The sequence below is a fragment of the Carcharodon carcharias genome, chromosome 4 (genome assembly GCF_017639515.1).
Source record: "Carcharodon carcharias isolate sCarCar2 chromosome 4, sCarCar2.pri, whole genome shotgun sequence".
Classification (NCBI taxonomy): domain Eukaryota; kingdom Metazoa; phylum Chordata; class Chondrichthyes; order Lamniformes; family Lamnidae; genus Carcharodon; species Carcharodon carcharias.
In genome coordinates, this window is record NC_054470.1 from 57405230 (window position 1) to 57477318 (window position 72089).

The following is a 72089-nucleotide window of genomic DNA, read 5'->3' on the forward strand; positions in this document are numbered from 1 at the left end:
TTGGTAACCATCCACCGGCAGAAGAAAAGAGGCACGCTCAGTCAGGGTGGCATGCCTGAATTTAATGGTTTAACAAAAGGAACTTAAGGGAACAAAATGACAAAGGTGTTCAACATTATACCAACCCATAAAGACCTCATTGTGGGCCAACACAAAAGCACCAGTGATAAACCCATGGTGTGCCTAAGGTGCCTTCTGTTTACGTTTTCGGATGCTATGTCTTGGTGCTGCCCCCTTGCTGGGAGTGGCACCTGAGACAGCCTGCTCACTCTGCTGTCCTGTTGGCCTCGATGACCTTGGTGGCCATCCTCTGGCCTATGGAGCCTGTGCTGACCCCGCCTGGGAGGGAGCTGCCAGTTCCACAGCTGGCATCTCTCCAGTCGACTCAGCCTAATCGGATGCAATAGTCACAGGCAGAGGGGCAAAGGACCTGCTGCCCTCATCTGGAGCGCCCTGAGAGGAGCCCACAGAGACGACAGGCAGGTGCCGCGCCAACGTGAAGTCAGTTCGGACCTCCCTGCTCAACATGGATGGATGGGCACTGAGCTGGGAAGTTTGGTGTCCAGACCACCTCCCACACTGGCACTGACCAGCGGAGGTCAGTGCCGATGTGAGAGCTTGCTGGACCAAGCGCATCTCCAGGAAGCCCTGATTGGTCTCCTGGAGGAGTCTCTCCAAGAGAGTCGCCACTCTCTCCATGGAGGATGCATGCGCTCGGATATGAGGCGCATTGCATCAGTAATGGTTTGCATAGACACCTCCACCACGGACACCAAGCTATGCATTCTTTCATGCATCTCCACCAGATGCTCCCGCATGGTCTAACCTTCCATAGCAAGGAGGCGCAAGCACGTGGAGCGCAGAGTGCAGCAGATCGATCGGTGCCACGCCACCTTGAAGTTCCCCTCCCAGCATGTCAACATTCTGCCACATTTCTAGCATTTGCTGTGTCACGCACAACTCCAGAGGTACACCATCGTTCACCGACTGAGCATATGCCTGGTCCCCCACAGTCCTCTGAGTGCTGGCACCATGGGCACTCTCTGTCTCCGCCAGCTGCTCCAGCGACTGTGAAGTGCTCTCACTGCAGTGCCCCGGGACACTAGCCAATGATCTAATTCCCCTCGAGGTGCTAGTATCTGCGCTGGTGCCTGCCTGGCAGAGATGGTGTGACGCTGGTGAGCCCATGACTTCAAGGCCCTCAGGTGTGAGGGGGGGCCCCTCTGCGTCCTCCTCCCGGCTCTGCTCCGCTGATGCTGAAAGGAAGAACAAGGACAGTGGATCAGTTAATGTGGAGACAATGTCAATGTGCATCCCTGTCCCCCAGATCATTATGCGCTCATCTTTCCATAAGCAATGGTCAAGCCACGTTGCAAACTTCAATCACTGAACATTCAGCACTGCCTTGGCTGCTGGGAGAACAATGATGACCTCAGTGCTGGGCCAACATACCTGCCTGTGGCACCACAGCCTCACCAACATCGTTGGACCTGGGCACATGGCACCTCTCCAGATCCAGGGCTTCCTGCTCGAAGTGGCTAAACATCACCACCAGGGCCGGCCCTCCGCCAGTCCTCACCAACTCGGCTGCATTATGTGCATTCTTGTCCTGAAAAGGAAAGAAGAGGATTGATTAGTGTTACTTGTACCTGGATTCTCTTCATGGCCGGTCCACACCAACCAGAGTGGGACATTGTAGGTCTCCAGTGCCTCCTCACCCCGTAGTTGCTGAACACTCACATAAAGATGCCCGACCTGTTCCCACCCTCTCCCCCCCCCCAACACCCCCAGTCAAATGCTGTCTACATCACATTTGGCACCACACGGCCTAACCTTCCATACCAAGGAGGCTCAAGCACGTGGAGCACAGAGGACAGCAGATCGATTGGTGCCAAGCCACCACGAAGCTCCCCTCCCAGCATGTCGTCATCCTGACTTTGACACGTCCTGGAGTTCCAGCACTGCGCCTAGGTGCAGCTCCTCCAGGTTGGCCCCAAAACAGTCATGTGGGTTTCAGTGTACCACATGCTGCGGTGCAGAATGCATCTCATCACCACCCTCTCAGGGTGACCTAGGCATGGGCAATATCTGCTGGCCCACCCAGCGAAGGACACATGCCGTCAATGATTCAATGCAGTCAATACACTCAGACTTGGTGGGGTCAGGGGGTGGGGGATTGTTACCAGGGGGGGGAAGTCTACCTGCTGGGTTAAGTGACCAAAGCTAACACACCCTTCCCGAGCGCAAGAGGTCATTGAAGCACTTGTGGCACTGGATCCACGTGTGTCACACCAGGTCGTGGGAGCTCACTATCTCCGCCACCTCCTCCCAGGCACATTTGGTCATGTGGGGGGGTTTCCTCCTCCTCTCCCACCGTGCTGACACCTCCTCGAGGAGAACAACAAGGCAATCATCCAAAAAACGAGGGGCACGGTGACCCACGCCCTACACTCTTGCCTGGCCTGCTCACCACAGCCCTTTGAGTAGCCATGTTTGACAGCCTTTGAAGGGCTGCAGCAGCTTTTTAAAACAGGCTTCTGGGTTGCCATTGGACCCAGCGGCCATTGCAGTCCTGCTGCTGCCCGCCCACTCCTGCTGTCCTTAGTTGGCCCGCCCGCATAAAATGGCGGCATGGACCCAATCTCGGGCGGCGATCGAGTCTGCGCCCACCTGTGCCCGCTCACGCTCTGCCCGCCCCACTGGCCAGAAAATTCTTCTCATGAAAATCATCCATGAACTCAATCAGATAGCGCTTTAAAATATAATTTTTTAAAAATCGTAATAAAAATATTCTTTGATATAATTAAGAGTACATTTGTATTAATACAAATGAAAATGGGCTTATCACAAATAATAAACATTTTTAATCAGAGACCCATGTTTTGTGGTCAATGGCAGAATAACAAAGTTTGCTGTGACCTCAAAGAAAAGATACTCACAAAAATCTCTGCTCTGGATTTCCCCTTCCCCAATGTAAGTTTCAATCTGATTTCAAGCCAAAGGGGTCTCCAGGCTTACAGCAACACTGATGTCAAAAACCAGGATAATTAGCCAATCATACTGAAACATGCTCACAGACAGCAAACCAGGAAGTTAAAAATACTGATTATCCTTCACATTATAAAATAATTTCCTTCTTCTTGAATTATTTCCCTGAAGGCAGGTCTTTGAAGGCTGTATTGACTGAACCATGACAAAGTGCTGAGTTTTTTTATACTGTTGGAAGGCCTCAAGTCTACCTTGTTCGAATGGGAATTGAATCTATGTGCTGTTGGCATTAATCTGATTTATATGCCAACTGCCTAATCAACTGAGCTAACAAGCTCCCCAAATGTTATGTTACAGAGGGATAAATAAGTGATTGGGACATACATATGCGATTAAGGTAGAAACTGAAATATCATAAACAATTTTTTTTGAACTTTTTAAAATATATGAATTTTATTATAATGGAGAAGTTAGACATTTCACAAATATAACATGAGATTTTGGGAACGAGAGAAGCTGTTCAACAGTAATTACAAACTTGGAATGGTGTTGAAAACTAAGTTGCACCTTGTTCACCAAGAGATAGCTTTGTCAAGGATTTTTTTTACAGTGAGATTAACAAATTAAAGTTATCAGTTTAGTGATTTCTAATTGATTGCAGGGGATTCAACAGTCGACCCTATGGAGGAGCTCAGAATCATTGACAGCAGATTTTTGCATTTTACTATGCATGAGCAGACTCCAGAAGTAGCTGTCAGTTTCAGTGAAGGCTAATGATGGTGAATATTGATAGTTTCACTGTCATTACTGGTGTCTAGTCTATCACCTTTGATTAACCCAGTTTTAAATAACCGAAAATGACTTTAACAAACTACGCTGAACCATTTACTAGTTGCTTTAGTGCACAGTACTTGGTTCCTTAGCAAATTTTAGAAAGATGCATTTTTTTAAGGTGCCTGTTAATGTCCTTGCAGCTAAAAAATGCTTAGGGCAGAATTTTACTTTCCATGGACGGGCATGTGCCTGACCTGAGTGGGTGTAAAATCGCACGAGATGACGTCGGCTGAGCGGATGGGCCAATCATCCAGGCAGCCTTTACATTTTCAATGAAACCTCATCCAAGGGCAGAATGAAATCTCCGTAAGCAAATAAAATGAAACAAAATATCTGGGGACAGCATTTTTATGAGGTATGCTTTCAGGTGCTTGATTGTACTGCATGGACATCCTTTTGCAGCATTTTTGTGCTTTCATTTATTCTGTGGAGGTTTGCAGCTCCCTGAGGCAGCTGTCTACCTTCAGGGAATTCACTGGAACTGCTCACCCGCGCCTGCAGTGATGTCGCCACCCACCCTCTTCTTGCCCCCCCCATCCCAGCAGTGCTGAGCTTTTCAGCGTGTGTTTCGTACTAGCGCCAGTGTGAAATCACGGTTGGGGACCGATCGCAGTTGGGGACCCGTTTCCCGTCTGCTCCAGAGCTGGCTGACCGTGTGCGCCCAAAAAGGTAAAAATTCAGGCCTTAATTTCAGAATCTTCTTGAGGACCCGTAAATGGGCGCATTTGGTAGAAACTCACCCTGGAGATTGATTCAACCTGAGGCCAGGGTAAGTTTTTTTTTGGATGCAGCCAGATGTGACGTTCTTTAAAACCACTGCAAAAGGTTGTGGAAACTTGATTTGCTCTGGAATTAATTTGTGCTTGAAATTCCTAGATCTATGTGTTGGTTTGTCTGGTTTTGGGTGAATTGTGACCAAAATCCAGTCCAACCTATTGGAACTCCAGGCCATTGTTTATAATGTTGATTGGAGGAAATTTTTACAAATACTTTCATGGTTCTGTACTCGTAGAAACCAGGGTAATTCACATCCCATGGTCACCTTTTACGTGCTAAAGACACTAGGCATGAACTTTTGCAGGATACCTTCCACTCACACGTCTAGATTTCAGTAGAATAGCCACAAAAAAAACCCAGGAGAGCTACATAAACACTGTTCATGTCTTTTTATTCTGGGAGTTCCACTGATCTTTCACTGAAGTTATGGTGGATGTGAAGATCAGCCCATTGAAATTTAAGGTCGCTAGGTTTTGATGGTAAAATGACAGATTTAATGAAGAGAGTTTCACACCAACACTTTCACTCCCCCACCCATCTTTTTGTGTACAATACCCGATCAGTTGACCAGGGAGATACTGAAGGGAAGAAATCATAAGGAGATTTGATATTTGTGTCAAGCCTTCAGCAATTGGTAATTTTGCCTTTTTTTTTAAACTAAATTCTGGCACCAAAAAGCCCTGCTTTTATTACAGTAGCAGCCATATGATATTACGTTCCTTCAAGTCTACCATAACTCTGACCGGTATTACCCTGTCGCCCATGTCACTTGGAAAAATGAAGCATTTCTCCTCCCATAGCTCAGCATACTTATTCAAGTCACACTGTAAATGTAGATCTCAATACAGACCAGTAAACAACTGCTAAGGCTGCATGTAAATAGGAACAAGCAGACATTATAAATAATACAAAAAAAATGTCTAGCAGTAATTGGATCTAGCGTTTCCAAGAATGCTCATAAACCAATTTTCTCCCACATTTTTGGACGTCGTCAGAATATAGCAGAGTATAAGATTGCCCTCTATCACACTGCAAGCCACCAAATTAATCTGCTTCTTGCTAGGTTATTATTATAATGTGAAATCCTTTAACATAACAACTTTATTTAAAGATACACAAACAATTTTACCTATGAATGCATTAACAAACAATAAATACTTGTAAAAAGCCAAGAAATCTTAAAAGTGCTGTCTGGAATTAAAGCAGTATGTTTTACCTTGCTGCACTGATTTCACTGCACTATTCCTACTTAGCACTGAATGTTACACTGAGTAATTTCATCTTTATTTTTAGCCTGAAAGCTGTAACTTCCACACAATGCTCAAACTGCAAAATTATAAATGCAATCATTTCAAAGTTTTTTGGGAAGAGCCAAATTCTGAATAATTTTGGAAAAGGACAGGGATAAGGCAGGAGTAAAAGTCTTGAACTGGGGGAAGGCAAATTATGCAGAAATGAGAAGGGACTTGGCTGAGGTGGACTGGACAACACTGCTGGAGGATAAAACAGTGGAAAACTAGTGGGAAGCACTAAAAATCGAGACCCTAATTGTACAAAGTAGACATGTCCCCTACAAAAATAAGAGTGGTACTGCCAGATCTAGACCCCGCTGGTTGTCTAGAGGAATACAGGGGAAGATGAAACAGAAAAATCAAGCGCACGATAGGCACAAAGGACTAAGCACTGCAGATAGCCTAGACGAATATAGGAAGTGCAGGGACGAAGTAAAAAAGGAAATAAGGAAATCAAAGAGAGGGCATGAAAAAAGATTAGCAAGTAAAGTTAAAGATAATCCAAAGATGTTTTACCAATACATTAATGCTAAAAGATTAGTTAAGGAAAAAGTGGGACCTATCAGAGATGAAGATGGAAACTTGTGTGTAGTTGCAGAGGCTGTGGGAAGAGTTTTGAATGAATATTTTGTCTCCGTGTTTACAATGGAAAGGGAGGATGTAGATATAGTAGTCCAGGAGGAACATTGTGAGATATTGGATGGGATAATCATAAGGAGAGAGGAAGTACTCGAAGAGTTGAAATCCTTGAAAATTGATTGTTTCCGAGGCTGCTGAAGGAAGTCAGGGAGGAGACAGCAGATGCTCTGAGGATGATTTTCCAATCTGGACGAGATTGGGGAGGTACAGGGGAGGTACCGGAGGACTGGAGAAATGCAAATGTAGTTCCATTGTTTAAAAAGGGATCAAAGGCAATGCCAAACAATTATCGGCCACTTAGTCTTACATCAGTGGTGAGCAAATTAGTAGAATCAATCCTGAGAGATAGGATTAACTGTCTAGTGGAAAGATATGCACTAGTCAAGGATGGTCAGCATGGATTCGTTAAAGGAAGATCTTACCTCACAAATTTGATTGAATTCTTTGAGGAAGTGACAAAAAGGGTTGATGAAGATAGTGCAGTGGATGTTGTGTACATGGATTTTAGCAAGGCATTTGACAAGGTCCCACAAGGCAGATTGGTCAGGAAAGTAAAAAACCCATGGGATACAGGGTAATGTGGCAAACTGGATAAAAGGTTGGCTTTGTAACAGGAAACCAAGGGTAATGGTCGATGGATGCACTTGTGAATGGAAAGTTGTCTCAAGTGATGTTCTGTAGGGCTCAGCATTGGGGCCCTTGCTGTTTGTGTTATATATTACCGATTTGGATGTGAACGTGGGGGGCATGATTGGGAAATTTGCAGATGACAGAAAGATTGGCCAAGTAGTGGATAGTGTAGAGGATAGCCATAATCTCCAAAATGATATAGATGTGTTGGTGGAGTGGGTGGTAAAGTGGCAGATGGATTTTAACATAGGGAAGTGTGAGTTCATACATTTAGGGAGGTCAAACAGTTATAAGGATTACACAATAAATGGGAATATACTAAGAGGGGTAGGTGAAGTGAGAGATCTTGGCGTACAAGTACACAGGTCCCTAAAGGCAGCAGTTCAAGTAGACAAGGTTGTAAAGAAGGCATATGGAATGCTCTCCTTCATTGGCAGAGGAATAGAATATAAAAGTAAGGATATAATGTTGGAATTGTATAAAACACTGGAGTATTGTGTACTGTTCTGGTCACCACATTATAGGAAGGACGTAATAGAGAGAGTGCAGAGGAGGTTTACAAGAATGTTGCCAGGGTTAGAAAAATGTAGCTATGAAGAGAGATTGGATAGGCTGGGGTTATTTTCCTTAGAACAAAGAAGGCTGAGAGGTGACTTGATTGAGGTGTACAAAATTATGAGAGGAATAGATAGAGTGGACAGGATAAAATTGTTTCCCTTGGTGGAGAATTCTAGAACAAAGGGACATAAATTCCAGATAAGTGGCAGAAGGTGTAGGGGGGACATGAGGAAGAACTTTTTTACACAGAGGGTAGCAGGTGTCTGGAATTCGCTGCCCAGGTTGGTGGTAGAGGCAGAAACTCTAAACTATTTTAAAAAGTACCTGGATCTGCACCTTAAGTGCTGTAAGCTGCAGGGCTATGGGCCGAGTGCAGGAAGGTGGGATTAGAAAGGGCACCTGGGTGTCCACGGGCTGACATGGACAAGATGGGCCGAATGGCCTCCTTCTGCGTTATAACTTTTCTATGGTTCTATGGTTCTATAACTTTAATTAGAAGGCACCATGCTGGCAGAGTATATTCAAACATTACTGGACATGGATCCATATTAGCAGTCCTGCATATTGCTTCCTCCTAAGGTTTGACGCACTATAGGGAAACAAAAAGTGCGAGGAGAAATCGGATGATACATTATCAGGACACTCTGGTGCATCTCCTGATGGTCGATTCAAACAATGACTGTCACAGACTTGGCAGCTGGTCACCATATCCCTGCCCTCTTGTCTGTAATTCATGTCCAGCCCAGTAACAATTTTAACCCTGCCCACACAACAGAAACCACTTAAAATTATTGGTTGGGCTTACATGCCGAGGAGGTTCCCAAAGGTTTGTATTTTAACTTGCTCTTCTGATTTGGCAAGGTGAGCACTTGCCTAAAGCCCGCAGTTTCCTTCTTTAAATATGTATATTGGGCTCAGCAGGGCCAGACTGCAAAGCTACTCAAAGGCCTCCACCAGGAGGCCATTGTTGCTTCCTCGCCAGATCAACTTAAGGGGAAAAGGAACTAGGGCCAAGAAAGATTCAGAATTCTACTTTTCCCAAAGAATATCCCAACTGTGGGCTTAAGCCCACTTTTATTTCTTTAACCCTGCATCCTACAGGCAGCATTTGGTGACCATTGTTGCATTAGTCAAGTAACTGCTCACCAGTGTTTCAAGGAGCTGAATTTTGAGGTCGTCGGGGCGGCGCAGTGGGCGGGCCTGGGAGCGGCCATGAAATGGACCACCGCCTGCAATCGGGCTCTGACCATGACTTCATGCTGGCAGGCCAACTAAGGCCTGCCCTGTGTAAAATGCAGCTCCGCACTGGCCAGAAAGGTCCGAGTGGTTGGTGGGGGCCTGTCGGCCGCCGGGTCCAATGGTGACCCGGTGGCCGGTTTAAAAGAGGCCCAGGCAACCCCTGGAAGGCTGCCCTGGAGGCAGTTGGCACTCAGCTGAACCTTTATGATGGAGTCGAGCACTTGGCCTCCACTTTTCTGTTGAGTGCCTCGCTGTCCACTTAGAGGAGGTGGCTGCCGGGAGGGACACCCTTGTCCCCAGGGATGGGAGGAGGAGGGCACCATACCTCACCAGGAAAGCATGGGAGGAGGTTGCAGCAATGTGAGCAGCAATGCACCTGGGTCCAGTGCCAGAAACACTTCTATGACCTGCTGCACTCAGGAAGGGTGAGTACCATGTTGGCATGGGTCAGTGTGCAAAAGTGTTAAGGTGTGGCCAGCTGAGTGCCAACTGCCAACTGTCAACTTGAAACATATAAAATTCTAACAGGGCTAGACAGACTGGATGCAGGGAGGAAGTTTTCCCTGGTTGGGGAGTCTAGAACCAGGGGTCATAGTCTCAGGATATGGGGCAGGCCATTTAGAACTTAGATGAGGAAAAATTTATTTACTCAGAGGGTGGTCAACCTATGGAATTCTCCGTGTTTACAATGGAAAGGGAGGATGTAGATATAGTAGTCCAGGAGGAACATTGTGAGATATTGGATGGGATAATCATAAGGAGAGAGCCTTATATTCAAGAAAGAAATCGATAAATCTTTGGATATTGGGGGAATCAAGGGTTCTGAAGAGAAAGCAGGAATATGGCGTTGAGATAGAGGATCAGCCATGATCATATTGAATGGTGGAGCAGGCGCGAATGACCTAATGGCCCACTCCTGCTCCTAGTTTCTATGTTTCTAGGGGCAGAATATTGAATTCAGCAGGTGCGCGCCCAACCCGGCCAAGCGTAAAATGACACGCGATGATGTCAGGCGAGCGTCCCGACGTCATCATGCAGTCCCGTGATATTTCGTTCTGTGGGTGCGAGCCGGAGTTGGCAGTGTGCCCTCCAACAATTAAAAGGCCCATTAAGGCCATTAAAAAGGTAATTAAATTCAAATTTACACTGCCCATCCAACCTTACGGTTGGCGGGAAGGTGAAAACGCCAAGCGGCCTTTGCACTTTTTAGGAAACCTCATCCACAGGCGGGATGAGGTTTCCTAAAGCAAATAAAAATAAAATAAAAATTTTACACTTGAATTAAAAATATGTCCCTGCTCATGGGGCACAGTCACATGAGGGGACGTGTTTTATGACATTTTTATTTCTTAGTTAGTTTTTTTTAAACAGTGCTTCATCTCCCTGAGGCAGCTTTGTGCCTCGGAGATTGAAGCGCTCTCTCATGCACATGCGCAAAGTTCACGCTAGGTCTGCTCGCCCTCCTCCCCCTGCCCACACTGGCAACACTGAGCACTGCCGCTCGCGCTCCATGCTTGGCAGGCTTTGATTGATCTGCCTGTGTAAAACCACGGTGGTCGGCTTCCTGACTGCCCCAGCCGAACGCCCCCACTACAAAATTCTGCCCTAAGTTTCTAATGACGCTGGAGCTGCCAAGGGGTGAGCTCTGGCTGCTTGGGCTGAGTGCTTTGTAGCTCGAGGCTCATGAATCGGATGTGCCCTGCCAGGTGCTCCTCAGCTGGGGTTGGCCAGTCTGCAATGGCGCTGCAGGTACAGAGTGGGCTAATCAATGCTCCTCTGTTGTTTCAAGAGAAGATGGCCCAAAACAAAATTGAAAGGTCGTGGACTGGTAGAGGCCCCGCTAGCCCCCTAATCATTTCCAGAAAAGAGCAAGGTGCCCCAGAGCTTGAGAGCTGGCATGTGCCATGTGCAACTGAGCATGGAGAGGCTGGGGTGCCAGATGAAGGTAAGATTGCAGTGCACAGAGGTGAGACTTTTGGTTTGTGCAACCATCCTAATGTGGTCTCTTCATTGATGTGAGCTTCAAACCTGAAGTTCCCATTTATCATTGAAAGACGATGGCACCATGATGCAGAACTCCATGGTCTCACCAGGGTGCCTGGCATGCACAGTGAGTGTCGTGACTTTAACTAATGTCATGTCCTTGTTCTCCCGTTCAGGCTTCCCAGTAGGTGTGTGCTCGCTGGACCCGGAAGAGCAACCCTTGATGCCGGAGGACCACCAGGCTTCAGCTGCACCTGCATCACACCCGCTCTCTGAAACAGGCACCAGCGCAGGTAACAGCACCTCGGTAGGCATAAGTTCAGCGGCTAGTATCTTGATGCACAGCAGTGAGGACACTTCACACTCGCATGAGGTGCAGGCAGAGGCAGAGAGTTCCCAGGGTGCCGGCAGTCGGAGCACTGCTGTGGACCAAGACGAGGCTCAATCAAAGGCTGATCATGAGCCTCTGGAGTCGTCCATTAGGTGGCAGATGCTGGATGTCCAGCAGGATGTGCGGGAGGATCTGGTGGAAATCCATAAGGGTATGCATGCCATGGCGTCTGTTATGGAGAAGCCCATGCCAAACATCAGCACTGCATTGACCATCATGGCCAAGTCCACTGCCTCCCCCATTGAGAGAGTGGCGACCCTCATGGAGAGTCAGCTCTAGGGACAGAATCAGTGGTTCCTGGGGTTCTGCTCAGATCTGCAAGCCCTCACACAGGCATTGACCTCAAAGTTGGCAGTGTGGGAGATGGATGAAGCACTCAGTATCCCAGCAAGGTGCCCGTCCATCAATGGTGAGCAGGGAGGTCCAGAGCGACCTCATGCTGGCGCATGAGCTGCCTGTTGTCACTGCAGGCACCTCTCAGGGCGCTTCAAATGACAGCAGCACCTCCTCTGCCCCTCCACCAATGACCTTGGCATCTGATAAGGCTGCGATGACTGGGGAGATGCCAGCCATTGCACTGGCCACTCCCTCCCAGGTGGGACCAGCACAAGCTCCACTGGCCAGAGGACGACCACGAAGATCATCAAGGCCAACAAGACAGCAGAATCAGCTCCAATGCCAGTGCCCACAAGGGGTGAGCACTCACAAACATAAGTTAAAGGCACCATGAGCATAAAAGGGACAGGTCATGGGTGATTGTATGTTCATTTATTATTACTTGATGTATACTGGCGTGGAGTTGAAGACCAGAAACATTTATGTAAATATTATTGAAATGTCAGAATGAGATAAATTGTGTTTTTGTCATCATAGCCTGAGTTGCTTCACCTTTTTATTTCATTGGTACAGGGAATGCCAGTATGTAATGCTGGACGTAAGTGGCTCTGAACTTTATTGCACAGTGACTGAGTGTTCTTTGTGTTCGAATGAAAGTGTCATTTCAGACATCTGAGATGGAGGCGGCAGCCCTGCCATGCTTTTGAAGTTGATCTTTGGTAGCCTAGCTGAAGGAGCATAGGATCAAGGCCTCCCTGGTGTCCCTGCAGGTTACCGAGGTCTGGCTCCACGCTCTCAGCGTTCCCCTCACCGTGCTCATCTCCTGACTCACTACTGGACTCATCCTCTGTGGCCTGTGCAGCCACATCAAGACCCTCTTCCTCCAGTGGGTCGCCCCTTGCCTGTGCCAGATTGTGGAGAGCACAGCATGCAACCATGATCAGTGACACCTAGTCTAGGGGGTACTGTGGTGCTCCCCCTGAACTGTCCAGGCATCGGAAGCACATCTTGAGATGAGCTATGGTCCTCTCTACCACCAGCCCTTTGAAGGCATGACTAGTATTGTAACACTTTTCTGCCTCTGCTCTTGGATGGCGGAAAGGCAACATGGCCCACTTCTTCAACGTATAGCCCTTGTCACCCAGCAGCCATCCATCCAGTCGGGCTGGAGCACTGAAGAGCTTCGGCACTTGGAATCGTCTCAGAATATGAGTGTCATGGGAGCTGCCAGGGTACCTTGCACAGACTTGCAAAAACTGCAGCCGGTGGTAACACACTATCTGCACGTTCATAGAGTGGAATCTCTTCCTGTTGATGAAGGCACCCAGCTGACCCGCTGGTGCCTTGATAGCCACATGTGTGCAGTCAATGGCATCCTGGATACGGGGGAACCCAGTAATTACTGCAAAGTCCCTGGCTCGCTCAGCCAGTCTGGCCTCATCCGTATGGTAAGGAATAAAGGTCAGTACCCATCTGAACAGAGCTTCTGATACCAGTTTGATGCAACTGTGGACAGCTGATTGGGAGACTCCACAGAGATCACCCACTGCCCCCTGGAAAGAGCCAGAAGCATAGAAGTTGAGGGCCACAGTGACCTTCAGAGCTACTGGCATGGGGTGTCCACTCACATAGTCGGAGCTGATCTCAGGGCCAATCATCTGACCAATGGAGGTCACTGTCTTCCTGGAGAGGTGGAACCTCCTTCGGCACTGCACCTCAGACATATTGAAATAGGTGCATCGCCACCTGTAAACCCTGGCAGCAGGATACTGGCATCTTCTGTGGACCCTTCCGCCTTGTACTTCCTGCTGACCCTGCGTCCCTTGTGCCTGCGCCTCTCCTCCCACAGGCCACTCCCCTGCAATGGGACACCTGGCCTCCTCTCCCTTCTGCTCCTCTCTTCCTCTTCAGAGGAGGTGCCTCCAGTGGAGACCACAATTCCGATTACCAGAGTAACAGAAGGCTGTCTGATACCTGGAAGGGTCCACACAGTCTGAATCCTCAGCTACCAATGAGTCCTGAAATGAGGCCTGGAAATGCTAAGGATGAAACCCTGAACAGTGATGAGGCTGCCAAGCACCAATAAGCAACCAGCAACAAACTATCCCCAAAACCCCTCACTACTCACACTGGCAATGCTGCTGACCCTTTTTATCCCACCCTTGGATGAGGTTTTTGAAATTGTTGGCTGCCCGTCTGCCCGTTTTGCCCATGTGATGTGTGCGAAATCGCACAGGTAACAAAAAATCGCCATAATTGGCTTTTTAATGGCCTTAAGTGGCCTGTTAATTGATGGCGGGTGTGGCTCTGGCATCCGCTTGCGTCTGCTGAGCAAAATATCATGCCAATGCACGATGACATCGGGATGCCTGCCCGAGGGCATCACGCGCTATTTTACACTCGATCGGGTCAGGGTCTCACCCGCCCACGGGACGTAATATTCAGCCCAAGAGGTTTGATGATGAACAAAAACAAAAATAGCTGGAAAAACTCAGCAGGTCTGGCAGCATCTGTGGAGAGGAGCACAGTTAACGTTCCGAGTCCGAATGACCCTTCAACAGAGCTAGGTAAAAATAGAAAAGAGGTGAAATATAAGCTGGTTTAAGGGGGTGGGGGGGGAGGGGATAAGTAGAGCTGGATCGAGGGCCAGTGATAGGTGGAGATAACCAAAAGATGTAACAGACAAAAGGACAAAGAGGTGTTGAAGGTGGTGATATTATCTAAGGAATGTGCTAATTAAGGGTAGAAAGCAGGACAAGCAAAGTACAGATAGTCCTAGTGGGGGTGGGGTGGGGTGAAGGAATCAAAATAGGCGAAAAGGTAGAGATAAAACAATGGATGGAAATACATTTAAAAATAATGGAAAAAGGTGGGAAAAGAAAAATCTATATAAATTATTAGAAAGTTTAATGATGATCTGTTGATGTTATTGGAACAGAAAATTGGGAGAGTCATATGTCCGATAAACTCAAAAGCTAAAATTACCTCTGAAGAGTGCCAGTGTGAATTGGTTAAGAGCAGACTGAAATTTCCTCACAGGAAATGAGGAATGATGCCTATAATTGTGTCTTAATCTTCTACAACACAAGTGCTGGTACAATGCGGGTTTGGGGGTGGGGGGTTTGCTGAGAGGAGGGGAATGAAAGTGGTGGGAGTGGTGGTGTAGTGGTGATGTCACCAGGCTAGTTATCCAGAGGCCCAGGCTAATGTTCTGGGGACATGGATTTGAATCCCACCACGGTAACTGGCGAAATTTAAATTTCTTTAATAAAACTGGAATTAAAGAAATGTTAGTCTTGTTAGTAGTGACCATTAAATCATTGTTGATTGTCATTAAAAGCCCAACTGGTTTACAAATGCCCTTTAAAAAGATATGTTCTTTACAACATTCCAACGGAAATAAAGATATATGTTCCTTACACATGGAAGAATAAAAAAAATTGGGCACACCTGTGCTCCTCTGTTCTTTATGTGATCACATGCTATTGGCCTATTTTTGAGGATTGCTTTTGAGTTGCAGATTATTCGAAGCTGTCTCTGGCTTTTACTGATTTTCTAGTTTGGCATGCATGAATCTCGTGATAGCATTCCATCAAGTTTATTACTAGAAAATTCCATGAACAGGATATATTTAACTGTGGTTTTTCATATGGAATCCTGTAAACCAACTAGAAAATTAAAAACAATAACTGCCCTTCCTCTATTCCCACTTTCCCATCAGCAAATTCAATGAGCAGGATAAATTGGGGGGGTTGTGCGGGAGCAGGCGTGAGCGGGTGGTTTCCCGATCGGCGCCCCCGGTCAGAGCACGCCGCCATTTTACGTGGGTGGGCTAATTAAGGCCCGCCCAGTGTGACGTCTGCTCGGAAGCGCTGTGCGCTCCCTGTGTGGGAATGCGCTCTTTCGCACATGCACACAAAAGAGCGCACAAATCCCCTTGAGGCAAGGTGCTGCCTCAGGGAGTTCGACTTAGGTTTGAAAGATTCAGTAAAAAGGGGAAAATAATTACTGACCTGCCCACTCATGTGCCACTGTCACATGAGCTGGGACATGTCAATTTCTTTTATTTAAGCATTTTATAAAAATTTTAATACCCTCATGGAACCTCATCCCACCCGTGGATGAAGTTTCATGTTTTTTCTGAAGCTCACCTGGTCTCCTGGCCTGCCTGCCAACATTAAAGTTGGACAGGCAGGTCCATTAATCATGTTAATTACTTTTTTAATGGCCTGAATAGGCCTTTGACAGTTCGGCGGCCGCGTGGCCGATTCGGCCGCGCGCTTGCCGAACTGAAAATCTAAATGGCGTGGGGTGACGTCGGGACGCACGCCTGATGTCACCTGCATCATTTTACGCGTCAGCAAGCGGGCCCCGCCCCCCTGCTCGCCGAACAGAAGATTCTGCTTTATGCTAATAGAAAGGTTGGTAAGCTGATTTGAAGAACCCTGCTGTGCTGAGATTTTAATTAGATGGAAACACCGCAATAAATTGAAAGCTTATTGGTATAAAATTTAGTCGGAAGCACCCCTGTCTTCTCTCAAGTTGCAATTTATAGATGACTGAGCAGCCAACAAATGTCCTATCTTTTGTTTTTCAATGGCACAATGATTCATGTCATATTATAAAATGTTTCTGGAAGCAGTGAACTCACCAATGCAAAACGAGCCACTGAAATGGTACTCAAAAGTTCAACAAAACCCAGCTGCAAGTCAAGTAAATTGCTGAAAGTACGAGACAAGAAATGGAATGTATTTTCCCTGCATATTAAAACAGCAACTAATTATGCTTCTTTTTTGCTAAGCTATGAGAATATATCCACTTTGAAAAGTGGACTTTGCGTTAGAATCATTGAATGCAACAACTTACTTTAAGTAAAATATCAGTGAGAAACGAAGAGCACACATTTTACTGTCCACCGACAAAAGCAACCAGAATTTAATGATTTAGTGCCACATACTGGTTTGTTGAAGATCTGATGAAGCAGTGTTTAATTTATGGCAATAATTCAGTATTTGAAGTGGAACAAGCCATTTCTAAGATCAACATTTTCAACACAAACCAAAATCTGACAAATGAAAAACAATGCAAAAAACATCTAAATATAGTAAATTTGGGCATCAAATATTCAGGCCTATTTCATATTTAATGGCTGCATGCTTGGTGTTGCAATGATCTTACTGTGTCAATGATCTTCCTCATTCATTGAATGTTGCCCAGTCTCTGCATTGCAAATTTGGTCAGTTCAGTTTTGGAGAAAAATAGTGAGATATTTTATTCCTTTTAAAATTGGTCACGTTACCCTGGGAGGCATCTTCTTGTACAAAATAACAAATACTTCCCAGATTTGTAAACAGAATTCTTTAACTGTGGTTAAAGTTGGTCATTTGGGTAGTCACAATGATATGCATGATGAGTTGGCATGAGTTACTGCAAGGCAAAAGTAAAGAACTCCCTGTAAGAACTCTGTAAGTGGAAATATTCAGAAGGCAATCCTTCTGAGAAAATGTTACTTTTTGAGGTTAGGTTAAGGTAATTTCATTCTGCATTAGCTCATGTTACATCTGATCTGCGAGAACACGATGTTGACATTGTGGAACAAAAATGGAAGGAGATATTCTGCATTCCACACTGGCATGCCTTACCTTGACGAGTTTCTAATCAGTCAAGTGGTCTACAATCTGTTACAGAGGATGGTAAATTCCTTTGATTCTCATCAACCAAAATAATCTGACATCCTGTGAGATCCTATCCCGCTCTCCTATATCTTGTGGAATCAAAGTAGGCAGCTCCAATCAAGACATTAAACACATGTCATTTGATTGGTTTACTGCCATGCAAGCCAACTGCTGGTCACTGGCTATCTTCAATATGCTTTTCCTTCTTTATTTCTACCTAGATAATGTGCAGACACCCTTATAGCATCTTCTTAATTAGAAAAAAAAGAGGACTTAAGAATTTTATTCAAACCAAAATGTACCTAATTTGAAGACAAATAATCATTACAGAAGGAACAGTAAACATGAGTTATTGCTTACACAGTATACATTGCTAGAAATATATTTTGAGTTTTGACTACAATCTGATAAATCCAGTCTTGAAATTTTGCTGTGGGAAATGAACAGGCAGATATGTAATGCATTGATTGGCAATTCTTCCCTCTGCTGTTTCAGCAGATATGTTAATCAGTTTAAAATAACTAGATTAATAACTGTGCAAAATGCCTGAGAAGAATTTCAGACTATGTTAGCCTCCATATGCTTATAACCCAGAGCGGAATTTCAGAGCCATTTTTTAAAAAAGTAACAGGTTTTTATAAACATTAGTCAGATGTCGAGCAATGTATATGATTAGTTTCTCTTGCTGTTATTAACCCAGAGGGCAATGAGCAGTAAGGAGAAAAGATAAAACTCAGGGCTACAATTCCATAGGGCTTATTCAGCCATAAAATATGATGAGTTTTTTTTTGTTTGAACCTAACCCATCATGTGGGAAACAAACAGTATGAGATCAGGCACTCATTTCCACCGATTGAATTTTAACTTCCATTGAAATCAATGGAAACTAAAAGCAATGTATAATGTATCAGCTAATCCAATCCTATCAGCATTCCATTGGTGGAGTTAAGTTAATATTACCCACCCATCATTGGATGCATTTGTCCAAATGCTGCCTCTGTTTCTATTCCATGTGATATAAATTTTAATGGAATGGTTTCAAAGCCTATATTTTTGAGACAGTACCTAGCTGAAAGAGGAACTAAAAATTCAGGTTTCTGGGAAAGGGAAGATGTAACCCTGGATTCCTGGCAGTGACATCAGACTTCTAGGAAATCAGCCTGTGACCTTAGGTTGCTAGGAAAACAGAAGCTGACTGGGGAAAAAAAAAACAAATGCAAGGTTCACCTAGATTAGTTTTCAGGAGAGGTAGAAATATTACAGACAAGCTGAGGAGCTGTGTAGATAAGACAGCTAAGAAATAATGAGAAGGGAAGAGTGGGCTTTAACAGCAGGGATAATGAATTTAAGTTACAGTCACTGCTTCAGTTTTACCAGAGACGACTGAGAGAAAATAGGGATGGTAATAAATATGACCTTTCCAGTGACACCAATCATCTCAAGAACCATTTTTTTAAAAACAAGAAAGGGAGGAGAGAGAATTCCTCTTGCAGGATGTTGTCTTTTATTGTTCCTTCTTACATAGGATATAGGGCACAGAAACAGACCATTTGGCATAACCAGTTCATGCTGATGTTCATGCTCTACTCAAGCCTCCTCCCATCTTTTCTCATCTATATCTCCTAACATCTACTCCCTCCTCCTTCAAATGCTTGTCTAGCTTCTCCTGATATACATCGATATTATTCACGTCCACCACCCTCTGTGATAGCAAGTTCCACATTCTCTTCTGAATTCCCTATTGGATTTCTTGGTGACTATCTTATATTAATGGTCTGTAGTTATGCTCTTCCCCAAAAGAGAAAATATTCTCTCTCTCTATCCACTCAATCAAAACATTTATTAATTTTAAATACCTCTATTAGGTCACACTTCTACCTTCTTTTATCAGGAGAAAAGTTACCCAGCTTGTCAATCCTTTCCTGATACTGATATCATCCTTGTAAATCTTTGTTGCACCCTCTCCAGTGCCTCTATATCCTTGCTATAATATGGCAACCAAAATTGTATGCAATACTAAGTGTGCTCTAACCAAAGTTCTGCACAGTTTAGACTGACTTTCCTACTTTTCAATTCTATCCCCCTATTTATAAAGCCTGGTACTTGGTTTGTTTTTTTCTCCTGGCCTTGCTAATCTGTGGCACAACTTCTAGTGATTGGTGTATTTGTACTCTGAAATCCTTTTGTTTCTCTACCTAGACTTCCTATACTTGCACATCACAAGTAATAAACTATCTCCCTATTCTTCCTACCAAAATGTACTGTCTCACATTTATCTGTTGAACTTCATTGGACAATTTTTGCCCATTCAGCAAATGTATTAATGACCTGTAATTTGTTGCAGTACTCCTCAGCATTGACTAACCACCCCCATTTGAAGTCATCTGCAAACTTAGAAATGGTGCTTTTGATTCCAAAGTTTAAATTGTTAATATAAATTGTGAACAGCAGTGACCATTGTGGAACACCATTTTCTACCTCCTGTCACTCTGAGTAACAACCTTTAGTCCCACTCTTTGTTATCTGGCTTGAAGCCAATTAGCAATCCATTCTGCTACTCATCCCTGACCCATACTCCCTAGCCTTATTCGCTGGTCTTTTATGAGGCACCTTATCAAAGGTCTTTTGAAAATCCAATTAAAGGCATTTACTGGATGACTATTCTCCACTCTCTCTGTTATCTGCTCAAAAAATTCAACAAAGTTGGTCCAGCAAAATATCCCCTTTTGAAATCCATACTGATTTCAGCCAAAAAAAAAACTGTGAAGCAGGTTGGGATCACTGTTAAGCAGGTTGGAGTCACTGTGAAAGAGGTTGAAGTCACTGTGAAGCAGGTTGGGGTCACTGTGAAGGAGGTTGAAGTCACTGTGAAGCAGATTGGGGTCACTGTGAAACAGGTTGAGGTCACTGTGAAGCAGGTTGGAGTCACTGTGAAGGAGGTTGAAGTCACTGTGAAGTAGATTGGGGTCACTGTGAAACAGATTGATGTCACTGTGAAGCAGGTTGGAGTCACTGTGAAGGAGGTTGAAGTCACTGTGAAGCAGATTGGGGTCACTGTGAAACAGGTTGATGTCACTGTGAAGCAGGTTGGGGTCACTGTGAAGGAGGTTGGGATCACTGTGAAGGAGGTTGGGGTCACTGTGAAGCAGGTTGGGGTCACTGTGAAGCAGGTTGGGGTCACTGTGAAGGAGGTTGGTGTCACTGTGAAGCAGGTTGGGGTCAACGTGAAGCAGGTTGGGATCACTGTTAAGCAGGTTGGGGGTCACTGTGAAAGAGGTTGAAGTCACTGTGAAGCAGGTTGGGGTCACTGTGAAGGAGGTTGAAGTCACTGTGAAGCATGTTGGGTCACTGTGAAGCAGTTTGAGGTCACTGTGAAGCAGGTTGGGGTCACTGTGAAGCAGGTTGGGGACACTGTGAAGGAGGTTGGGGTCACTGTGAAGCAGGTTGGGGACACTGTGAAGGAGGTTGCGGTCACTGTGAAGCAGGTTGGGGTCACTGTTAAGCAGGTTGCGGTCACTGTGAAGAAGTTTGAAGTCACTGTGAAGCAGGTTGGGGTCACTGTGAAGCAGGTTGGGGACACTGTGAAGGAGGTTGGGGTCACTGTGAAGCAGGTTGGGGACACTGTGAAGGAGGTTGCAGTCACTGTGAAACAGGTTGGGGTCACTGTGAAGCAGGTTGGGGTCACTGTGAAGAAGTTTGAAGTCACTGTGAAGCAGGTTGGGGTCACTGTGAAGCAGGTTGAGGTCACTGTGAACGAGGTTGCGGTCACTGTGAAGCAGGTTGGAGTCACTGTGAAGGAGTTTTAAGTCACTGTGAAGCAGGTTGGGGTCACTGTGAAGCAGGTTGGGGTCACTGTGAAGGAGGTTGCGGTCACTGTGAAGCAGGTTGGGGTCACTGTGAAAGAGGTTGAGGTCACTGTGAAACAGATTGAGGTCACTGTGAAGCAGGTTGGGGTCACTGTGAAACAGGTTGAGGTCACCGCAAAACAGGTTGAGGTCACTGTGAAGCAGGTTGGGGTCACTGTGAAGGAGGTTGAAGTCACTGTGAAGCAGGTTGGGTCACTGTGAAGCAGGTTGAGGTCACTGTGAAGCAGGTTGGGGTCACTGTGAAGCAGGTTGGGGACACTGTGAAGGAGGTTGGGGTCACTGTGAAGCAGGTTGGGGACACTGTGAAGGAGGTTGAAGTCACTGTGAAGCAGGTTGGGGTCACTATTAAGCAGGTTGGGGTCACTGTGAAGAAGTTTGAAGTCACTGTGAAGCAGGTTGGGGTCACTGTGAAGCAGGTTGAGGTCACTGTGAAGGAGGTTGCGGTCACTGTGAAGCAGGTTGGGGTCACTATGAAGGAGGTTGGGGCCATTGTGAAGGAGTTTTAAGTCACTGTGAAGCAGGTTGAAGTCACTGTGAAGCAGGTTGGGGTCACTGTGAAGCAGGTTGAAGTCACTGTGAAGGAGGTTGCGGTCACTGTGAAGCAGGTTGGTGTCACTGTGAAGGAGGTTGGTGTCACTGTGAAGCAGGTTGGGGTCAATGTGAAGGAGGTTGGGGTCACTGTGAAGCAGGTTGAGGTCACTGTGAAGCAGGTTGGGGTCAATGTGAAGGAGGTTGGGGTCACTGTGAAGCAGGTTGAGGTCACTGTGAAAGAGGTTGCGGTCACTGTGAAGGAGGTTGAGATCACTGAGAAGGAGGTTGGGGTCACTGTGAAGCAGGTTGCAGTCACTGTGAAGGAGGTTGCGGTCACTGTGAAGGAGGTTGGGGTCACTGTGAAGCAGTTGGGGTCACTGTGAAGCAGGTTGAGGTCACTGTGAAGGAGTTTGAGGTCACTGTGAAGGAGGTTGGGGTCACTGTGAAGCAGGTTAGGATCAGGCTTAGGAGGCAGTGACAGCGGTAGACAGCCTCAATGCCCTTCAAAAGAGTACTGCCACCCAGTGCCGTAAGAAGATGAATGATCTCCACTCTGCCAGGGTAAGTCACTCTACTGTTTACTCAACACACACACTCACAAACCCATCACACATCCACAGGGCCCTCACTCACTGCCAGTTCAAGGGACATCACCATTCCCTCTCTCACACTCATAGTCATTGTCCTCATCCCATCCATGGGACCACTCACCACCCACACATGCCAGGAAACCTGGTCTGACAGGCGTCCTGCTTACACTTCCTCCATCTCTATTCATGCAGGACAAGCTGGCACACAATAACAGGGACAGGTCACAGCCATGTGGGGCAACGCCTGAAATCAAAGTCCTCATGGACTTTGAAAACAGCCATTCAGCTGGCTAGCAATGATCTGGACCGCTCCTGTGCTGCCGGTGAGGTTGGCGGCGCTCTATCAAGTAAGGATCCAGCAGTACAATATTCATCGGACAACCATGCTGTGAGTGATGTGTCCTCTTTCACAGGCCACTGCCATACACTAATTATCTCCCCTTGCTTTCGCAGGAATATCTGCCAAACAGTCGACAGAGTCCACAACCCAAGGCCTCCAAACAAGCCCCAAAGAAACCTCCGAAGAGGAATCTGAAGGCACCCTCCTTGAAGTCCCATCACAGCATTCACCCTCACCCTCCACCAGCACAGAGACACACACCTTTGTGGGACCTAGCTTTATAGTAGCCTCAGGATCACAACCTGGTGAGCACATTGCACTGTCTGATCCACAGCTGGTGGCGGCAGGGGCTTCCCTGGTGTCCACCACTTGGAGCACTACTGGAGGCCAGAAATCTGCTGAGTCTGAGTCAGATGACAAGCCTCAGGACTTGGTCATGTCACAGTTGCTGGAGCTGCAAAGGCAAGGTCTGGAACATCAGGAAGGGATGTCCACTGCACTCCTCAGAATGCAAGGCTCAAAGGAGGAGTCTGTCCATCTTCCCTCTGAGGTGACAACGCCGGCATGCCAACACACCAAGGTCAACACTGGTAGGATGGAGGTCACCACGAATTCCTTGATCCAGGACTTCGCTCCTGCACTGCTGCGTGGGCTCAACTCCATCACTGATGCCATAATTGGCCTCCAATAGTGTGCATGCAAGAGGGGTGCTGGGGAGCTCGATCTCACTACAGCTATCCTTGCTCCTCAAGGAGTGAGCATGGGGCCCTCGGGCACTTATAGGGAGGAGGATCAGCAGGTGCACACCCAGGGGCATCCATCCAGATGACTCCGGGAGTGTCAGGCCCATCCAAACCCCCTCTCCCTGTGACCTCAGCAATTCCAGCTCCACAGGCCAAGAAAGGTGCCACTGCCACACAGCAGGACCCAAAATCAGGCCAGGGCCCTCCAAATCTCAGCCCTCCAAAGGACTACTGCCAAAGTCATCAGAGTCAGCAGGCTGCCTCCATCTCCACTGTGGATGTCTGGGGAGCACCAAGTTGTAGTGGCAGAGTTAGGAAAGTTAAGAAGAATTAGTTGCACAGCCTGGGCATGGGTGTTAATCATTTGTACACAATGTTCACTATTGTCAACAAACTCATAAGAATGCATCCCTGCCTATGAACCTTTATTCTGATGAGCAGTGTTTTTGTCAGTCAGATGTGAAACCTTTCTGCTCAAGATAAAGGCAGGTGTCTCCGTCCAGGGCCTCTTCCCTGTGCTCTGTGGTCCGGCCTCAAGCTCGCTGGACACATTACTGATGCCTGCACCTTGGTGGTGCTGGTCATTGCTGCCAGAATGTAGTGGGCAGGTGCCACAGAATTCTCTCATTCCCTCTGTGTGCTCTCAGCACCTTTAAGGTGTTGACCACTGTGACCAGTGATGCTGTGCTCCTGAAGGGCTCAGGTGCTGAAGGAGGACAAAGGATCAGATGCTTCTAAAGTTTCGTGGCTGATTCTCTATGATATGACCCTGATCACAGAGTACAAGCGAGCTACCCTTGGCCAGACAGGAGTCAGACATTCTCAGAGGCCATGTGAAAATCTATGGAGTGTCCTCACTGCATGTTGTCAACATCCTCCTCCTGCAATCGAGTGAATTTTAGGGCCTTGTTGTCATGTGGCCTTGTCACCTGTTTGTAATAGAGTTGATCTGCAGACAACTTTATAACTGGAAACATTAGGCTTGTTTACAATACAGCCAGCAGCAACTACACAAGTGCTTTCAACTCCATTTCTATCTCAACACTTAATGCAGAGGTAGCCCGCACTGCTAACACATTTGTCTACACAGACCATGTGATCTTAAAGGACTATTCTTAAAGGTACAGTCCAACATTTAACAAAACTGTAATTACTACATTCCTCCCTTTTTAGCTTTGCTGTACATATTGTATTTATAAGTATACTCATCTCATGACATTATAATATTTACACAGGTCATAAAATTTACAAGTTTAGTCTTTCAGGTGGTTTCCTGATTTGTGTGGAACATTGCAGCTCCATGACTTCAAATTTTTTCTCATGAATCACATTCTCTGGAACTGCATGAACATCAAGTACCTCGGTGGGCACTTGCAGTTCAGTATCTCCCACTTTGATAGAGACATCAGACATGTCAGTCCTTGACTGAGCATCTTCAACAGGAAACACTGATTCAGTAATGGGTACAGGTGGAACCATATCTTGTGGTATCTCTTTTTTTCTTAAGTGGTCCACATACTTATGGGTGATCCGGTCTTCCACTTCCATGTGGTCTGATAATGGCCCTGTCACTGAACTTACTTTACCTGGTAACCGCTTCGGTCCTCCACCAGTCCTTTTGATGATGGATGATACAGTGCAGTCTTCACATGGGTGATACCGTTGTGGCTGTTAAGTTGTTGGAACTCAGTGCAGTTATCAGATACGACTACTTCCAGTAGTCCATGGATGGCGAAGCTCTGGTGCAGTTTCTCTATTGTACCGGCTGATGTTGGTAAATTCACCTCATAAACACCTACCCATTTGGAATGGGCATCTATAATCAGTAGAAACATGGTTCCAAGGAGGGCTGACAAAATGGATATGTAACCGCACCCACGGTCTACCAGGCCACTCCAATGGGTGCAATGGAGATGCCACGGGCAACTTGTGCAGCTGCTGTCATTGCACACAGTGCTTTACCACATTTTCAATATTGCCATCCATCCCTGCCACCATAGATAGCTGTGTGTTATGGTCTTCATTTGGGAGATCCCTGGATGTGCACTGTGTAGTTCGACTAAAAGTGGCTCCCTTACCTGGGAAGGAACTATTACCCATGCATCCCGCAACAGAATGCCATCCTGACTGCTCATCTCATGTCTTTGGTTGAAGAACAGTTTCTTTTCATCAGAGACTGGCTCCTGGAACCAACCATGTAACACTTGGTCTCACACTCGAGATAGGACTGGGTCCCGACTCATCCAGTCTCCAATCTGCCTGGCACATACTGGCAAGGAATCTAGAAAATTTAACAGTAAAACAAGTTCCTGTGGAACTGGGACATATTTGTCCTTCTCTTGTAAGGGCAGACAACTCAGGGCATTGGCCTTTACAATGTGAATGCCAGGCCATGCGCAAAGGTGTATTCATAAGCCACTAAAATTAAGGGCCATTGTTGTATTCTCGCTGAGGGTATGGGTAGTATAGCCTTTTCCTCACTAAACAAACCCAGTAGTAGTTTGTGGTCTGATTCACTGGTGAAATACCAGCCGTGCATGTATTGGTGAATTTTTTTAATATCAAAAATGAATGACAGGCCTCTCTTTTCAATCTGAGAATATCCTTTTTCAGCTGTGGTAAGCCTCCTGGATACATAGCCTATTGGCCACTCTATGCCATTGTCCATTCTATGAGGTAGTACCACTTCCACTCCATAGGGAGATGCATCACATGTTAGAACCAAGTCTTTCATCTGGTCATGATGCACTAACAGCTTGGATGAGTGTAACAGCTGTTTCACTTCCATAGAAGTTTCTTTTTGGAGCGCCTCCCAAGACCAACTTTCATTCTTTCTTAGCAGTGAATGGAGAGGGGCCAGAACTGTAGATAAATTACATAGAAATTGCCCATAATGATTTATCATTCCTAAAAATGATTTAAGTTCAGAGGCATTCTTAGGTGCAAGTGCCTCTGTTATTGCTTTAACCTTCTCTTCAACGAAGTGTAACCCCTGAGAATCCACCCGGTGGCCCAAAATGGTTACTTCCTTTGCTTGAAAAGTGACTTTTTCCTTTCTCAGTCACACTCATGCTTGTAAAAAGCATTTTGGGACTTCGTCTAGGTTAACCAAATGTTCCTTTTCAGTGAAACCAGTTTTCGGCACATCGCCCAAGTAGGCTACAACCTGAGGTAGTCCCTGCAGTAAGCTTTCCATTGTTCTCAGGTGGCACAGGCTTAGGAAATGGCAAAAGGCAAACGTGTATATTGGTACAACCCTTTGTGGGTATTAATTGTAACGAATTCCTGGGGGGCATCACCCAACTCTAATTGCTGATATACGTGACCCATGTATACTTTGTATACGTTGTCCCTCCTGCTAGCTTGGCATATAGGTCTTCAATTTTTGGAATAGATATGTGTCCAGTTTGGCTGCACTGTTAACCATTAGTTTATAGTCCCCACAAATTTGGATGCTTTGGTCTGGCTTAAGGACAGGGACTATGGGTGCTGCCCATTCTGAGAACTGAGCCACTTTTATGACACCCGGCCTCTCTAGCTGGTTCAACTCAGTGTCAACCTTCTCTCTCAGGGGGTATAGCACCGGTCTTCCTTTCATGAAGTGTGGTGTTAATTCTGAATCCACGTAAATCTTGGCCTGTAGGTCTTGGGTTTTTCCCAGTTCATCCTTGAAGACTGTGGCATACTTTTTAAGCAGCTCTGGTAGCCCACTTGCTCTGAACTGGAAGACTTCGGACCAGTTTAATTTAATCTCCTTTAACCAATCTTGCCCAAGAAACCCTTCACCTACTACTCCCACCATCATGGGTAGCTTTGTCAATTGGTTTCTATAATGGATAGTTACTCCGCTAATACCGTTTACTTGGATTTCTTTGCCTGTGTACATTTTCAGCTTGACAGATGTTTGTTCTAAATTCAATTGATGTTCACCATTATTTGGATATCTGTTCTCCAATTACAGCAATGGAAGCTCCTGTGCTTACTTCCATTTTTACTGGTTTACCATTCACTTGTACTGTAACAAATGTTGGCTCTGTCTTCCCAACTTTTATGTTAAACAATGAATAAATTTCAGAATTTGTTGTTTCAGGCTCTTCTACGCGTTAGATTTCATGGGACTTCTTCTGTTGGTTGCAAGCCTGTTCTAATCTCCCTTTGCACTGTCTCATTGTTTGCCCACTTCTGTGAAAAAAGTAACATTCTACTTCTTTAAACCGCCAATCGCTAGAGACTGATTGTTTCCACATCGGTTATAGTTGTTCTTCAATTTTGCTGCTAAATTATTTCTCCATATTTTTCGGTTAGCTTTGTGACGGGGTCTTGCTTTTTCGCACCACTTTCGACTGAATGTTCCCACCCTTTTTGGAGTGTGGCACCATTTTGCGCCCCTTGTATTGCTTGTGAATCTGTCATAGCACTTTCCATGGCCAGTGCTATTTCAAATGCCTTCTTAAAACCTAGATTCACTTCAGTCAGCAATCTTCTCTGAATAATGTCTTCTTTCACACCACACACTAAATGATCTCTGAGCATGTCGTTCAGTCTCACTAAACTTGCAATGTTCCATTGGTTGCTTCAAATTCACCACATAGCTAGCAATTATCTCACCTGGGGCTCTATTCTGCTAATTGAACTGGAACCTCTGCATCGTGGCTGAGGGCTTGAATTGACAATGTCCCTTCATGAGGTCCACCAATTCTCTAAAATTCTTTGAATCTGGGGCACTGGGTGCCATCAAACTTCAAATCAACCTATGGGTTTTGCTCTCAGAAGTATTCAAGAGGATCGCTTGCCCCTTCTCTTCCCCCGTGATTTTGTTTGCTTGAAAAAAAATCGCGAGGTGTTCTATATACTGAGACCAATCATCTGCGGCTGGCTCAAAATGATCGATCCTACTAAATTGTGGCATTTTGGATGAGTATATCTTCTGCTTTTTTAAATGGACATTGATACTCACAATCGCTGGGTGAGGTCCAGTACCGATTCCAATTTATCTTGATTTATTCTGATTTATGCTCATCGCCAGTTTGTTGTAGTGTGGCCTTGCGAGCTATTTGTAATAGAGTTGATCTGCAGACAAATTTCTAAGTGGAAACATTAGATTTATTTACAATACATCCAGCAGCAACAACATGTGTGCTTTCAACTCCATCTCTATCTCAACACTGGAGGTAGCCCTCGCTACTAAAACATTGGTTTACACAGATCATGTGATCTTACATCACAGGACTATCCTTAAAGTACAGTCCAACATTTAACAAAACCTTAATTACTACAGGCTTCCACTGCATCTTCATGACAGGAGCATTCTCACAGAGGGCATTTGCACTGCCATAAGCATCAAGTGTTCACAGATGCAATATGAGGATCTATGGGGTCACCTCACTGCATGTCGTCATCACCCTCCACAAATCTAGCAGCTATGAGGGCCTCCGGAGCACACCTGCCTCGTCTAGCCAGTGTGAGGGCTCATCCCCGTCATCATCACCTTTGAGGACCTCCTAGCCCTCATTCCCAACCGTGTCCTCCTCTTCAGAGGAGACGTCCAGCTCCTCCAACTCCTCCTCAGCCAGCTTGTCCCCCGTTGAAGCGCCAGGTTTTAAAGGGCGCAGCAGACGGTGCTGATGCGTGACAACCTCTGTGGACTGTATTACAGGGCTTCACCAGACTGGTCCAGGCACCTGAACCTCATCTTCAGCATCCCAATGGTCTGTTCCACGAAGTTGCGGGTTGCAGCATGAGCGTCATTATACCATCGCTCTGCTGCAGTCTGAGGCCACCGCACAGGTGTCATCAGCCACGGCCTGTGCAGGTAGCCCTTGTCCCTGAGGATCAATCTCTGCAGCTTCTGTGGACTCTGGAAGACTTCAGGGATCTGTGACCAACTGAGGATATAGGAGTCGTGGACAATCCCTGGAAACCGTGCACACGCCTGCAGGATGTGTTTCTGGTGATCGGACACGAGCTGCACATTCAGCAAGTGGAAGCCCTTGTGGTTAAGTGTGAAGGCCCCCAAATGCTTCCCAGAGAGTGCTGGCCACCACTTGGATGGCCAGAGATTAGTGCACTGCGTGGCTGCCCAAAACCCCACCCACCTCCTCCCCACTCCACCTGACTGATTGGCTGCAGTTTTGCCCATTAGACTGCATGCTGTGCTCTCAGCTCAGGCACAGGCATTCTCCTACCCCGCAATGTAAGGCTGCACTGTTAGCTTGAATCATGGAGGAGACTGGTCCAAACAGGGATGCTGACATTACAAGGAGCTGTGAGTGCCTCCAGCAGTGACTGCTCCATGGCTAGCTTTAGCAAGGAGATGGTATGATGTGTGCAGTTGTCCAACTGTTGTACAGTCCACTAAAATGCTCATTAGTTTGCAGTCTGTGCCGGCGGAGTGAAAACCTCTGGACCACTTGGTGGCACTTTGATCCCTCTGTGTTGCTTCAGTGGGCAGATAAGCTAGAAGCCCAACTCCAATCATATCAAGTGGCTGCACCTAAACTGTCTCAGTTTCAGAGGAATGGTCACTTTATACAGGTTTCCCTAATGCACGCCCACTCTACCCTCCACTCCTGAATGCTTGTGCAGTATATTCAACAGCAGGGCTGCCCTTGCCCTCCCCCGACATGTCACCTCAACGGCAGGGCTGCCCTTGCCCTTCCCCCACAAGTTGCCTCAATGGCAGTGCTGCCCTTGACCCTCCACAATGCTCCTCAAGATTGAAGTCTACCACGCGACCCTGGTGAGCGCTGCACATCGTTGCTGTGCACGCAACTCTGAGATCCCCTCAAAGTGTAGCCCGCCAAGTGCACGCCTTTTATATGCTGCTGTGAAACACATTGGTGTGCTTTCCCGCCGAAGTGGACAGACAATCCGGGGTGGGGGGAACGATACATGTGCGTTGGCCTAATAATGATATTCAGCTTTATTCTGATGAGGTTTCCGTTGTCCGATGGTGGGAAATTTTGTCTGCCATTGGTGGGCTGAGCGGATGATCGCGAACTGATTTCACGTCGTGATGAAACAGATTGTGCCACAGTGTCCACTCACATCGCCGAAAATTCCGGATGTCGGCGGGCTGAGAAAATCCCAGCGTATGTTTTCAACTTGGCAGATGTGTGTTCCAAATTTAATTGATGTTCACCACTATTTAAATATCTGAAAGTGAGTCAGTCTGTTTAACTTTGGTGGTAGGGAAGGATTTAGAAATGACAATCCTCGACAAAATTAATAGTTGCTTGGGAAAATGCAGGTTAATTAAGGAATGCCAGCATAGATTTATTAAGGGAAAATCATGTTTAACTAACTTGCTTGAGTTTTTTGATAAGCTGGTAGAGAGGGTTGATGAGGTTAATGTTCTGAGATGTGTACTTCTATCTTGGACTCTAGGCGTGGGACTTGTTTCTTAGACAGACTGTAGACTCTGGTATCTGCTTAACACTCATTTATTCATACAACATCTAAACTTGTTACGGAGAAGATACATTGCTCGGAAGCACAATTCCAACTGCTCTCTCTCAAGAAAGAGTCTAACCCATGATTGACTGGTGTCAGCGATACACCATCATCGACTACATATATTAGCATATGCCACCTGTTAGCTCTTATACTACATCTTCCCCCAAGTATACTATACTACTTTTTAACAACAACATGAAACCATGTTTTTAACTATTTGCATTGCATTTCTGTAACTCCCTTTTTACGACTACAGATTCTACTCACTCCAACTCCCACTCTTCCCCTCCCCAAGTTACAGTATAGGTGAATTCAACCTCCCTCAGTATTCTCGGCCCATAGGGAAGATGTCTTGGAGATATGAAAGCTTTCTTCTGCATTTGGTAGGACATCAGCATCTGCAGAATAGGACAATTCTTTAGCAACATTGCTGTTAAAATTGCTGGGAAGCTGAGTTTATGATTCAAGATGATTGAACTGCCAGGGCAACAAAGATGTTTCAAGAAAAGACTAATTTATAAGAGAAGACTGAAGAGAATTGACCTATTGACACTTTGGGATGCGAAGAGAAGAACTCAGGACACTCTGAGGAACTTGTTGTTCCCTCAAAGGACTTTGGGACGAAACCTTAGAAGAGAAATGATCTTCTACTTCAGGGAAGGCCAACACAGGTGTATGCTCCACTACTGGATCAAAGTCTGAAAACAGCATTGAAGATCTGAGATTTCAATGAACTTGGATAACAAAGGAAAAAAGAATTAATTCCCTTTAAGACTGTCAGGAAAAGGAAGAAGAGATGATTTTCCAATGATTTTTTTGGAAGAACCATCTTTTTCCTGTTGGCAGAGGTAAGAGAGCCACACTTCTCTCTGTATGAGGTTGCTCCACTATGAGCAATAGGAGGAATTGCTGAGAATATGGAGACATGATTGTCTCATCTTCTGTAATGAGAGGAGTTTTCTGGAGAAAATTAACTCTGGGATAAGATTGCTGCACAGGATTCTGCAGCTTCAGAAGTGCTAAAGATTCTGGCACAGCTTTTGTGCTGCTCGGAAGAGAAGGAAACTTTCAGTTGGGACTGAAGTATCGGTGAGAATTGACTTCCACCCCTGGCAAAATACCAGCTCTTTAGCAGTGTGATCCTCTATGGACCCTGACTTGAACTCATTCTAGGCATTCCATGTGGAGGACTCTTCATTAATGACAGGAAATAATGTAGACAATACATTGGGTAGATTCAGTGGAACTAGGCTCTGAATGCTGCTCAGCCATTAAAATCACAGCTGATTCTTCGAAAAAGACAACAGAGATGTCATAAGGTACATCCGTTAGCAGGAAAGTTGAATCATTCTCTAGAACCTCACCCTCCAAGAGGTCACTCAGTACCGCAAGGGATTCTTCCTCATCACACTCTGAGAAAAGCCAATTCAAGTCAAGCAGGTTTTCAAGGGGATGCTCACCGTCTGCTACAATGTCTTCCGTATCTTCCACCTCTGGCCTTATTTCATGAGTAATAGAAAGGTTTATGGCTTCCATGTCGGCCTTGGGCTGAGTGGATGGTGCCTCTGTGAAAGAAAGAAACTTACTGCTGAGTGTGTAAACTTCCTCAGCTTCAGAAGGCTGAATTTTCACTGCTTCTAGGTAAAAGGGTGAAGATTGTCTTTCAAGCTACAATGGGGAGGATTTTCTCCTCATTACACTAAGTGTGGTGGCGGGCATCAAAATCAGCGTTTTACCCGCTGGCCGCAATGCTGGTTTTTCGCACCATATCGTCTGTTTCCCGCCTCATTAAATATGCATGCACGGGAGACACGCTAGGTTGTTGGCGGACTGCCTCTGATTTGTTCGCCCCGCTGTGAGCTCACCACTTCCTCACTCAGAGCGCCATATTTAAAATGCAGCCATGCACAGCCTTCTCAATGTCGGCCCACAAGGACTGTTGCACTGGAAGACATGTCTTGGAAACCCAAGAGGATGGCAACCCCCAACTTCAGTGATGCCTCACCAGAATACTTTTTGAATGCCGTCAAGACCCGCCACAATGTACTTTACCCCCGGGCTGGAAAATGTCCACTTAGCTCACCAATTCGCTTTGAAGATGGTAACAATGGTGGTCAGTGCCAACGCTGCACAGAAGATGTCAAGCACCCAGGACAGAAAGAGGATGAATAATCTCATCCTTGCTGTCAGGCTAAGTCCACCATCTCATTCTCAACTCACACACTTAGAAGTGCATCACACATTCACTAACATCTCACTCACTGCCAGCTCAAGGGATATCATCACTTATTCTCATGCACATCCTCACATCTCCATCTGGGCTTATTTCCTGTGGACATTGCACCCTCATCCTGTCTGTGGCTCCTCTCACCACCCACACATACCAGGCATCGTTATCCTCTGCCCTGGCATGCGTCTTGCTCACACTCTCTCCATCTGTCTTTATGCAGGACAAGATTGCACACAATTACAGGGAGAAGCCCCAGACCAGAGCTGGAGTCCTGGAGCTTAAGGTCTTCTCCCAGTCCAAAAACCGAGCTGCTGAACTGGCCAGAGAGGATGTGCACTGTGCCTGCAGCAACAGTGGGATTGGTGGCAAACACCCATGTGAGGATCCTGCATCACCTCATTCCTCAGACAACCATGCCATGAGTGCATTGTCCTGTTTTAGAGTCACCTGCCATGCACTAATTATCTCTACTTTTTTTCATAGGAACCTCAGCCAAGCGCCCGATGACCTCAACAAGTCAAATCCTTAGCTCGAGACTCAACGACGCCTCAGATGAGAATCCCGAGGACACGATGGCAGAAGACCTGTCACAGCACTCACCCACACCCTCCACAAGGGGAGAGACACAAATCTCAGAATGGCCTAGTTCTACAGCAGCCTCGGGGAACACAATTTGGTAAGCATAGCACATAATCTGGTCCACAGCAGGTGGAGGCAGGGACATCTGAGGCCGCCAACACTTGGAGGACTGCTGGAGGCCATGATTCTGCTAAGTCCGAGTCAGATGATGAGCCTCCAGACTTGGTCCTAAATCAGTGGGTGGAGCTGCAGTGACAATCATAGGAACAACAGGAAGAGACTTCAGCTGCATTCCTCAGATTGCAACAGATGATGGAGGAGTCCATCCGCGTTCAGTCTGAGGTGATATCACCAGTATGCCAACTTACTGAGGTCAACACTGACAGAATGGCGGCTGCCATGGAGACTTGGTCCAGGGTATAGGTCTTGCACTGGTGCAGGAGCTGCATTCCATCGCTCTAGCCATTGGTGGCATCCATCAGTGGTCATACAAGAGAGGGGTGAGGCACCTCAATCTCACTCCAGTTGCCCCTTCTCCTCAAGGAGTCAGCCAGCAGCCCTCGGCACCCATAAGGAGGAGGACTAGGAGGTGAATGCCCTGGGTCCATCCACCCAGGTGACTTCAGGAGTGTCCAGCTGATCTCAATACCGTCTTCCCATCACCTCCAGCTCCACAGGATGAGGAGGGTGCACCTGCCCTGCAGCAAGACACCCAAAGCAGGCTGGGGCACTCCAGGTCTCAGCCCTTCAGCGGAGGACCACCAAAGTCATCACAGACAACAGGGCATAGCAGTCAATGGGCTGCCTCCACCTCCGCTGTGGAGGTGAGGGATGCACCCAGACATAGCGCTAGGGTTAGGAAAGTAAGAAAAATTTAGGAGCACAATAGTGGCAAGGGAGTGCACAACATATAAACAGAATCACACCAATTTCACATCTCTTATGAATACCTCCTTTTCATGATGAGCTGTGTAGCTGTCATTCAGGTTAGGTATGGTGGTGCCTCCCTCCACTTATTGCAGACCTTGCTATCATGGGCCTCTCGTCTATATAGTGTGCTTCCAAATCACCACAGTGTGCACCCCTTTTTTGGATCATTCTTGACACCAGTGATACCTCAACCTTAGTGTTAAGTGTGCTTGTGGAAGGAACCTCGTTCACAGGGCCATGTCATGTTTATCCTTGGCTGTGTAAGATTGAGGCAGAGGTGTTCTCCTGCCTCTTCTGCATTCTTGAAAGGTGAAGGTGTAGTGCACAAGGAGATGTGTTAAAACATGGAGGAGGGTCATATATCGTGCAACTCCATGTGCTCTGTCTTCCCGCAGAGTTTTCATGCAATGAGCTCGTGTGCGCTCCTGTCTGCCAACCACGTTTATTACTTTCCGAGTGTACATCTGCTAAGCTCACCAATAAGCGGGAGCACCTTGCCCACTCAAGGTGCCAAAGCTCTGCCCCTCTCAGCCACATTATTTCCCTGGAGTTCGAACCTACAACTTTGATCGTTTCTCAGCCTGTAATTGTCTGGATTGCAGCCACAGGGCTCTTGTCACAATGCCAGGATGCAGTGCTGTGCATCCCATCACTGAAACACTCACCAAGACATGTGATGCTATTTGCAAGTGGTGATTTTTGACGGTCAGTAGAGGCTTTGAGCTGGCCCTGGAAGTGCACATCGTAGCTTTAGACAATGTGTGTGGGAGCAATGGGTTAGGAGCGAGGACATACTGAAGCTGTAGACTGCTATTTATTAGCAGCAAATCATCATCTTGTGCACCTCATGGTGTCTGAATATTTTGGAGTTCACAAGGGCCAGGACTGGCCACGAGGGCACAATGTGTGTCTTAAAGAGGAGGCATTTTAATGTCTGGCACACAAGTGGATGAATGTCGTCATCTTCAGGTGGTCCACATGCACAGTAAGGGAAGGTTAAAAACAGGTCAGCATTCCTAATTGAGAGTGCCAGATATCAGTGTGATAGAGAAGAAGGTGACACAGAGGATTGAATCATCTCTGATCAGGTATACACCTGCAGAATGTCCTCAGCTCCCTTGCCCCAAGGGTCACTGATCAGTTTCACCATTGAGGTTACACAGAATGCGTTGTCCCGTTGCTGGAGATGGATCTCATTGTCACATTGAAGGCACACAGCTACAAGCCCAATGATGATAGTGAAACAGCTCCCGCCTCTTGTAGGCTGCTGTTGTGACTGGGGATGCTCGAGAGATGCTTGAAGAGGCAGCACCTTCTGACATCTGATGCCAGGACTCCCTCCTCCAGTTAACACCTAATCTCAGCAAGGACACATGTTCCCAAGGCTTCATCATCCTGCAAAGCCTGATGTGTAACTATTCATTCTCATTTTGAAGTATGTGGACGAAATGAGAGGAATTGCAACACTGGTGCTCATGCTGGCCCATGATGGAGGGCTCTTATCCAATAGGGTGCTCACTACACCTTGTCATCCTCTTGGTGGAATCCGATAGCTATGAGAGCCTCATGCGCTCTCGTGCTCCTCCTGGCCCATTCTATGGCCTCTTCCCCTGAATCCTCAGCTTCCTCAAACTCAACACCCTCTTCCTCTTTGATGTCCTGCTCAACAGAGGAGAAGTGCAGCTCCTCAATGTCGGTATCTGGCAAATCCTCCCCCATTTGCAGCGCCAGGTTGTGCAGCATGCAGGAAGCACGATGATCCCTGAGACCCTCTGGGGACTATGCTGGAGTGCTCCACCAGACCTGGCCAGGCATCGGAGTAGCATCTTTAGGATGCCTATGGTATGCTCCCCCAATGCTCAGGTAGTGGCATGAGCATCGTTGTACCATCTCTCTGTGGCCAGCACATGGTTGTCTTCAGCCATGTTCTTTGCAGGTATCCCTTGTCACCAAGAAGCCAACCCTGGATCCTGTTTGCTCCCTTGGAAACGTCCAGGATCTGTGATCTATTCAAGATGTATAAGCTGTGGCTACTTCCTGGCACAAATCTGCATGGTCAGTTTCTTGTGGTTGCAGAGCAGCTGTACATTGAGTGAGTGGTAGCCTTTTGGGTTTACATATTGCAGTGCCTGCTGCCAGGGAGCTTTTATATCCACCTGAGTGCAGTCGATGGCACCCTGCACCTGTGGGAATCCGGCAACCTCAGCAAAGCCCAGTGCTCGGGCGTCCTGGCCTGCTTGATCTCTGTCGATGTTGACATGACTGTGGGCCTTGGCAAAAAGGGCATCTGTCATCTCATTAACTTATTTATGCTTGGATGCTTGAGAAATCCCAGCGAGGTCCCCAATAGAGCCCTGGAAGGAGCCCCCGGACATAGAATTTCAGAGCGGCCATTACACTCACAGCCAAAGGCAATGGATCCCCTCCCAATCACGATGGTGCCAATTCCTGGAGAATGTGGCAAACGTGAGTCACCAGGTCCCTGGACATGCGGAGCCGTCAGTGACAGTCGCTCACCTACAGATAAGACATGCGAGTCCTATACACCCTCTGTCTTGAGATGTGCCTGTGCAAGACGTCACTGTGAATCTCAATCACTACATCCGGAGGGGGCCCTGCTGCCCCTTGGTCTTGAGGGTTTAGCTCCTCCCTATGGCGAGCCTGGTGCCTCTGTCACAATCCTCTCCTTCTCTCCTACCTGTATGCAATAATACAGTCAGCAATAAATCCCGCCTTCATCTTCCCGATGGTCTCCTCTGCAGTAGCAATGAGGAAGAGACATGAATCAGCATCAGCCTGCAAAGGTCCCATTTCTGTCAGTTACACATCAGTGAATGTGGGTTCAAGGGCTTTGTTCCAGTGTTGGAAACTAGTCGCCCCAAAAATCCAGGTCGGCACAGGGTTCATTTCAAATTGCACCTTATTCCCTCTGACTGTCCTGCAGGAACCTAATGTTCAGGTTACCCTCCCTCCAAATCCTCTCAATCCTCCCCCTGTATTCCTTGCTCCCATCGTGATTCTGATGGATATCCCTTTGTTACCCCAGAACATGGCGAGATAAATGTGCCTTTGCCCCATGTGTATTGAATCTTGGTTAGACCAAGATAATGTGTACAGTTTTAGTCCCCTTACTTCAGAAAAGATATTTTTGCCATATGGGAGTGCAACAAAGTTTCACCAGACTTGTTCCGGGGATGGCAGGACTGTCTTATGAAGAGAGATTGGGGAAACTGGGACTGTTTTCTCTCGAGTTTTGAAAAATGAGAGGTGACCTCATTGAAACCTACAAAATATTTAAAGAAATAGACGGCGTAAAAGCTGGTAAGATGTTTCCTCGGGTTGGGCAGTCTAGAACCAGGGTCCACAATTTCAAAATAAGGGGGAAGTCACTTAGGACCAAGCTGAGGAGGAATTTCTTTACTCAGAGGTTTGTAACTCTTTGGAATTCTCCACCCCAGAGGGCTGTGGAAGTTCAGTAATTGAGTATGTTTAAGGTAGAGATTGATAGACTTCTGATTAACAACAAAATAAAGGGTTATGGGGATAGCCTGGGTAAAAGGCATTGAAGTGTTCGATCAACCATGATCTTATTGAATGGCAGAGTAGGCTTGATGGGCTGAATGGCCTTCTCCTGTTCCTATGTTCCTATGTAGAACTCACCCCTCTCCATCATGAGGACACTTGCAACCTCCCCAACTCTTACCTCCCACCCTCCCACCCCCCCCCACGCACCCCCCTGCACCCCCCCCCCCAACCTAGTGAAGACCTTGCCCTGTAGGCCCTCTCTTACTTCAGGCCAGTTTCCCCCCTTCCCCAGTGGAGGCCCTACCCTGCAATACGTTAAAAGATACCACCGCCTTACTGCCGGTCTGGTTATCCCCCTAGAAATGATGTGGTGCAAAGCCTGGTATTGAGTCTGAGTTGCCACGAGCACTGCGTGATGCAAGGTAGGTAAATGAACCTCAAAGTCACAAGCAAAGTGCAGGTCACCAGGTGCGCATCACATATATGCTGCTGTGAAACGGTTAGGCCTATTTGGATGCCGACATGCCCTCTTGATCCAGTGTGGGGGGATGATTCTGGCGAGCAGCCCTTATAATGAGATGCAAATGTATTAAAATGACACTCCCACGTGCTGTGGCAAGAGCAAATGATCCCGGACTGCTTTTATGGCGGTGGTAAACCGATGTTTCCGATCTCGCAACATTTTCTGCCCCTGCCCGCCATGATGCCCGCTGTGGGCAGGGCTGGAAAATCCCACCCAATGGGTCATCCAAATGATGAGCATCATCTGGTTCTTCCAGGATTCCTAGAAGTATGCCAAAATCGCCATTCAATAAGGATATACATTGATTGTGAAGAACACAGAGAGAATCAATGATTGCATCTTGTAGCTGAAAGCAACAATAATCCTGCCTTTAATCGGAAGGTCTTTGCCACCTGGGCCTTGTAACTTGATGTCTGATGGATAAAGGGTCATTGGCTGAAATTAGTCGAGGTACCTGCGAATAAGTTAACAGCTACTCCAGTATCAATTTCAAAAGTAGTACCAATGCTTTCAACTTGTACTGTTACTGACCGTTAGCCTGCATTAAGACTATCTACTTCCCCTAGGGCGTAGTCCATCACAGAATAGCTTGTCCTTTTGCAACATGCTCGTTCAATTACAAAATTTTGCTTCAGGCTAAAATAGGTGTCAAAGGCTTTACAAATGGAGTCAAAGTCTGCAGTGGGCACACTGCCTTAGGAAAACATCACCTGCTACTGGACCTACTGCATAAAGAAAGGAGCTAACTTGAAGCTTTGGCTTCTTCTCGTTAAGACCTGATGCTGTTCGGTACCGGAGAAAATGGTGTTTTCATAACTCCTGCTGCTGGCCTCTCTGTGGGCCCTCAAGGCAGTCAAACTGGTGTGACAAGTGCAGGGACTGCTCACTTGGTACAGTCATCATTACCTTTCTGCAGTGTGCCTCCTTCACTGGAATTGTTTACAAACTGCTTTCAAAAGTTTCTTTACTCTAAGGTTCCTTCTATAACACCAATATGCCTTCATACATTGATGTCTCCACATCTGCCCATACTGTGAGATGTGTCCTTCTATCTTGGACTCTAGGCATAGGATTTGGTTCTTAGACAGACTGTAGATGTACCCTGGTATCTTCTTAACACATGTTTATGAGCACTACATCTAAACAGGTTATAGAGAAAACATATTGCTCCGAGGGATGATTAAAACCTCCCTCAAGAGAATCTAACACATGGCTGACTTGTGTCAGTGGTATATCATCATCTACATCATATATTAGCATATCTCATCTGTTAGCCCTTCATACTCCAGTTCAAAATTTGCAGACAACACGAAGCTTGGAAATTTGATGAACTGGAAGGAGAGTGTCAAACTTGAAATGAACATAGATTGGTGGAATGGGCAGACAAGTGGCTGATGAAATTTAATGCAGAGAAATATGAAGTGATTTGTTTTGGTAGGAGGAATGTAGAGAGACAATATGAAATAAAGGGTACAATTCTATAGGGGGTGCAAGAGCAGAGGCTGTGCTGTTTTAGACTACAGTAGAGTGCTTCAGTTGGAGTCTGGTGACTGAGGGAGTTCAGTGAGGAGGTGCTCCTTTCCTTTTATACCTTTCCTCAGAAAGAAGAGGGGCAGCCTTGGTAAGTAGGACCTGGTGAGTAAATTAGAAAAGTGTAATATTTTTAAACAAGTTGCTATATTTGGATTTAGCAGAGAAGCACCAGGAAAAAGGGAAATTTAGGGCCAATATGATAGAGTAATATAAATAATCCAAAAGAGAATAAAATTAATGTAAGGGAAGTAGAGTTAAGACATGGCAGGGCAACTCAGTCGAGTGGAAAGCACGACCTATAATATGTGCGACATCATGGATGTTACTGGTGTCCTAGATGACTAATTGTGCAGGAAGTGCTGCCAGCTGCAGAAACTTGAGCTCTAGGTTTCAGAGCTCGAGCGGTGACTGGAGTCACTGTGGCACATCCGCGAGGCTGAGAGCTTCATGGATAGCATGTTCAGAGAGCACAGCTTAAGGGCCTGGAGACCAAGAGAAAATGGGTGACCACCAGGCAGTCCAAGAGAAATAGGCAGGTAGCACAGGAGTCCTCTGGGATCCTGCTCACAAATCGGTTTTCCGTTTCGGAAGCTGGTGAGTGTGCTGGTTCCTCAGAGGAGTGCAGTCAGAGCCAGATTTGTGGCACACGGTTGGCTTGGCTGTACAGGAGAAGAGGAAGAGGAATGGAAGAGCAATAGCGATAGGGAATTCATTGGTTATGGGAGCAGACAAGCATTCCTGTGGCTGCAGAGAGGCATGGTCAATGGGTAATTTTCAGGCTGGAGGAAGGTTTGCAGTGGAGTTCCTCAGTGGTGAGTATTGGGACTCTTGCTCTTTCTGATATATATTGATGATCTTGGTGGTGGGGACAATTTCAAAGTTTCATATCATATCATATGAAGCTTGGGAGTGTTGTAAACTGCAAGGATGATGGTGTGGAACTTCAAGAGGACATAGACAAGTTGGTGGAGTGGGCAGATAGGTGCCAGATGAAGTTCAATGCAGAGGAGTGTGAGGTGATGCATTTTGGTAAGAAGAACATGGACAGACAATATAAAATAAGGGGTGAAATTTTGAAGGGGGTGCAGGGGCAGAAAGACTTGGGTGTATTTGTGCATAGGTTATTGAAGGTGGCAGGACAGGTGGAGAGAGCAATTAATAAAGCATATGGTGTCCTGGGCTTTATTAATAGGGACATAGAGTACAAGAGCAGGGAGGTTATGCTGAATTTCTTTAAGACGTTTGATGTCAGCTGGAGTATTGTATACAGTTCTGTGTGCCATACTATAGGAGGGATGTGAACACATTAGAGAAAGTGCAGAAGAGGTTTACAAGAATGGTTCCAGGGATGAGAAACATCAGCTAAAAGGATAGATTGGAGATGTTGGGACTGTTCTCCTTGGTGAGAAGAAGACTGAGGGGATTTGATAGAGATGTTCAAAATCATGAGGGGCTGGACAGAATAGATAGGGAGAAGCTGTTCCCGCTCATGAAAGGATCAAAAACAGAGTGCACAGATTTAAAGTGAGTAGTAAAAGAAGCAAATGTTACATGAGAAAATTTTTTCACACAACCAGTGATTTGAGTCTGGAATGCACTGCTTGGAAGTGTGGTAGAGGCAGGTTCAATCGAGGCATTCAAGAGGGCATTAGATGATTGGATAAAGGCAGGGCAATAGCATGAGGTCAAAATGCTCATTTGGAGAGTCGGTGTAGACATGATGGGCCAAATGGCCTCCTTCTGTGCCATTAAAATTCTGTGAATCTGTGATTGGCATTTATTGCTAAAGGAATAGAGTATAAAAATAGGGAAGTGTTGTTGCAACTGTACAAGGCATTGGTGAGACCGCACCTGGAGTACTGTGCACAGTTTGGCCCCTTTACTTGAGGAAGGATGTGATTGCATTGGAGGTGGTTCAGAGGAGGTTCACTAGGTTGATACCAGAGATGCGGGGCTTGTCTTATGAGGAGAGATTGAGCGGTTTAGGCCTATACTCGCTAGAGTTTAGAAGGCTGAGAGGAGGTCTAATTGAGGCATATAAGATGCTAAAGGGGATAGAAAAAGTAGACGTGGAGCGAATGTTTCCCCTTGTGGGGCATTCTAGAATGAGAGGCCATAGTTTTAGGCTAAGGGATGGTAGATTTAAATCAGAGATGAGGAGGAATTACTTTTCTCAAAGGGTTGTGAATCTGTGCAATTTGCTACCTCAGAGTGCAGTGGATGCCGGGATGCTGAATAAATTTAAGGAGGAGATAGACAGATATTTAATTAGTAATGGGGTTGAAAGGTTATGGGGAGAGGGTGAGAAATTGGAGTTGAGGCCGAAATGAGATCAGCCATGATCATATTGAAGGGCAGGGCAGGCTCGAGGGGCTGAATTGCCTACTCCTGCTCTTGGTTCTTATGTTCTTATGTTCTTATGATTTAGCTGTGTATCACAAATCATTGAAAGTGACAGGGCAGGTTGAGAGCATGTTAATAAACTGTACACCATCCTGGGCTTTATAAATAGGGGCATGGGGTAGAAAAGTAAGGAAGTTATTTTAAACCTGTATAAAATACTGATTCATAGTCACCTGGAGTATTGCATCCAGTTTTGGGCACCACACTTTAGGAAGAATGTGAAGGCATTAGGGAGGGTACAGAAAAGATTCACAAGAGTGGTTCCAGGGATGTGCATCTTCAGTTACATAGAGACATTGGGGAAGCTGGGATGTTCTCCTTGGAAAAGAGAACGTTGAGAGGAAATGTGTTAGAGTTATTCAAAGTCATGAGGGTCCTGGACAGAGCAGATAGGGAGCAACTGTTCCCACTGGCAGAAGGATCGAGTACTGAAGGGCACAGATTTAATATAATTGGCAAAAGGAGCAATGGCAACATGAAGAAAAACTTTATAATACAGTGAGTGGTTCGGATCTGGAAAGTACTGCCTGAGTGGGTGGTGGAGGCAGGTTCAACCTAGGCATTCAAAATCTAGGCTAAGAAGTGGCACTTGGTGAATTGTTCCTGCAGAGGGCCAGCACAGACATGACAGGCCAAATGGCCTCCTTCTGTGCTGTAACCATTTTATGATTCTACAACATCTTCCTTAAAAGTAGGTGCAACAAGGACTGATTCCTGATGTTCCTTTGCTCTACCAGCCATTAAATGTGCCATGGTGCTATTTGGCTTGCTAGCAGAATTTTCAGCTTCTTTCTGCTATCTTTTACCTCAGGAATGTGTTATCATGGGCACTGTTACTGATAGTTCCAATTGAATGGAAGAAGTGGAGCAAGAGTAGCAGCAGCTTCAGCAACCAAGAGGTAGGTGGGTGTCTTAGAAGTGAGCACCTGGGGAAGACTGCAGTATTTCACATTCAGCACAGAAAGTGTACAGGCCAAGAGTCCATTTCATGGATGTATCAGAGGAGCACAGCAGTATGAGGCTGCGCTTCCCATAGGTAGACTTTGCAGCCTCCTACAACAGGACTTGCATCAGGTGACTTTGCTTTGTCAGTTGTTGACATGGCCCTTAATCTCTTTGTCCGAGTCTACAGTGCATTTACCAGGTAACCAATACCATATAAATCAGAGCATCATGTTTCCAAAGGTTGTTAATAGTTAACAGGAGAGGGTTCGGAGATTTGTAGCAGTGGATGGATTTCCTTGCATCTAGGGGCATCATAGACTTCACACATATTGTCATCAGAACATCAGGACATCAGCCAGCAACCATTGGAAATTATAAAGGCTACCACCTGACTAATGTGCAGTTCATCTCTGAGCCCAGAAACACAATAATATAAGTTTCTGTAAGGTTCCTAGGCAGCTGTCATGCTGTTTTTAACCTGCTCTACTCAACAATTTCCCACTCCTACCTCACACTATAATTGACCCTTGCAAAAACAAGGCAGAATGGTTGTTGGGAGACATACATATATAGCTCATGTTCCCCCTCCACAAGCCCACCACGTCTGAGCAGTACAGATATAAATGTGGCCATGGAACTGCCAGGCTTATAACTGAGCACATTCATAATATTCCTCAAATGTTCCTAAAAAATTTAAAAAAACACATGAGCTTAGGCAATGTGATGCTTTGGAATGAGCGGAAATCAACCCATGCTGATGCATGATGGGAAATTATGTAAACTGCATATGTTTATAGTACATAACTATGGTTGAATGCTGTCTCCAACTTCTGTGTGGCAAAGATAACCATGTTAAGCCCAGGCTTTTGAGAGAGGTCTTACAGTAAAACATTTTATGATTGCATTAATAGATGTCAAAGACATTTCAGTGCATAGATTTGACCATGTTACTCTGAAATATGTATTTTTAATCTTTCTAAAACATTAAGATCTTATTTTCCACACCAGAAATTTCAGTTGAGTAAAATGGCAGGCTAATTTTACTTTAAGTAGTATTTTGAGAGATTTGACTGTTCATTTACAAATTGTGACAAGAAATTATAGGAAATGTTTACATCTTTAGATAGGATTTTCCCCATCATAAATGTTTAATTGTGATTTTCAATGTCGAATGACAACATGAAATGTATGGTTCAAGACTGTGAGTCAGAAAGTAAGGTTTGTAATATATGCAATGCAATGCTTTCGATATAGGCAAATGTACAAAATACAAAATAAATCCAGCTTTATTGAAATTTCAGCAGCTTAAACAATACTTGCAATGCTCAGCCTGTGTGTGTGTTCATGATGAGTTTTCATTCTCAATTATGTGCCCAAAATGGTGTAAACAATTGACTGATTCTTTCCTTAACTCCAGTGCTTATATTTTCCATTATCAACTTCTCCTAGGGTGTTAGTAGATGTTGCTCCCCCTTGCCACAGCCAATTCATTATTTTTCTTTTTCCTATTGATTACCAGCATTTATTCTGTATAAACTGTTGTTCTTTTATGATGATATAAAGACACCAATCACTCATAAGGGGTTGTGTAAACATGTGTGTTCATTTATTTAAACTAGGCACATGAGAACATATATACATGGATAGAAAGCTTGAAGACATCAGTAGTAGAACTATATGTGCTGTGCACTGCTCACAGGCCAAAGTGAAAATGAGACTGGATCACATGACACATTTCTCTTCGAGTGATGTCATGGTGCTATCCCTTAAAGTTATGATACAAAATTCCCCTTTCTTTCCAAAGGTATTTTCCCCCTTCATGTTAATTACCGTTACATAAGTGTATAGGACTAGCAAATCAATGAGTCCCTAAAGTATAGAGTAATCTGCTGGTATGCCCAGATCTTGTTTGGAGGTTTCTTTAATTGCTCACTGTGATATGTGAGGTTGTCATTCTTGGATGTTGTTCCTGGGGTTGCATTTGGAATCTTGCCCTAGATGCAATTGGACTGTATTGTGGTTGAGGAGCTGGAAAGCATCTGATTTGTCCTTAGTTATGTCTCACTGTCGTGCCTTTGTGTAATGACTTAATAGGATCTTGGTTCCGAACAAATTCATGTCACTTCAGCTGTTTGCCATATACCTTCTGTGGGATCCTGGATGCGAACTTGTTATCCCAACTATAAACTTAGCAATTCTGTACCTGCATTTTTATTGCTCATGTTATGTATCTTCTCTTATAGTTTTAAAAGTTGCTGTCCAGTTTCTGAGAGAGTAGAATGAGTAAGAGTAGGTAGATTGCTATGCACTGGTCTGCCAAACATGACATCTGCCAGTGATGGAATAGTTACAGGTGTCACTCTCAGATGTAACATTGCAATGTGTAGATCTTGCATTGACTGTCTACATTTGACATTTAGGATTTCACTGTGTAAATCATTCATTCAGCTAGGCCTTTAGATCTAGGGTAATGAAGAGAAGAAATAGTATGATTAATATTTCATTTATCACACATATCCTGAAATGGCTTATCAATAAATTGTAGACTGTTATCTGTAATGATCTCTCTAGGCACACCAAATAAACTGAAAATAGCACTTGGCGTGTGCGCAACATGGAAGTGAAAGAGGTCAGATGTGATTTTGGACCCAGGATGGGTAGGAACTTCATGTGTATCCAGTGGTTCTTTGTGCTGACTTGACATATGTTCTTGACATGCGTCACACTTCTTAATGATGACTTCAATGTTATTGTTCATACCCAACCAATAGGCTGTCTCTCTTTCAAGTCTTCTCATCTAAAATATGCCCATGTGCGAGTGATGAAGTTGTTGAAGAATATCAGGTGGCAAAGATTGCAGTATGATGATCTGACTGCCTTTAAAAATGACTCCCCAGGAGATGCCTACCTCATCCTTGTAAGGCCAAAATGGTCTAAACGTGTTCGTGGACACGTTGAATTGAATCAGCCCATCTTTCAATGATGGTTTTCCTTAGTTTCTGCTGTGTGGAATCTTTCACCATTTCATGTTGCAGCTTCTGGCATGTACATTGCACAAAATATACCAGATCAATTTGGTGATCATCTTCAAGTTTGATGTCAATTAAGTCAACTTGCAGATCCAAGGATATATCTTCTGTTTTCACTGGGTTAGGCAAATCTTCGAAGTGTATCCAATGTGTCCAGCAGGTGACCTGGCTTGTACCTAATCTCACAGTTGTAACCTTGGATCTTTATCATGAGATGTTGCAATCTTGGTGATGCACTGGTCAATGGTTTTTGCTAAATCGTCTCCAGTGGCTTGTGCTCGGTCTTTACCACAAATCTTTTGCCAAAGAAATAAGGACAAAAAAACATGATTCCAAATACTAAAGCTAATATTTCCCAGTCGATGTTAGAGTAATTGGATTGTGTTATGGACAGAAATTTTGAAGCAAATACAATCTTTTAGCCTTTTCGTAGTATGCAAGCTCCCAAATCTTTCTGTGAGGCATCTATCTCAAGGGTAGTTGTCTAGCTAGGATCATAAAATTGAAATGTTGATGCTTCTGTTAATGACTGTTTCAGTGCTTCAAAGAGATATTGGGGGTCTCCAATCCATTAAAAAAGGTGCATCCTTTCTCAACAATTACCTTAGGGATGACAATTTTTGAGTGAAATTGGGAATATATGGAGACAAGAAATGAAAGAGACCTAGACATCCTTGTAGATCATCCTTATCTTGAGTAGTTCAAACGGCCTTAATATCCTCTCTTGTGCTTGGATCGGGACATATGCCAGCACCGGAATAAATAGAACTGAAGAAATTGATCTGCTGCATGTTGATGCCATATTCCAGACTGGTGAATACCAATCCTTCATTATGTGCCACTTGCATCAATGATCAATGAGTGCTGATTGTTATCATGCTCTTGCTTTGTTCTTCCCATAAGAGCAATGTCATTGGTGCTACAGATGCTTCCTGGTACAGTGCATATGTGGTCCATGTGAGCTTGAAGAAAACCTGGCTAACAGATAGCCCAAAAGGAAGTCATTGAAAACAGTATTGCCCAAATTGAGGCTCGAAATGCAGTAAGCTCTTGGGACTTCTCCGCGCGATGTACTGACCAGTAACCATGCTTGGCATCAAACTTCGAGTAGAACTTTGAACCTGCAAAGCTCAGATTTAACTCTTCTAATGTCAGTATTTTGTATGGACAACATTTCAAAGCTGTGTTTAAATGTTGCTGATCAAGGCAGACTCTCAAATGATCTGTCCTGATTATGACACATGTGATTGAGCTGTGCCAATCTGTATGATCTTGTACTCTTCTAGTGATTCTGTCTTTCTGCATTTTGTTTAGTTCGACCTTTAATTTGTCTTGTAAGTGAATGCTGCACTTGCGTGGTGGACCAACTGACGGGCTTGCATTCTCCCACAAGTTTAATGTTGCTAATCTCTTGAAAATGCCAATTTTATGGAAACATTCTGGTTATTTCAATGTTAGGTTGTGAGCTGATAGGGATAGTTTCTGAGGTTGATCTGTGTTGTGATGTCAGACTAATTCCATGGATTGTTATTAGTGTGAGGTCAAGGCATGCCCAGAGACCTACTATCATTGGGCCTTTATTCTCCACGATGTAAAAAATCCATGATGCCCAGGAAGATTGATTGTAATCCGGGACTATGCATCCTGCACATGTAATAAATGAACCATAGTACGCTTAAAGTTTTGCAATGGTAGATTTTGCTGTGGCCTTCTATGTCTATTTAAAATCTGCAGAGCTAGTATGTTGGCATTTGCCCCTATGTCAATCTTGGCCAATAATGAATAGTTACCAACTTTCTTAGGGCAGTTAATTCAAATCTTGGCTAACACTTTGGATGGTGTGACGCTATCTGTATTTTCCATGAGATTGATGGTGTGAAACATGTATTTATCACACTTCATCTTGTCATGCACATTGTCGTCATTTTCTGGTATGTCAATCAACTCATGTATGTGAATCTGATGGGATACCGGATGGTTATTCTTATTGCTTGAAGGCAGCAGCATGTACGGTTTGTTTGGATCAGTGCATGGATCTTTATAGCTGCATCAGCCTTTGTTCAAGTGCACTGCCACTGCTAATGGCCCTTCCTGCCACATGCTTTGCAGAATTGATGGAAATCTGGGTATTTCCTTGGTGTATGCAAAAGGCCATACTTTCCACATATCATGCTAGGTTTGGATGTTCTAGTGTGTGCGTCAACAGCTGGGGTGGTACTTAGGACCTGTAAGCTTTGTTAGCCTGCAAGGATCACTTTGTACTTATGTCCATCATTGAGTGGCTCTGGTATACATTTTGGGCTTGTCTAGCAGATCTTTCTGGAATTCTTCCATGGGAGTGAATGTGATCACCAACTCAACAATTCTGTCTGCTAGCTCTGTTTGAAAAATCACAGTACATATCCTTTGCTCTGCATCTGCTGATAAAGTGGTCTATGGATTCTGTTGGCTGTTGTCAAAATGGTATGAACTCTAGTCGATGAATACAATGTTTAAAACAAAAACAGAATTACCTGGAAAAACTCAGCAGGTCTGGCAGCATCGGCGGAGAAGAAAAGAGTTGACGTTTCGAGTCCTCATGACCCTTCGACAGAACTTGAGTTCGAGTCCAGGAAAGAGCTGAAATATAAGCTGGTTTAAGGTGTGTGTGTGGGGGGCGGAGAGATAGAGAGACAGAGAGGTGGAGGGGGTTGGTGTGGTTGTAGCGACAAACAAGCAGTGATAGAAGCAGAATATCAAAAGATGTCAACAACAATAGTACAATAGAACACATAGGTGTTAAAGATAAAGTTGGTGATATTATCTAAACGAATGTGCTAATTAAGCACCTTAATTAGCACATTCGTTTAGATAATATCACCAACTTTATCTTTAACACCTATGTGTTCTATTGTACTATTGTTGTTGACATCTTTTGATATTCTGCTTCTATCACTGCTTGTTTGTCGCTACAACCACACCAACCCCCTCCACCTCTCTGTCTCTCTATCTCTCCGCCCCCCACACACACACCTTAAACCAGCTTATATTTCAGCTCTTTCCTGGACTCGAACTCAAGTTCTGTCGAAGGGTCATGAGGACTCGAAACGTCAACTCTTTTCTTCTCCGCCGATGCTGCCAGACCTGCTGAGTTTTTCCAGGTAATTCTGTTTTTGTTTTGGATTTCCAGCATCCGCAGTTTTTTTGTTTTTAATACAATGTTTAACCTGATTCTGAATCAGTCTTCCAATGTAGTTTTGGAGATCCTTTAGATCATCTGCTGTTTATCCTGACATATTCAGCCTGTGTTGAACTTCATTCCCAATTAACTTGTGAATTTTTATGGCTTGCTTGTCTGATTCAGATTCACCTAAATCAAGGAATGATAGCTCTGTAAGCTGTTTAAAAAAAATTGACTTGAGATAATAGGTCATTTGCATTCCAATTCAAACTGCGGAATTTTGTGGGCATTCTGACAATGCCCCTTTGACCTTGTAGTACCTGAGATGAGTGTTGCTGTACTTGCTTCTGTGTGCATTTCCAAACTTAAGTTTCCTTTAAAATCACAGCCTTCACTGGCTCGATTTTTTGGGACCGTTTTTTTGTTGTTGTTTTGCTTTGTTTGACTCTTGCTCACTCGCAATCTATCCGGCCAACACCCTGATTTTCCCAACTCAGCGAACCCCATGCTGGTCCTCTCGACACTCTGTCCTACTCACACTGAGGAATCTGTCTGCTTATCAGCCCTTTATTTGAGCATTATCTTACTGTGTCTTCCAGCTTTACTGCGCAGTCAGCACGCTGCGATTTCAACCGCAGGTTCATTGCGATCTGACCAAAACATCAAGGGTCAGCTCATGCCACGTAGCATGATCTAAGGCTGTTCACTATGTTGTACTTAATCTTGCTGCCATGCTGAATGACCACTGCTGAACACCATGCTGTGTTATTATGACATATAGGCACCAATCACTCATAAGGGATTGTGTAAACACATTGTAAGTTCATTGATTTAAACTAGGCACATGAGAACATATATACTTGGATAGAAAGCAGCAGAGCTGTGTATGCTGTGTTTTGCTCCACGCCAAAGGGAAACTGAGACTGGATCACATGACATGCTTCCTTCAAGTGATGACATGCTGCTGTCCCTTAAAGGCATATTAGAACATGCACAGTATAGTGGCATTCATTGCGCCTGTGCCAGCATGTCTGCTCCTGCACACTTACTTTACCACACTCATTGATGCTATGAACAGATAGGCCTCTCTATTACTTGTTCTGCATTCTGTATGTCATGAATGTGCCTTGCCTCTTTAAACCAATTACAAAGAGTTATGTTGGTGCTTTTTTAAGTCGATAGATATTTTCCTCCCTGGTATCTCAATCCAACATCAGCAAAGCAGAGATGGCCTCCAATCCCTGTTTTGTGTGGTGGTTATTCCATAAATGTCTGTTTTTTTTATTGCACTACCAAGGCTGCAAAAGACCCCAGGGGCTCCATTGGTGAAAGTATACTTTGCATTGTTGCCTAGCAGCTGCCATTGCCTACAGGAATTGTTCACTCATGAAACATTGCAACAAACTTTCAACCCATAAGTACCTGATGACCGCCTAACACAACTTGCATGGGGAAGGATGATGCCGGTTAATCAAAAATGCCAGTTAATGGAGAGTTCTACTTACCAATGGGATACCACGCAACCCTTGCAGCATGAACTAATATGCAAGTACTCAGGAAGTAAAGAACAGCATTATTTTTACTTCTAATCTTCAACAGTACATTAAAATATAAATTGAACTATAAAATAATACAGTATACAACCAAGAATTCTGGATAACTTCATAATTGCTTCCAGTTGGTAAAGTGACGGTTCAGATTCGGGGAACATCAGAAATATGGTTGGCAGAGAATTGCAGTTGGTAGAGTGCTGGATAACACAAAGTTTGCTGCTGTTGCTTTAACTGTTCTTTAGGGAACTTTGATACAGCAATGTTCATGATGGCTCCTGAAAAACTCGTAACTGGAAAAGAACAGACTGCGCTTTAAACAACACCAGTGCATTGGGAAATGGCTGTAACTTTGTAACTATAAGAAGTAATTTCACTTATAGTTAGGATATGTTTCACAACCTTACATGCCCGATGAAAAATTGACACGATCAGATCAGCCGTTTTTTTAAACTATAAACCTAGCAGTGTAGAAATGGATTACAGACCTGATCCTGTCCGTTTTCCACCAGGTAACCTAGGCTAAGATTTAGACTCTAAAGAGGTAACTTTTTTATGTCTTGAGTAAATGAGTTCGTTGGCCAACCAAACTCTAACTGCACGCCTTCCTATGTTCTCTTCAGTTGCTGCTTGCAATCTATAATGGGGAGAGACTGATGTAAGAATAAACAGTGATGATTTATTGAGACATAGGGCAGAGCACCAGATTGTATGTGCTCACTCAGAAACCTCCAGAACTGGAGTTATAGGTCTCAGCTGCCCACGCTTTACAGTGATTCATCAGTGCTGTCACATGATCAATACACTTACCTCCTCTTAAAGGGACAGGTTACCTCACTTTATCACAGATTTATTTTACAGATGTTGTTTACATTTCTCGAGCATATTAATAAGTCTTTTTTATATACTCTGCTGTATATTAGCATTCAAAATTAAACACATTATTCTTCAAAGGCATTCAGTACTTTATTGCAGCAGCCAGCATTGCAAAAAGGAGGCATGCTGACAGCCACCACCCTTGCTGCCAACTCTCCTAATTCACCCCTACTGAAACACGTCCCACCATTACTTAGCCCTGGCCTGAGTCACTCCAAGATCCTGGCCCTCCGGTGCCTTCTGTTCCAGCAGCAACCACTGCCTCCCCTGAGCTGTCTGCCTCTGATTGGCAGGCAACCTTTGGAGGGAGGCACTTCCCACCTCTGGGGTCCTGATCCTGAGGAAGGCCTCTCAACTGCCTGATTGACTCATAGTTCAGCAGGCCTTCCCCAAAGAAAGCAACCAGGATCACTTGCTGGCTCTCCAGCAGACAGGCTAGACCCACATCACCTCCACAATGCTCTGCTCTATATATCTAACAATCTTCATTTTGTTTCTATCTTTATAACCAACCATAACCTTAGCTTACCAATCACTCAAAAGTACTCTAAACCAGTGAAATTGTAACTGGTAATACAGATGCTCTAGGTAATCAGAATCAACAGTTCCTCCTCACAAGTCAATTAAAAAGTAAATGAGACTTTCAATAAAATTACTAGTATCATAATATGCAATTAAAATGATACCTCAATTTCTGCAAAATCTGCAGAGGTTAGCAGCATTGCATGCTGAAACTAAGAGGGTTTAAGAATTTGAAAACACTTATCTAACCACCTGAATAAAATGGAAGAGTGTGTCACCTCCCAGTCATATGTCATTTGTTAGTACAATTCAAGCATCCCTTCCAATTGTGATGAAGATGTCAATTGCAGGCAATTAGCACTTAACTTGGAATATCCCGTAAAGTAAGAATATCAGAAATGTGAGTGGAATACTAAATTTAGAATTCCACCATAAATAGTACATCCAGCAATTTAAATTCAAACACTTCCTCGAACCTGGTTTATTTACAATTGTCAGCACAGCTGAGATGCCAATCTGGTCGCAGTTATTTATACACATCTTAACCACACTGACATACAAAGGATACTTTATAGTATTTGCATATGCCACTCATCCATAAGCTGACCTGATAATCATGTGTGAGGAAGATGCAAACGCATTACACTATATGGTATGACTGGAATATAGACCAAAAACTTCATCAAGCTTGCACTACAATTTAATCATTAACCTGTAAATCATGTGCCAAAGATGTGGCAGAGATGGGTTTAACAGTAACTATAGTCCAAAAATCAGGTGACTGTGGAAAAGAGAGCATACAATTCTGGCAGAATGGCTTTGGCAGAATTGGATCTTCCAGGCCTTCGTCCCTCAAAGTCACCAAGAAACTGTTCCAAGAAGGCAAGTATGATTCATGCTTAATGTTGATACAGCATGATTCTGGACTTCCCTCGGAAATCCATCCACAGCTCCTGCAAAAAATAAAATTCCTGGCATTCTTCTTTGGTCTGATCCAAACTTGTCCCCTGCCACCTACCTTTGCTCCCATTTGACCCTATAGGATCCAATTTTAAAAGCCTTAGAGGGGAAGACTTACTTGATGCAATGCTATAGGTTTAGTCCCCCGCCAATTTTATAATAACCCTGTCCCAGGCATTTAGGATGGGATCAGCAGGAGGCTAAAGCAGCAGGTAGAAGTGCCAGCAGTGCAATAGCATCACGGAAATGATTCCTTTCTGATTTTTTCCCAGTGCAACTGTAGCAGTAGCAATTAGTCTGTTGATCCTGATATGAGTTTCAAAACATTTCATTCCCAATACATGCTTTCAATCTATTTTTAAAAGGAAAAATAAGTTTTAATAGTAGAATATAATTTGATGTTGTTACCTGTTATGAAATATTAATATTTCATTGAAGTTACCTCATGAATTGTCTAAGGTAAAGCATTCATTTAAACATGGCTGAATTTTCACATGGCGGCAGGTCAGAAGTCCACCTCCGGTAGGAAACTGATTAAAGTTCAGATTTTCGTGAGGGTGAGCTTTACTTTTTATGGAGATGGTTTTCCTGTCCACTAAGAGCCAATGGGAGCAGAAATGAAGATGATCGTGTGAAGTGCAGAACTCTTTTATATATCCCATGGCAACCATCACCGAGGCTGCTGGTTGCCCAGAGGGCAAAATCTGCTGATTGGGCCAAAGCCTTTACCAGAGGGGAACTATATATCACAGGGGAGCCAGAGACCTGGCACCCAGGCAGGACAGACTCTTGCTTCATGGATGCTGGCCTGGATCTAATGTTGGAGGCTATGAGCGAAAGGAGGGAAGTCCTCTTCCTGGCAGGTGGCAGGTGGCAGGAGGAGGTCACCCTATCCTGCAGCAGGGCTACCTCTTTGTCTGGTGTTATCTCCCATTGCCTCCTATTCCTCCTTCTCCCTCCCCTCCTGCTCCTTTTCCTCCCCTGATGTTGCCTCCTTCCAGCATCTCAGAGTCCTCAAGGTCCACACCTCTCTCAAGGACAATGTTATGGAGAGTGCAGCAGCCCACCACAATAACCAAGAGGGTATTGGAGGGCAGGAGGGCACCACTCAAAAGGTCCAAGCACCAGAAACGCATTTTCGGAAGCCCAACATCCTGTTCAATGGTTGATCTACTGAGCGAGTGGCATTATTTGTATCACCTCTGTGCCTCTTTTTTTGTTTATATTCTTTCATGGGATGGCAATGCCATCATTTGTTGCCCATCCCTAATTGCCTTTGAACTGAGTTTTCAGAGGGAATTTAAGAATCAGCCACATTGCTATAGGTTTGAAGTCACATGTAGGCCCAACCAGTTAAGGATGGCAGTTTTCCTTCCCTAAAGGACATTAGTGAACCAGATGGGTCTTTACAACAAACAATGACATTTTCATGGTCCCCATCCCTGAGACTGGCTTTATATTCCAGATTTATTAATTAAGTTTAAATTCCACCAGCTGCTGTGAACCCAATACCCAGAACAAAAGCCTGGGCTTCTGGATTGCTGGTCTATTGACATTACCACTACACAACCATCTCCCCTCTGGCTGGGGCTCCTACAAAGGGGCAAGTAGCCATCTTATCAAGAGATTTTCCTTGTCCCCTACAATCCATCCACATACTTTGGGGTTTGGAATGAGGATCTGAGGCAGCCTGGATTGGCAGACGATGAAGGAGTCATGGTAACTGTGCACTCTCTTCTCATGCTGTACAAATTGTTATTCCCTTTACATTTGGTAAGCTTGCAAATTATCCTGATGAGAGCAAGAAGAAAAGCTTCAGCAAAAAAATGTCTTTTTTTTAGCAATGCTGTGTTTGTTGTTAAATGAATGCGCTGTCTGATTCTATCAAATAGGACATCAGTATGATGTAATGGTCTGCAGCTGTTTTTGAGGTGCCTCTAAGGTCCACAGCTAATCCTTGGCAGGAACCAGAGGGGAAGAGGTTCAAGGCCACAGTGAATTGTTGGCCACTGGCACAGTACGACTAGTGCTGTGAGGAGAAATGTTTTCAGGCTCAAAGGCTATTTGTCTGGAGTGTGCAGTTTCATGCGGCACTGGTTCTAGTTCTCAGTGATCTGCAAGTCACTCTTCCTTCAGTCGATCCTGTGTTGAAGGTTTGGCCTCTATTGCCTTCCTGTCCCTCTTGCATTTCCTGTGCCCTCTTGATGCCTGGGTTTCTGCTTGAGTTGTGGAGAGTGCTGACCGTTATTGTCAGGGGCTCAAAATCTGAGAGCCGTGCCCCCATTGCCAGCTGCTGCCTTCCTTCTAGGAAAGTGGCCACCCAATTGTCCTTGGCAGCCTTGCCCATTGCTCTTCTACTCCTGTGATGCTAAGGAAGGTGCCACCCCTGGCTCAGGGAGTATGTGCATATAAGTTTGTGGCCTGGGTTTTCAACCTCGAGGCAGTCAGGGGGAGTCAGGAAAATTCCCAGCTCAGCACACCCACCTCAGAAGAAAGTGCCTATGGGGCAGGTGTGGGCTGGAGTTGGGCCAACTGGCCTGGAAAGAAGTGCAGAGGAAAACACAGGGGCTGTTTAAAAGGTCCGTCTTGGTGCCATGGGCCTTCATCCCAGTTAAAATAAAACACAAAGGCCCTTGATCCCTCAACCCTTATATTGTCTTCATCCTCCAAACACTCCCTATGCTTCATCCATGTCACCTCATGGCTCCACCCACCCCGTGGCCCCCATGCCAAGCTCTGCCCTTTTTTTGGAACATGAGAGAAAGTTATCAATGAATTACTTTATTAAAAGCTTTCTTTACACATTCCACTATACACTCCAGGGTTCATTGGTTCTAGAAAGTGTACAGTGGCTCAATGGACATGGAAGTGCTATAGCTTTGCATAGGAGCCATGTGGGTGTGGAGGGGGGAGCATAACCTGGCATGGAGGCATGAGAGGGACATTTTAAAATTACCTTATCAATAACTTAAGAAACATCTAGAATTGATATAAGAAAGTAAAAACAACAGCACACATAAGGGAAGAATAACTCAACAGAAGCTACTTCTAAATACAGATTACACTGAATATGTTCCATTTTTTCTATGCCTGCTTTGCGTAATTATTCCCCTATAGTTACCCATTATTGTCCTCCAGCTTTCCATTAAGCTTAGCCATCATACCTGTAAATACTGATTCTTGGAGTCATAACCCTCCAGTTATCCAACATAATCACAGCTTGGGACCTCCAGTGACATGAAATGCTTTCTGCAAACTATCAAAAACAAGTATCAATAAAAGCTGGTTGTGAAAAACCCATTAATGAAACAAGAACCTTAGAGTGTAGCAAACTCTGGGGTGACAGAGATGTGAATGTAAATTTTCCTCTGTGAAAAAACCCGTAAGAATAAACCCAGAGAACATTACCAATTTAGGATTGAATGTAGATGAGCACTGATGCATCTTGCTTTACCATGTGAATGATAGAGCATGGGTTCGAGCTATAAGATTCTTTGCATTTCCTATCATTTAGGGTGAAGTGGGAAATGAAGAAAACTTGCTTCTGCATGCGGAACTTAATGGGCCAAGTTACCCCATGTTAGTCTCATGGATTTTAATGGCTATTACAAACTTCATGGATCTACAGTCTTTACTGCCTCAGCATCAATAGTCACTGTTTTCAATTAACCTCGTACACCCGACCATCAAGGGCATGATTCTAATATCAAATACCTAATGCCCCAGGGATGATAACGACCCAGAGATTATACCTATCAACCCACTAATGCTTGTAATGAACATTGTAAAATTCATGTATCATCATGTGTGTTCTGCCATCTTTACAGAAGGTGAACTGAAAGCACTAAAATGAATCAAGGCAGAAACATGGAATATGCAAAAATGTATTGACAGCTAAAGATCAACTTGCCTATCCAGCCTATTCCATATAAATATAATGGGCCAAATGTTTGCTACTGAGGTGAGATTGAGTAAGGTATGCCAACCCTGGAAGCAGATCAGAGGCCGCCACAGGGAGGGCAAATACTGAGGTGGGCTGCTTAGAAGGCCCCCTTCAGTTCCTGGGAACGTTGTACCAGTTATTTAAAAAGATGCTAGGCCTTCCAGCCCTCTCTCCCACTCCCTCTCAAGCCTCCAACCACTCCCCATGCCACCTCCATGCCCCATGCTCCCCCCATAATGAGGCCAACTGGGAACTGTATCAACAGAAACATATTATTGTTTCTTCAAATGGGTTCATTGTGAATGCTTGTTTGAGCTCCATTACTCACAAATGGATTAGCTCAGCAGGAGACCTGTTTTTACAAGTGAAAGTGGGCTGTTTGCTTTGATTGATTGATATCTTTATGAGGTTATAATAAGTTATTGTTTGTTTGTTCTGTTTTATTAATGTCTGCTTAATTGGACAAGATTAAGAGGTGTGAAGTGAGAGAAAGCTGCTATTATTGATACTATGAATAATTCTGTCTGATTGACACTTTTATAGGGTTGCAAGTATAGTATTTGTTTCAAACATATTTCTGAATGGGTGCTTTTTTGCCTCAGCATTTCAGGACTTGCCATTGTTATTATGTGTTTCATTAGTTCTGTGTATAGTGCAATTCTGGGTGAGTGGGCATGGAAGGTGCATAGAGGAAGGATGAGGGGAGTAAGCCCTTTACTCTTACCTTTCCAAAGGTTCCCAAATCCAGGCCTTGGTTAACCTGAGGAGCTGTAAACCACAAGTCATCCAGAAGCTGGTCTAACTCCATGAAAATTGCAAGGGGGGAAGTATGAAATTCCTAACCCTACAATGGAGTCAGCCAGGTTGGGAGTGGAGGGTGCAGCATCACTACCCACAACTTTATCTCACGCTGCTGAAAATTGCCTGTGCCTGGAATGGGGGCAGGAATCTTGAACTCAAATCCTACTTGCCATTTTTAAATTATTCCAGGGCAGATATCTTGTGCAGCATAATACATACACTCCCTACCCAACCAGAAGTAATGTAACCTCCCAGGAGAGATGAAAACTTGGATTATAAACCAAGGCTAATTAGGCAGAAGAAATCTGGAAAATTTATTTCCACTGTGTAAATCAACAAACTGGGTTATTTTACAGAGAATGCATGAATGAGCAGTAAAAAAAAACTTTCCACTGAGAAATATCTAATTACTAATACTTCTTATATCATAAAATAACAAAGTGCACATCCTCCCACTGTTCAGAGTGGAAACATTTTTTTCAATCTAACTGTCCCCAAGCTATTGGGTACTAAGTTACATGCTATTTGGGATCATTCTGCTACACTGGAGCCTTTGTCTTTCTGTCTGATTCACTCTCACTGGTGAAAAAAAGAAGAAAACAAATACAGCCCTCTAACATCCTCCCTTAATGCTTCACACCGTTTCGCTGGGGACTCTGCCAATGTTACAGCAGGTGATTGTGAAAATCTCTGGTGAAATCACAAGTAAATGTGTCAAGGATTTGTCCATGGAGCTGTCAAATTTAACACCTTGAATAAACAATTACCCTCCCAAATACCTCGTTCAGCCTAGCCCCATGGTGGGCACAATGAATGACCCCATCACAGCAGCAAGCAATACCTTGGAACTGATTTTTAAAAAGTGCATGCAACTTGAAAAATGAATAGTCTATGGTAGCTGGCTTGCCTAGTATCCCCACCTGGGAACCAGCTGTATTGGCAATGTAAATGCTTACTTATCTTGGAGAGAACCCTTTGTAAGATGAATTTGATATAAGAATCTGAAACAACATCCTTTCTAAAACCCTTAAAATATTCTAATGGTCAACATTATTTTTAAAATGTTGAGGCGGGGATGTGGTGACATGCTGCATCTCTGGAATATCGCTATTAATATTGCTACCGTGACACTAAGATTCACTAATATTTACATGAAAGTAAAAAAACCATCCCAAAGCACTTAACTGATAATCAAAACATGCATTTGGAAAAGGCAATAGCAACAAATGATGTAAGATTTCCTGCCTCACTGATTTGACTGGCATCATCACTGGCTGTTCCTTCCCTGCTTCACCACATGTAAATTGTCAAAATTTGGGCACAGGACTTCAGTGGATTTCCCGTTACCTGTCCCAGTTACCACCACTTCCTGAGGCTGATGACATTGGACACACCAAGTGGCCATTGGCTGTCCCTGGTCACTGTGCAGGTCCCAGTCTCTGCCAAGGTTTGTTAGTCTGCAGCTCTTACCAATTTCAAGAAGCTTCTGGTACTTAACATCTGTTGCTACCTCATGTGGTACCACAGTAGTGGTCCCTCAGTTGCCCACTATGCATTGATTATGAACTCTAACCTAGGGAACCGAGTTAGGTTTTGGGGTGGAATCGCAAAAAAAGCAAATTCCTGTCCCATCAGAAGTCCATCCAAAGAGGATAATCCTGGTCAATATTTTTGTATTAATATTACACTATTTTAGCTAGTTTAATGAAACAATTGTAGTTATGGGAGTAAAATTCAACTTTGGTAGGGAGTGCAAAATGTATGGTAATTGATCAGCTTTCCACTATATATCCTGCCTCTTTTTGTGTTCACTGCGTCTATTCAGTGCCTGGGTAAAGACAGAGTGGAATATCAAGGCCATTATCAGATCTATCAGAAAAGTGGGAAAGAAATAGGTAGTCATGTTAGTCATGAAGCAGCAAATGGGTTTAACACACAAAGGTGAGAGTTTCTGCCCTTGACATTAGGGCAGTATTTGACCGAGTGTGGCATCAAGGAGCCCTGGCAAAATTGAAGCTAGTGGGAATCAGGGAGAAAACTCTCCACTGGCTGGAGCCATATCTAGCACAAAATAAGATGGCTGTGGTTGCTCAAGGCCAATCAATAATGCCCCAGGACATCACTGCAGTAGTTCTTAAGGGCCAAGTGTCCTAGGCCCAACCATCTTCAACTGCTTTCTCAATGATCTTCCCTCCATCACAAGGTTAGGAGTGGGGATGTTTGCTGATAATTGCACAATGTTCAGCACCATTTGTGACCCCTCAGATAATGAAGCAGTTCATGTCCATATGCAGCACGACCTGGGTAACATTCAGGCTTGGACTGATATGCAGTAATTGACATTTGCACCACAGAAGTGCTGGGAAATGACTATTTTCAGTAAGAGAGACTCTAACCATCTCCCATTGACATTCAATGGCTTTACCATCCTTGAATGCTCCACTATCAACATCCTGGGGTTACCATTGACCAGAAAATGAACTGGATTAGCCATATAAATATGACTGTGGCTACAAGAGCAGGCGTCAGAGGCTGTGAATTCTGCAGTAACTCGCCTCCTGACTCCCCAAAGCCTGTCCACCATCTACAAGGCAAAGGTCAGGCATGTGATGGAATACTCCTCACTTGGTTGAATGAGTGCAGCTCCAACAATATTCAAGAAACTCAACATCATCAGGACAAAGCAGCCCAATTGATTGGCACCCTCTCCACCAGCCTAAACATTCACTCCCTCGACCACCAACACACAATGGCAGCAGTGTGTACCATCTACAAGTTGCACTAGAGAAACTAACCAAGACTCATTCAGCAGCACCTTAAACCCATGGCCTCTATCACCTAGAAGGTCAAGGGCAGTATGGGAACACCACAACCTGCAAGTTCTCCTCCAAGACACTTACCATCCTGACTTGGAACTATATCACTGTTCTTTCTGGATTATACTCCTGGAACACCCTTCCTAACAGCATTGTGGATGTACCTGCATCACATGGATAACAGCAGTTCAAGATAGAGGCTCACCACCAGTTTTGCAAGGGCAATTAAGATGGACAATAAATGTTGGCCTTGACACCAACGCCCACATCCCAAAAAAGAATTCTCAGAAATCCTAAACAAAAACAGAATTACCTGGAAAAACTCAGCAGGTCTGGCAGCATCGGCAGAGAAGAAAAGAGTTGACGTTTCGAGTCCTCATGACACTTCAACAGAACTGGGTGAATCCAAGGAGAGGGGTGAAATATAAGCTGGTTTAAGGTGGGGAGGGGGGTTGGGTGGGGGGAGAGAAGTGGAGGGGGGTGGTGTGATTGTAGGGACAAGCAAGCAGTGATAGGAGCAGATAATCAAAAGATGTCACAGACAAAAGAACAAAAGAACACAGAGGTGTTGAAGTTGGTGATATTATCTAAACAAATGTGCTAATTAAGAATGGATGGTAGGGCACTCAAGGTATAGCTCTAGTGGGGGTGGGGGGGCATAAAAGATTTAAAAATAATGGAAATAGGTGGGAAAAGAAAAATCTATATAAATTATTGGAAAAAACAGAAGGAAGGGGGAAGAAACAGAAAGGGGGTGGGGATGGAGGAGGGAGTTCAAGATTTATAGTTGTGGAATTCACTATTCAGTCCGGAAGGCTGTAAAGTGCCTAGTCGGAAGATGAGGTGCTGTTCCTCCAGTTTGCGTTGGGCTTCACTGGAACAATGCAGCAAGCCAAGGACAGACATGTGGGCAAGAGAGCAGGGTGGAGTGTTAAAATGGCAAGCGACAGGGAGGTTTGGGTCATTCTTGCGGACAGACCACAGGTGTTCTGCAAAGCTGTCGCCCAGTTTACGTTTGGTCTCTCCAGTGTAGAGGAGACCGCATTGGGAGCAACGAATGCAGTAGACTAAGTTGGGGGAAATGCAAGTGAAATGCTGCTTCACTTGAAAGGAGCGTTTGGGCCCTTGAACAGTGAGGAGAGAAGAAGTGAAGGGGCAGGTGTTGCATCTTTTGCGTATGAATGGGGAAGTGCCATATGTGGGGATTGAGGAATAGGGGGTGATAGAGGAGTGGACCATAGTGTCCCAGAGGGAACTATCCCTACGGAATGCCACTGGGGGGTGAAGGGAAGATGTGTTTGGTGGTGACATCATGCTGGAGTTGGCGGAAATGGCGGAGGATGATCCTTTGAATGCAAAGGCTGGTGGGGTGATAAGTGAGGACAAGGGGACCCTATCATGTTTCTGGGAGGGAGGAGAAGGCATAAGGGTGGATGCGCGGGAGATGCTCCGGACACTGTTGAGGACCCTGTCAACAACCGTGGGTGGAAAACCTCGGTTAAGGAAGAAGGAGGACACGTCAGAGGAACTGTTTTTGAAGATAGCATCATCAGAACAGATGCGACGGAGGCGAAGGAACTGAGAGAATGGGATGGAGTCCTTACAGGAAGTGGGGTGTAAGGAGCTGTAGTCGAGGTAGCTGTGGGAGTCGGTAGGCTTGTAATGGATATTGGTGGACAGTCTATCACCAGAAATTGAGACAGAGAGGTCAAGGAAGGGAAGGGAAGTGTCAGAGATGGACAATGTGAAAATGATGGAGGGGTGGAGATTGGAAGCAAAATTAATAAATTTTTCCAAGTCCTGACGAGAGCATGAAGCAGCACCGAAGTAATCATCAATGTACAGAAGAAAAAGTTGTGCCAGAGTAGGACTGGAACAAAGAATGTTCCACATACCCCATAAAGAGACAGGCATAGCTGGGGCCCATGCGGGTACCCATAGCCACACCTTTTATTTGGATGAAGTGAGAGGAGTTAAAGGAGAAATTGTTCAGTGTGAGAACAAGTTCAGCCAGACGGAGGAGAGTAGTGGTGGATGGGGATTGTTCGGGCCTCTGTTCGAGGAAGAAGCTAAGGGCCCTCAGACCATCCTGGTGGGGAATGGAGGTGTTGAGGGATTGGACGTCCATGGTGAAGAGGAAGCTGTTGGGGGCCAGGGAACTGGAAATTGTGGATGTGATGTAAGGTGTCAGAGGAATCACGGACGTAGGTGGGAAGGGACTGGACAAGGGGAGAGAGAAGGGAGTCAAGATAACGAGAAATGAGTTCCATGGGGCAGGAGCAAGCTAACACGATCGGTCTACTGGGACAGTTCTGCTTGTGGATTTTGGGTAGGAGGTAGAAGCGGGCCGTCTGAGGTTGGGTGACTATCAGGTTGGAAGCTGTGGGAGGAAGATCTCCAGAGGAGATGAGGTCAGTGACAGTCCTGGAAACAATGGCTTGATGTTCAGTGGTGGGGTCATGGTCCAGGGAGAGGTAGGGGAAGTGTCTGCGAGTTGACGCTCAGCCTCCTCGAGGTAGAGGTCAGTGCACCAGACAACAACAGCACCACCCTTGTCAGTGGGTTTGATGACAATGTTGGGGTTGGACCTGAGAGAACGGAATGCAGTACGTTCAGAGACAGACAGATTAGAATGGGTGAGAGGAGCAGAGAAATTGAGACGACTAATGTAAGAATCCAGAGGGAGGGGTCCAGGTGGAGGGAGAATATTGGAGGTGGGTAAAAGGATCCGTTTTTATCTCAAAAATCCTTTCTGGCCACACGAGATAGTCCTACCCCTGCAGTTTAACATATCAAACTGCACATTTGTTAAAGGGGGCCTGATGAGGTGGGTGCTTCGAGAGGTTTCTTGAGAGCAAATTTACAGTTTTTCCTATGGTAAGATGCTCCCTGATGTTTTATTGGCAGTCATATTATACCAAGTTCCTAAAATGATTTTGAACATGTGTGAAGTTGAAGTCAAATCTCCTACATAAAATATTGGTACATCTGATATCACAACACTCATTGGAGTGCCTTTAGACAAGGGGCAGAATATTGCACTCATCGGGCAGGCGAATGCAAGCGTCCCAACTTCATCACGCGCTCGCAAGATATTTTGGCTAGTGGACGTGCGCGGGAGTTGGCAACGCACCAGCCGACAATGAACAAGCCAATTAAGGCCATTAAAGATCTAAATAAATGAAATTTTTCACCGCCCGTTCAACCTTACAGTTGGCGGGCAGGCGACAAGGCCAAGCGACCTTTGGATTGTTCGTGAAACCTCATCCACGGGTGGAATGAGGTTTCGATCAGTGATTTAAACATAAATAAAAACATTTCAAACTAATTTGTAACGTGTCCCTGCTCATGTGACAGAGTAACTTGAGGGGTCATGTTATTAACATTTATAATTCTTTATTTTTCAATTTTCAAAACGCTTAATCTCCCTGATTTTAACTTAGCTCATGAAACAGACCTAAATAATTCACTCATGCTTGTGGTACAAAAAAATCAATAACAAACATGCTGTAATTTATTCTCAGGCATGTAACATAAAATGAACGTCCCGTGCAGAAAACAAACGTAACTGGACTACCCTTGCGTATTGGGAAGTCTTATACATATAGCAGACACTTAACCATGTCAGGGCTTCTCGCCTCCTTTGTTTGAGATCAATCTATGCTAAGGTCACAGTTCCCCATACTAAAGGCAAGGCAGGCAACAATTTTCTTAAACTGTGCCCATTTAAGCAAATCAGCAAGAGATGGAAAGAAGCAGCCAGGCTGATTCACATGATAATTTTCCCTGCCTGTGGGTAAAGTGTTGGTTTTCCAGCTGTACTTCAGCCAATACAGTCAAAACGGGGAACTTTTCATGCAGGTAATTGCACACAAACATAATCGTACTACTCCATGCTGTTATTTGTGGCTAGAATTTTAGAATTTTATAAGTGAGATAAAAAGAACGCTATTGAGTTCAGTTCTATTTATATTCCCAATGGCAAAACAGCAAGTATCCTCACTCTACCTCATGTGTGGAAGCCACACGGATTTCTTATCTTATTTAACAGTTCAATAAAATCCATAGCAACACCACCTTAGAAAAATCCATAACGTCAACAAATTCAGAAATCATCATAAAAGTGACAATGTAAATGCCCCTAAGCATTCCTCCAAACATTCCATCATGTACCATGAAGTAACCACCATCTCAACAACATGAGCAATGAATGATGTGCAGGCCCTACTGCTCAGCCTGATATTTAATCATGCTCTCACCTAAAAGTGTTTTGTATAAAAAAGCAATAACACACAAAGATAACATGAAGCATGGATTTAAAAGGATTTTTGTTGCATTACTAATGAGGGTAGTTAACACAACTCATTAATGATGATATCATGAGTATATGCAGCAAGCATAATAAGAAGGACTGGAACAACAGCTCATGTTGCATTCTGCAGTACAATCCTGTGACATTATACATTCAACTAGGTAAATCAGTCATCTCAAATGTTAGTAAGTAGTTTCTGGTGAAATCTAAGTGCAGAGGTGGTTCTGATAAAGGGTCAGATTTAAATACTAACCTACATTTCAGATGCTGTGTGGCTTCCTGTTCATATTTAACATTTTCTGTTTTCATTGCACAATATTGATATTGATATTTATAATTTAATGTTTTCTTATGCTTGATATTAAAGGATATAAAGCTTATTGAATCCTTTCATTGTGTATCCTACATACAGCAGATATCTCCATATGATACTTGTCATGTTCCAGTATATTATGAACTTTCAGGCAATACGAGCTGGAACCAAAGACTGTAAAAGATGGCTTCCTGAAGATCACCTGACTTCCTTTGTGGATTGAAATAATTTGTCTGTCTCAAGAGGGAACAAAAGGAACCTTCCAGACTGATGTTGTATAATGTCTTTCCTGAAACTAATTCAAAAGATTATTATCAATCGAATGGCTCATTCAAACAAAAATATATTGGCTGTGCCTGTCTGAAATCCTCAAGGTGTCAAACGGCAACACAGGCTGTGTAATCAGCATGCTACCCTTTGTTTGCAAGCCTTTGAATTTGTGGAAATCACATGCTGAGGAAGCCATGTTTGCTCTTTGCCTTTAAATCAGCAAGACTCTGCTTGCCTCAAACCAGCATTCAAGCAGCCAAGGTAATAAACAGCAATACATTGAAAGCGGGAGAAGCAACTCCAACAACATGTTTCAACTTCAAGTTCACCTGAGTTCCAATCTCCTGGAAATTCAATTATAAGAAGCCTACAATTTACTGAGGATCCTGTTTTACAAGACCTTCACTTCAACTAAAGCATCAATTTCATCTAAGAAACAATAGGCCTGCCATGAAAGAGACTGAGAAAATCAGAAGTTGTAATCATATTGTTTTACTTTCATCTTTGTATAATCTTAATGTGTTTGATAGTATAGGTGAGAATTGTGAGTGAGATGCCATGTTTTAAACAGTGAGGGTAAGTTAGTGATAATGAATAACCTCTATTTTTAAACTCACATAAAGCCTGTTCTGGAATAACTTAATTGGTACAATGGCTCTAATGGCATGAAAACACGTCCCTCTTACACAAACACGGGCAATGAAAGGAAATACATAAATTTTGTATGGGATAAGGTAAGTAAATTTGAAAATCTTTCCAATACAGACATACATCATTGTGATCCAAGCAGCAACTGATATACCACACCAAATATTTTTAATGTAGATCTTCATGTGTCCATGAGTATATGCAGCAAGCATAATAAGAAGGACTGGAACAACAGCTCATGTTGCATTCTGCAATACAATCCTGTGACATTATACATTCAACTAGGTAAATCAGTCATCTCAAATGTTAGTAAGTAGTTTCTGTTTATGACTTTTCTTCAGTAAATCGTGATAGGTCATGGGCAGAGTTTGCAAAAACTAATCATACTTAGAAACTTAACATCCAGAGGGAATAATAACCCTTCATCCAACCTATCAAGCAGGATTGAAAGCCAAATCCCAAAGGTGAGTAACTATTTAAAATTCGGTTCTGCACTATTTAACTAATTTACAGCAGTACTCAGAGCTAAATAGTGCAACTCTAAATTAATTGATTGTCCTCGAATGTTGCGCATTTACAGTACAAGGCATGCAGTTAGGTTATAATTAGTTACTTAACATAAATTACTGCTGAAAATGCTTATTATAATGTTTTCACAGAAGCTATTTGATCTGATGCTCATAAAATGTTTAGATGGAAGTATAGTTTGCAGAGATGTTTGCAGCTGAGCAGTCTGTGCTTCAGGGTACTAACAACCATCATCAATGCAAGGCTTACCACGTATGCTAAGATGTCTACAGTGGAAATGTCAACAAATATTGAAATATTCCTCAATATAAAAGCAAGACTTTAATTGACTGAAATTAATGGCAGTTGTGTCTTGGATTTAATGTTAAACTAAGTGGAAAAGCAGAAAAACTATAGTTCTTGCTTTATCCCACCAGAAATCAAAGCCATGCTACTGCTTGGTATGATTGAAATTATATGGTGTGAGAATCCACCGATTAAATTACCATTCAATTAGATGGGTATCAGTGGTGCAGCACATTGCTCTGTAACAGGATTGCCAACTTAAGCTGGACTTACTGCTGGAGGTTTCATTACAGACCTCCCATCTCCAAATGCCACACCCAGTGAAACGGCTTTGTTATGATCCGCAACTGAGGTTATCACTGGATAAGCCTGATCCCAGGCTGGCACCCTGCGTGATAGATTCTAACTTTTATATGTTTGTTCAGATACATGGAAAGTGGCTACTGAACAGTCACCAGAGTCATCTAATGAACTTGCAACAAAAGCATAAAACATTTATTAAACAAGAAAAGATTAATTATATTACAATACCCCTTCACCTGCAACTATGCCTTTACAGATATAAACAGATTTATAAGGATAACATGTTACAAAAGCTATCTTATGCTCTAATGTTCACAGTAAGTACAAAGTCAGACCCATCACAATCTGAAACCAGTGATAGATGCCACCTCAATCTGATGCTATGGATGTCTCATCAACTTCCCCCAGATGATTGTTACACCTTGAGCTAACCAGTCTCACTGAACTCTGTCTTTCACAGGAGGATTTCCAATCTCCACTTTCCAAGAACTCGCCTTGGAATCTTCTCCTAAACAACGCTTTCTCTCAGATGCCTTCTGCAAGGGTTCATCTCCAGGGTATCAAACTCTCCTTTCAATGTTCGTCTTCTCTGGGTCACACACATTCAAGGTTTCTTCCATGCACTCTCTCTGTCACTGACTCAGCTGACAACAGTATGCCACTGCTTCACATGCCCATAGCAAAAGTCGCAGACCTACAATTGTCTCTTTGGACCTTCTGGCCTCTCACTTTAAATCTGTTTCCTTTAAGCTGAAAGCTTGGTGCCTTCCTTTCTGCTCCATACTTTCACTTCCACAGGTCAGGACCTTTTCCCGGTTCCTGTCAGTCCTTTGACTAGAAGGCCTGCTTGGGACTTTCTCCTGTTCCACTCCCCTGGAATTTAGGGTATTTTCTTTAGGTTGGGACTGACCTTTTGTCCTCTTTGCTCCAGTCTCTTCTGGTAGCTACTTTCAAAACCAACTGAACTCAAACAGCTTCCAAATCAAACTGCTGTTTCTAGTTTATCCTATGTGTGTTATTGGGAGGAATCTGCCTCTCTGGACCCCTGTTGGTAGCCCAGTTCCTCTATTCATTGTTTCTTTACTCTAGCTGCAATAGTCATAAAACTCTCTTTAAAAATGCAGGCACTTTTTAGACTGAAAGTAAAACTCAATGTGACCTTTTCTTAACACACAAATACAGAAATACAAATCAAACTTAAACATTAAAGCTAAATCTAATTCCTAAAAACTACAAATATGAATAGAACTTAGTTAAACTATCTCTATTTCCTAACACCTTCCCTTTGGAGGAAAGCAAGATTTACAACAGTGAAAGTTACTTTACCATTGCCTTACATCCACCTCACACAAACTTAACGTCATAAACCTCTAACAATAGATTATTACATACTATACAAATACATTTTTCATCTCATTTCATAATTACACATTATATTGTACAATAACAAAAACATATTTAAACAAAGTCAATAAATGTAACAGGATTAGTAGAATTTGCACATCATAGTATTATCATAACTCAACTCTCATGTTTCTTTTTCCCCTTATTCCCAGTGAAAGACTGGGAAAGAATTTTTCATTTAATTCTACAACCCAATCATCCTTTTCATTAACTGTAGGCATAATTCCATCCACAAGCTCATTTTCTGAACTCAAATGTGATAAATTCTCATTTTGATTTATCAAAGTCAAAGTGGCATTTTTGTGAGTTAACATTTCATTTCTTCTCTGGTCAAAATTTCTTTTTGCCATTTCAGGGATATTATTGAGATGTGTTTTATGTCCATACAAAACGGTTTTGTATTCCTGCTTGGTCTGATCTTGAAACCTTTTATGATATTGTTTTTTACAATCCTACTTTGAACAGAATTTTTCCACTTTTTTTTGAGCAGTGTCAATTGCATAATCACAGTGGCGTTTCATAGTTCATTCCAACCCTTCAATTCTTTTGCGTAACCCACAAACTATATCATTCCACCCCTTTCCAGGTGTCGGATAGTCTTTTGCAAACTGTCCACTTGCCTGCATTCCAACTTCTGTATTTTGTATATTAGCACCAGTTAGCACTTGTAAATCAATGTCTCTGGTCATTGATTTTGTGATTTCAGTCCTTTTTGTTGGTAATTCTTGATTTCCAATTCTGTAGGCACTTCAGTTGTTTTCCTATTGTCCATTACTGAGATGGATAGATCAGTAATTTTACTTGGATCAGTTCTTTGCTCAACTGGACAACAATTCAGCAAAGAGTTTTTATTCACAGGAACAACTGTGGAACTGGGATACTCCATACCAGACATCTTTTCCTTCATCTTCCCCAGTTTGCACTGATGTTTGTGAATCACATCTCTATTGTCATGATGACCTCCTAACAATTCATCAGTTTTAGTTTTCAGTTATGCATTCAGCCAATTATTTTGATTTACCAGCAATTCCTTTTCTCCTTCAAGGCATTTTCCCTGAAATTTCATAGCTACTTCTGATGCTTGAAGTTCATCAAGTTTTAACTGAAGATTGACCTTTGTTAACTTTGCTTCTAAAAGATTATCATTTAAGCATTTCAAGTCCTCAGTCAAGCATTCTACTTTCTGTAAACAAAAACAGAATTACCTGGAAAAAGTCAGCAGGTCTGGCAGCATCGGCGAAGAAGAACAAAGTTGACATTTCGAGTCCTCATGACCCTTCAACAGAACTGAGTAAAAATAGGAGAGTGGTGAAATATAAGCTGGTTTAAGGTAGTGGGGGGGGGGGGGGGGGCGCGGAGAGAAGTAGGGGGGGTGGTGGTTGTAGGGACAAGCAAGCAGTAATAGGAGTATATAATCAAAAGATGTCACAGACAAAAGAACAAAGAGGTGTTGAAGGTGGTGATATTATCTAAAAGAATGTGCTAATTAAGAATGGATGGCAGGACACGCAAGGTACAACTCTAGTGGGGGTGGGGTGAACTAAGACTAACAGGGCATAAAAGGTACAGATTAAAAAAAATGGAAATGGGGATTGTTCGGGAATCTATTCGAGGAACAGCTATGCCTGTCACTTTATGGGGTATGTGGAACATTCCTTGTTCAAGTCCGACTCCAGCCCCCTCCCACAATTCTTTCTCTGGTACATCGATGCTTACTTCGGTGCTGCTTCATGCTCTCGTCGGAACCAGGAAAAACTTATTAATTTTGCTTCCAATCTCCACCCCTCCATCATTTTCACATGGTCCATCTCTAACACTTCCCTTCCCTTCCTTGACCTCTTTGTCTCAATTTCCGGTGATAGACTGTCCACCAATATCCATTTCAAGCTACCGACTCCCACAGCTACCTCAACTACAGCTCCTCACAACCCGCTTCCTGTAAGGACTCCATCCCATTCTCTCAGTTCCCTCGCCTCTGTCGCATCTGTTCTGATGATGCTACCTTCAAAAACAGTTCCTCTGACGTGTCCTCCTTCTTCCTTAACCGAGGTTTTCCACCCACGGTCGTTGATAGGGCCCTCAACTGTGTCCGGCCCATCTCCCGCGCATCCACCCTTAAGCCTTCTCCTTCCTCCCAGAAACATGATAGTGTCCCCCTTGTCCTCACATATCACCCTACCAGCCTCCGCATTCAAAGGATCATCCTCTTCCATTTCGGCAACTCCAGCATGATGCCACCACCAAACACATCTTCCCTTTACCCACCCTGGTGGCATTCTGTAGGGATCGTTCCCTCCGGGACACCCTGGTGCACTTCTCCATCACCCCCTATTCCTCAACCCCCTCCCCATGAATACGCAAAAGTTGCAACACCTGCCCATTCACTTCCCCTCACCTCACTGTCCAAGGGCCCAAACGCAGACTGGGCGACCGCTTTGCAGAATACCTGCGGTCTGTATGCAAGAATGTCCCAAACCTCCCTGTCACTTGCCATTATAACACTCCACCCTGCTCTCTTGCCCACACGTCTGTCCTTGGCTTGCTGCATTGTTCCAGTGAAGCTCAACGCAAACGGGAGGAACGTCACCTCATCTTCTGACTAGGCACTTTACAGCCTTCTGGTTTGAATATTGAATTCAACAACTTTAGATCTTTTACTGCCTCCCCCATCCCCATCCCATTTACATTTCTTCCCCCAACACTTTTGTTTTTTCCAATAATTTATATAGATTTCTTTCCCCACCAATTTCCATTATTTTTAAATCTATACCTTTTATGACCTGTTAGTCTTAGTTCACCCCAACCCCACTAGAGCTGTACCTTGCGTGTCCTGC